General features: G+C 45.7%; 3 protein-coding genes across 6 annotated transcripts in view; 2 read left to right on the top strand and 1 right to left on the bottom strand.

Moving 5' to 3' along the window:
* LOC140355669 (voltage-gated inwardly rectifying potassium channel KCNH6-like) overlaps window positions 1–9,430 on the bottom strand; it is a 40,812-nt gene extending 31,382 nt beyond the window's left edge. Inside the window, exons 1-3 of the mRNA XM_072440326.1 lie at window positions 9,355–9,430; window positions 5,994–6,317; window positions 5,114–5,548 (exon numbers count right to left, since the gene is read on the bottom strand). Of these exons, the coding sequence (XP_072296427.1) occupies window positions 5,114–5,548; window positions 5,994–6,317; window positions 9,355–9,430 (835 nt within the window). The remainder of the gene's footprint in view (window positions 1–5,113; window positions 5,549–5,993; window positions 6,318–9,354) is intronic.
* A 10,698-nt stretch (window positions 9,431–20,128) lies between these two features.
* On the top strand, window positions 20,129–66,413 carry LOC140355896 (extended synaptotagmin-2-like). Of its 4 annotated transcripts, XM_072440540.1 has the most exons (25): window positions 20,129–20,298; window positions 27,055–27,437; window positions 36,657–36,698; window positions 39,331–39,465; window positions 39,554–39,630; window positions 39,699–39,771; window positions 41,574–41,663; window positions 43,068–43,123; window positions 43,516–43,636; window positions 43,715–43,891; window positions 44,503–44,588; window positions 44,663–44,711; window positions 45,630–45,719; window positions 45,802–45,897; window positions 46,287–46,391; window positions 54,323–54,349; window positions 56,445–56,519; window positions 56,595–56,681; window positions 58,067–58,216; window positions 58,868–59,217; window positions 60,723–60,821; window positions 61,087–61,218; window positions 61,314–61,419; window positions 61,979–62,028; window positions 64,505–66,413. In XM_072440540.1, exons 2-25 carry the CDS (start codon window positions 27,066–27,068, stop codon window positions 64,548–64,550), a joined length of 2,691 nt encoding a protein of 896 aa, XP_072296641.1. In that variant the 5' UTR covers window positions 20,129–20,298; window positions 27,055–27,065; the 3' UTR covers window positions 64,551–66,413. The 4 variants fall into 4 exon arrangements, with proteins under 4 accessions (XP_072296641.1, XP_072296642.1, XP_072296644.1 ...); XM_072440541.1 differs by lacking the exon at window positions 54,323–54,349; XM_072440542.1 differs by lacking the exon at window positions 46,287–46,391 and having other exon boundaries at window positions 20,139–20,298.
* A 3,878-nt stretch (window positions 66,414–70,291) lies between these two features.
* The window catches only part of LOC140355895 (receptor-type tyrosine-protein phosphatase N2-like), a 53,962-nt gene continuing 52,260 nt past the window's right edge, over window positions 70,292–71,993 (top strand). Inside the window, exons 1-2 of the mRNA XM_072440539.1 lie at window positions 70,292–70,381; window positions 71,377–71,427. Coding sequence (XP_072296640.1) covers window positions 70,306–70,381; window positions 71,377–71,427 — 127 coding nt within the window. The 5' untranslated portion in view covers window positions 70,292–70,305. The remainder of the gene's footprint in view (window positions 70,382–71,376; window positions 71,428–71,993) is intronic.

Genomic DNA, 71,993 nt, shown 5'->3' with positions numbered 1-71,993 from the left:
GCATACGTCATGTAGCTGAAGGTGTTAGCGTTAGCATACATCATGTAGCTGAAGGTGTTAGCGTTAGCATACGTCATGTAGCTGAAGGTGTTAGCGTTAGCATACATCATGTAGCTGAAGGTGTTAGCGTTAGCATACGTCATGTAGCTAAAGGTGTTAGCATTAGCATACGTCATGTAGCTGAAGGTGTTAGCATACATCATGTAGCTGAAGGTGTTAGCGTTAGCATACATACACCTATTCACCGTGTTCTCTCATCTGTTATTATTTTAAACTGCATTTCAAAATAAAATGTCTAAGATAAGATGAGCCTTTATTTGTCCACACAATGGGGACATTTTGGTGTTGCAACGCAAATAGACACAGAAGAACAGATCATTATATAACTATAGACAGAACCTCTCATATTCTTAATAAGGAATAGAGAAAACAAATAAAAAAAATATTTTAATTTTTTTTAAATTCAAGAAATAAAATGAAAATAAGATCAAAATAAGATAAAATTTTATCAAATCAATTTCTCCTAAAAATGCGACTTATACTCCAGTGCGACTTATATATGTTTTTTTCTTCTCTATTATGCGTTTTCTGGCGACTTATACTCCGGAAAATATGGTATAATCTGAATTAAATAAGCCTTTCTGACATTTTGATTTCATAACACTTTGTCATAAAAGCTCTTTCCGTACGTGTTTTAGAGTCTGTTTGGTCCAGAAGAACATGACCTTTATCATGACACAACTGCAGGTCTTCTAACAGACTGGCAGCTCTATTGTGACCTGAATAATAATGATCATCGATTAACTAATTAACCTTGTCATCCCTAATACAGAACTAATTAAATGCAGTAAATCACTGCGACGCAACTATAAAACGACTTCACAAACTACTTTCCTGTCTGCAGAGGAACAGTTTAAAATGTCCCTGATTGTGTTGTTATTGATCCCACGTTGTTTTCCTGCTCGGGTTTGTGATGCGGCGCCGCAGACGCATCGCTCCGCCGGGTCCTCGCCATAAACGAGCGCTAATAAAAGTCAGGACGACGGAGACATCGGGGAGAAGGAGCGGTCTGCGTCCAAGAGGAGGCGCTAACACAGGTTGGGTCTCGTTAGCGCTCACGTTACGCCGCGACGCTCTCGAATCCACATCGTTTTCAGCCGCGTTTTAGAATTTTGTCATGTGATACGGGGACATCGAAATGACACGGATGTAAAGATCCTCCACCGGGACGTCCTAGAACGGATGAATCCAGGTTTATGTGGGTAAAATTGAGTAAAAGCGTCATCTTCACCGGCCTTCCTCGGTCTAAACGACGAATCGATTCATCTCTAGACTAATCGTTTGCCGGAATAATTGTTGATTTAGTTTCAGATGATTTGCGACCACGCCTCGGGTCCATGTCTGGGGAGCGTCTGGGGAGAGGGAAGTCCGGGAAAACCCTGCTCAGACCGCTGCCCTGCGCGACCCGGCCCCGGACAAGCGTAACAAGACTATTACAGACGGACGATTTAAGACCGACGAGCTCGTCTGATTGCACAGTTCTGTTGGGGCCCGCGGGCCACATGCGGCCCGTTTGTCTTTATAATCCGGCCTGCCAAACATGCCAAGTAATATTTTTAAAAATTACCAGAAATTGCCAAGTAATAATAAAAATAAATACATAAAATATTTTAAAATATTACTTGGCAATTTGGTTTATTTAATTTAAAAAAAAAATTGCCCTTAAGCCAGACCTGGGCATTTGTGGCCCCAGGGTCAAGATGTGGCCCTCGACATATTTTAATCCGGCCCCTGGAGAGATTTTAGTTTCTATTCTTTAACTGTCTAACATCCGTCTGCACTCGAGGAGGAACGAGGTGGAACGAGGAGGAACGAGGTGGAACGAGGTGGAACGAGGAGGAACGAGGAGGAACGAGGTGGAACGAGGTGGAACGAGGAGGAACGAGGTGGAACGAGGAGGAACGAGGTGGAACGAGGAGGAACGAGGAGGAACGAGGAGGAACGAGGAGGAACGAGGTGGAACGAGGTGGAACGAGGAGGAACGAGGTGGAACGAGGAGGAACGAGGTGGAACGAGGAGGAACGAGGAGGAACGAGGAGGAACGAGGAGGAACGAGGTGGAACGAGGTGGAACGAGGAGGAACGAGGAGGAACGAGGTGGAACGAGGAGGAACGAGGAGGAACGAGGAGGAACGAGGTGGAACGAGGAGGAACGAGGAGGAACGAGGAGGAACGAGGAGGAACGAGGTGGAACGAGGAGGAACGAGGAGGAACGAGGTGGAACGAGGAGGAACGAGGAGGAACGAGGAGGAACGAGGAGGAACGAGGAGGAACGAGGTGGAACGAGGTGGAACGAGGAGGAACGAGGAGGAACGAGGAGGAACGAGGTGGAACGAGGAGGAACGAGGAGGAACGAGGTGGAACGAGGAGGAACGAGGAGGAACGAGGTGGAACGAGGAGGAACGAGGAGGAACGAGGAGGAACGAGGAGGAACGAGGTGGAACGAGGAGGAACGAGGAGGAACGAGGTGGAACGAGGTGGAACGAGGAGGAACGAGGAGGAACGAGGAGGAACGAGGAGGAACGAGGTGGAACGAGGAGGAACGAGGAGGAACGAGGAGGAACGAGGAGGAACGAGGAGGAACGAGGTGGAACGAGGAGGAACGAGGAGGAACGAGGAGGAACGAGGAGGAACGAGGTGGAACGAGGAGGAACGAGGAGGAACGAGGTGGAACGAGGAGGAACGAGGTGGAACGAGGAGGAACGAGGAGGAACGAGGAGGAACGAGGAGGAACGAGGTGGAACGAGGAGGAACGAGGAGGAACGAGGAGGAACGAGGAGGAACGAGGTGGAACGAGGAGGAACGAGGTGGAACGAGGAGGAACGAGGAGGAACGAGGAGGAACGAGGTGGAACGAGGAGGAACGAGGAGGAACGAGGAGGAACGAGGTGGAACGAGGAGGAACGAGGAGGAACGAGGTGGAACGAGGAGGAACGAGGAGGAACGAGGAGGAACGAGGTGGAACGAGGAGGAACGAGGAGGAACGAGGAGGAACGAGGTGGAACGAGGTGGAACGAGGAGGAACGAGGAGGAACGAGGTGGAACGAGGTGGAACGAGGAGGAACGAGGAGGAACGAGGTGGAACGAGGAGGAACGAGGAGGAACGAGGAGGAACGAGGTGGAAAGAGGAGGAGGAACGAGGAGGAACGAGGTGGAAAGAGGAGGAGGAACGAGGAGGAACGAGGTGGAACGAGGAGGAACGAGGTGGAACGAGGTGGAACGAGGAGGAACGAGGTGGAACGAGGTGGAACGAGGTGGAACGAGGAGGAACGAGGTGGAACGAGGTGGAACGAGGAGGAACGAGGTGGAACGAGGAGGAACGAGGTGGAACGAGGTGGAACGAGGAGGAACGAGGAGGAACGAGGAGGAACGAGGTGGAACGAGGAGGAACGAGGTGGAACGAGGAGGAACGAGGAGGAACGAGGAGGAACGAGGAGGAACGAGGAGGAACGAGGAGGAACGAGGAGGAACGAGGTGGAACGAGGAGGAACGAGGAGGAACGAGGTGGAACGAGGAGGAACGAGGAGGAACGAGGAGGAACGAGGTGGAACGAGGAGGAACGAGGTGGAACGAGGAGGAACGAGGAGGAACGAGGAGGAACGAGGTGGAACGAGGAGGAACGAGGAGGAACGAGGTGGAACGAGGAGGAACGAGGAGGAACGAGGTGGAACGAGGAGGAACGAGGAGGAACGAGGAGGAACGAGGAGGAACGAGGTGGAACGAGGTGGAACGAGGAGGAACGAGGAGGAACGAGGAGGAACGAGGTGGAACGAGGAGGAACGAGGAGGAACGAGGTGGAACGAGGAGGAACGAGGAGGAACGAGGAGGAACGAGGTGGAACGAGGAGGAACGAGGAGGAACGAGGTGGAACGAGGAGGAACGAGGTGGAACGAGGAGGAACGAGGTGGAACGAGGAGGAACGAGGAGGAACGAGGTGGAACGAGGAGGAACGAGGAGGAACGAGGAGGAACGAGGAGGAACGAGGTGGAACGAGGAGGAACGAGGTGGAACGAGGAGGAACGAGGAGGAACGAGGAGGAACGAGGAGGAACGAGGAGGAACGAGGTGGAACGAGGAGGAACGAGGAGGAACGAGGAGGAACGAGGAGGAACGAGGAGGAACGAGGAGGAACGAGGTGGAACGAGGTGGAACGAGGAGGAACGAGGAGGAACGAGGAGGAACGAGGAGGAACGAGGTGGAACGAGGTGGAACGAGGAGGAACGAGGAGGAACGAGGAGGAACGAGGTGGAACGAGGAGGAACGAGGAGGAACGAGGTGGAACGAGGAGGAACGAGGTGGAACGAGGAGGAACGAGGAGGAACGAGGAGGAACGAGGTGGAACGAGGAGGAACGAGGAGGAACGAGGTGGAACGAGGAGGAACGAGGAGGAACGAGGAGGAACGAGGAGGAACGAGGAGGAACGAGGTGGAACGAGGAGGAACGAGGAGGAACGAGGAGGAACGAGGTGGAACGAGGAGGAACGAGGAGGAACGAGGAGGAACGAGGTGGAACGAGGAGGAACGAGGTGGAACGAGGAGGAACGAGGAGGAACGAGGAGGAACGAGGTGGAACGAGGAGGAACGAGGAGGAACGAGGAGGAACGAGGAGGAACGAGGTGGAACGAGGAGGAACGAGGAGGAACGAGGAGGAACGAGGTGGAACGAGGAGGAACGAGGTGGAACGAGGAGGAACGAGGAGGAACGAGGAGGAACGAGGTGGAACGAGGAGGAACGAGGAGGAACGAGGAGGAACGAGGTGGAACGAGGTGGAACGAGGAGGAACGAGGAGGAACGAGGTGGAACGAGGTGGAACGAGGAGGAACGAGGAGGAACGAGGAGGAACGAGGTGGAACGAGGTGGAACGAGGAGGAACGAGGAGGAACGAGGAGGAACGAGGAGGAACGAGGTGGAACGAGGAGGAACGAGGTGGAACGAGGAGGAACGAGGAGGAACGAGGAGGAACGAGGTGGAACGAGGAGGAACGAGGAGGAACGAGGAGGAACGAGGTGGAACGAGGAGGAACGAGGAGGAACGAGGAGGAACGAGGAGCATCGCACCTTCTTTGGTGTAGAGCATCATCTCCACCCGTCGCTCCTCCTCCTCCTCACCTTCTTTGGTGTAGAGCATCATCTCCACCCGTCGCTCCTCCTCCTCCTCACCTTCTTTGGTGTAGAGCATCATCTCCACCTGTCGCTCCTCCTCCTCCTCACCTTCTTTGGTGTAGAGCATCATCTCCACCCGTCGCTCCTCCTCCTCCTCACCTTCTTTGGTGTAGAGCATCATCTCCACCCGTCGCTCCTCCGCCCCCAGCAGAGCCTTGGAGATCTGTGCGACGGCGGGTCGGGTGGTGTTGGGTCCGTACAGGAAGCTGCAGGTGGAGGGCTGCTGCATCACCTCAGAGCGAGAGTATCCACACATGCTGCAGAAGGCGTCGTTACAGAAGATGATGGCACAGTTCTCCACCCGCGCGTTTGCAATCAGGAACTTACGGTCTGTGCGGGAGGAGGAGAAGCAAGAGGAGAAGAAGAAGCAGGAGGAGAAGAAGAAGCAGGAGGAAAAGAAGAAGCAGGAGGAGAAGAAGAAGGAGAAGGAGGAGAAGAAGAAGGAGAAGGAGAAGAAGAAGAAGAAGAAGAAGAAGAAGGAGAAGGAGGAGGAGAAGAAGAGTTAGGTTCAGGCGGGAGGCGGAGGCAAGACGATCGTAACACACCATTTTTACACCACCTGAGAGCGGAGCACCAAACAGCCCTGACTTAGCAAGTGTTGTAGCTTAAAAGTGGAGGTTCTAGAGGTTCTGGAGGTTCTTAGAGGTTTGGAACGGTTCCTACAGTCGCAGCTGGACTGGTGTTGCAGAGCTTGAACCCGCAGACACATCCAAGAGTTTGACCTTCTCAGCTCGTGCTCAGCTCCTCCAGAATCCCACACTCACTGAGGACAAACCAGCTCTGATTCTGGAGGTTCTGGTGGTTCGGATGGTTCTGGAGGTTCTGGAGTTTCTGAGGTTCTGGAGGTTCTGGGGGATCTGGGGGTTCTGGAGGTTCTGGAGGTTCTGGATGATCTGGGGGGGGGTTCTGGAGGGGGGTTGGGGGGGGGAGGGGGTAATATGGAGTTTTGGAAGTTTTGGAGGTTTTGGAGGTTCTGGAGGTTCTGGAGGTTCTGGAGGTTCTGGAGCTTCTGGAGCTTCTGGAGGTTCTTGAGGTTCTGGAGATTCTAGAGTTTCTGGAGGTTCTGAAGGTTCTTGAGGTTCTGGAGGTTCTGGAGGTTCTGGAGGTTCTGGAGGTTCTAGTACTTGAGAAGCTCATTCTTCGTTCTGGAGAATCAGCTCGAGATCCAAAACACCAAACGAGAACTTGTCCGTCGCGTCAATCGATGGATCAACGTCATATTATCTGACCCGTGTTCAGTACAACGATGACGGACCTGAAGTTCTCCAGAACGTCAGGTCCAAGCGTCAGGTCCAAGCGTCAGGCCCAAACGTCAGGACCAAGCGTCAGGCCCAAACGTCAGGTCCAAGCGTCAGGTCCAAGCGTCAGGACCAAACGTCAGGTCCAAGCGTCAGGTCCAAGCGTCAGGTCCAAGCGTCAGGTCCAAGCGTCAGGACCAAGCGTCAGGTCCAAGCGTCAGGTCCAAGCGTCAGGCCCAAACGTCAGGTCCAAGTGTCAGGTCCAAGCGTCAGGTCCAAACGTCAGGTCCAAGCGTCAGGCCCAAACGTCAGGTCCAAGCGTCAGGTCCAAGCGTCAGGTCCAAACGTCAGGTCCAAGCGTCAGGTCCAAGCGTCAGGTCCAAGCGTCAGGTCCAAACGTCAGGTCCAAGCGTCAGGTCCAAGCGTCAGGTCCAAGCGTCAGGTCCAAGCGTCAGGTCCAAGCGTCAGGACCAAACGTCAGGTCCAAGCGTCAGGTCCAAGCGTCAGGTCCAAGCGTCAGGTCCAAGCGTCAGGTCCAAGCGTCAGGTCCAAACGTCAGGTCCAAGCGTCAGGTCCAAGCGTCAGGTCCAAACGTCAGGTCCAAGCGTCAGGTCCAAGCGTCAGGTCCAAGCGTCAGGTCCAAGCGTCAGGTCCAAGCGTCAGGTCCAAGCGTCAGGTCCAAGCGTCAGGTTCAAGCGTCAGGTCCAAGCGTCAGGTTCAAGCGTCAGGTCCAAGCGTCAGGTCCAAGCGTCAGGTCCAAGCGTCAGGTCCAAGCGTCAGGTCCAAGCGTCAGGTCCAAGCGTCAGGTTCAAGCGTCAGGTCCAAGCGTCAGGTTCAAGCGTCAGGTCCAAGCGTCAGGTCCAAGCGTCAGGTCCAAGCGTCAGGTCCAAGCGTCAGGTCCAAGCGTCAGGTCCAAGCGTCAGGTCCAAGCGTCAGGTCCAAGCGTCAGGTCCAAGCGTCAGGTCCAAGCGTCAGGCCCAAGCGTCAGGTCCAAGCGTCAGGTCCAAGCGTCAGGTCCAAGCGTCAGGTCCAAGCGTCAGGTCCAAACGTCAGGTTCAAGCGTCAGGTCCAAGCGTCAGGTCCAAGCGTCAGGTCCAAGCGTCAGGTCCAAGCGTCAGGTCCAAGCGTCAGGTCCAAGCGTCAGGTTCAAGCGTCAGGTCCAAGCGTCAGGTCCAAGCGTCAGGTCCAAGCGTCAGGTCCAAACGTCAGGTTCAAGCGTCAGGTCCAAGCGTCAGGTTCAAGCGTCAGGTCCAAACGTCAGGTCCAAGCGTCAGGTCCAAGCGTCAGGTCCAAGCGTCAGGTCCAAGCGTCAGGTCCAAGCGTCAGGTCCAAACGTCAGGTCCAAACGTCAGGTCCAAGCGTCAGGTCCAAGCGTCAGGTCCAAGCGTCAGGTCCAAACGTCAGGTCCAAGCGTCAGGTCCAAGCGTCAGGTCCAAGCGTCAGGTCCAAGCGTCAGGTCCAAGCGTCAGGTCCAAGCGTCAGGTCCAAACGTCAGGTCCAAACGTCAGGTCCAAGCGTCAGGTCCAAGCGTCAGGTCCAAGCGTCAGGTCCAAGCGTCAGGTCCAAACGTCAGGTCCAAGCGTCAGGTCCAAGCGTCAGGTCCAAGCGTCAGGTCCAAGCGTCAGGTTCAAGCGTCAGGTCCAAACGTCAGGTCCAAACGTCAGGTCCAAGCGTCAGGTCCAAGCGTCAGGTCCAAGCGTCAGGTCCAAGCGTCAGGTCCAAGCGTCAGGTCCAAACGTCGTTACGTTTCTTTTTCAGAAGTTTTAGAATAAAAACTCGTTTTATGAAATACAACATGACCTGGTGTTTCCTCCTCGTTCTTAAAGTCAAGCCCTGAAAGTGACGCTGGGCTCCTGTCGCTCCTGTCGCTCCTGTCGCTCCTGTCGCTCCTGTCGCTCCTGTCGCTCCGGAGCAGGGACTTTGACCACAGGATACACACAACAGGATGGACTTGTTCTCCTTCAAGAAACTACGGCTCCGCCCTCAAAGTCTTTATGTGTGGGATGCCCTGCCGCCGCCGCCTGACCACAGCGCCCTCTGATGAGAAGGTGATCGGGTGAAGACTTCATCTCTGCAGGACCTGGTTTAATGTGAAGCCTCTGAACGCCTTTGTTTTTATTTATTTCATTTCATCGATTTCTCTGGGACTTTGTTTTGTCTGAATGTATTTTTCTACTAAATGTATTTAAATTGAGATTTATTCCAAAAGAAATTAATGAAAGATTCTCAATAAGATTTAGTTTTTTCTCAAATACTAAATAATAAATACAAATTCCCCTCTGAATATTTCTATTTACTTAAAATGTCAATAAAATGAAGCAAGAACTTTAAACCTGGTTCTGTTTTTCACATTTATTTGTCAATTTTTTCCATTTTTTTTCAAATTTTTAGACTTGTAACAATATCCAGATATATGTGATATTCACTGTGATATGATGAAGATGCAGTAGAATTGTACTTTTCCTTTTAAAATGCCTTAATAATGAGTAACAACTGCCATAATAATATATAAAAGTATTTCCCTGTTTGTAATTCTCTACATTATTGTAAGATAATTGTAATATTCACAAAAAATAATATCTCTATACTTTCAGAAGTTTCCCAATAACAATAAGCATATATATATATATATATATATATATATATATATATATATATATATATATATATATATATAAGTTAGTCAAACAGAAAATACTTTAAACATGTTTTAAACGTGTCAAACGCATCACGTGATCTCACTTTGTGCTTCATATAATATTACATACTTATATTATAATTATGTAATATTCACAAATTCTCTAACGACACGTTTAGTTGAAATCTATTATATCTAATCTTCCTCTCACACTTTATTGTCGTGATTAATTAAAGAGTAAAAGTCTTAATTAAACTCACTTTGCTCCTCAAACTTCCGGATGATGGTGTCAACAAACGTGTTCTGCGGCGCCACGTGTCCGCGTCTGACCGGCATCGCGCCGCCTCCGCCGGGGCAGAGCCCGGCCCCGGGGCTCCGCGCTCTGGGCTCCGCGCTCCGGGTCAGAGGCTCCGCGGCTCCGGGTCAGAGGCTCCGCGGCTCCGGGTCAGAGGCTCCGGGTCAGAGGCTCCGCGGCTCCGGGTCAGAGGCTCCGGGTCAGAGGCTCCGGGTCAGTGGCTCCGGGTCAGAGGCTCCGGGTCAGTGGCTCCGGGTCAGAGGCTCCGGGTCAGAGGCTCCGGGTCAGTGGCTCCGGGTCAGAGGCTCCGGGTCAGTGGCTCCGGGTCAGAGGCTCCGGGTCAGTGGCTCCGGGTCAGAGGCTCCGGGTCAGAGGCTCCGGGTCAGAGGCTCCGGGTCAGAGGCTCCGGGTCAGAGGCTCCGCGGCTCCGGGTCCCGGTCCCTGGTCCAGACCTGGACTACACCTGACTGAGGTCTCTCCTGGACTGGCTCCGGTCCCGGGTCTGGTCCTCAGGAGCCCCCGGTGCCGCGCGCGCTCTCGCAGCCTCATGCTCGCCCCTGATTGGCTGATGGCCGCTGCACGCGCCTGACTCCAGCTCGTGACGTCAGCGCAAACATGTGGAGAATAAGAACAAGGCTTAAAAATGATATGGATAAGAATAATGAGATATAGTTTATTATTTCCTGTGGATAAGAAAAAAATCATCAAATGTTTCTCAATGTTTTGGTTCAAAAAAAAAAATACTCAGTTTAATAAATGCTCCAAAGTCTGATTCAAACTTTATTTTCCTGACAGTGGAAATGATTCAAATGTGATGAATTGTTCAGGAACATCACATAATTAAAGCGCTGCCACGCCCCCTGCTGGAGGTACAGGGGATGAACAATGACTCTCGTCACTGAAGCAGCAGAATGACGTCATCTTCAAGTGGAAAAACTAACAAAAGCAGTTTAAAAACTATATGTTTGTTGTTTTACATTCAAACGTGAGCCAGTCGGTGTAATTCCACATTTGTGCAGGAGAAAACACGTGTTCCTTATGATTTCATCTTAAACCTTCACTGGTCGTTCCTCCTAGATTCCTTCCCTTGACTCCTTTAGGACACTTCCTATGACACGTTTGATTGACGGCGGAAGAATCGAGGACTGAGATTGATTAAATAATTATCAATTCGTTCGTTAAATTATTTATTTACCTTTATTTAACCAGGATGAGATCGAGACCTAAAGCTACAACAGCTCACACATAAATCACACATAAATCACACATAAATCACACATAAATCACACATAAATCACACATAAATCACACATAAATCACACATAAATGTCACATAAATCACACATAAATCACACATAAATCACACATAAATCACACATAAATGTCACATAAATGTCACATAAATCACACTTAAATCACACATAAATCACACATAAATCACACATAAATGTCACATAAATGTCACATAAATCACACATAAATCACACATAAATCACACTTAAATCACACATAAATGTCACATAAATCACACATAAATCACACATAAATGTCACATAAATCACACTTAAATCACACATAAATCACACATAAATGTCACATAAATGTCACATAAATGTCACATAAATCACACATAAATCACACATAAATGTCACATAAATCACACATAAATGTCACATAAATCACACATAAATGTCACATAAATCACACTTAAATCACACTTAAATCACACATAAATGTCACATAAATCACACATAAATGTCACATAAATCACACATAAATCACACATAAATCACACATAAATCACAAATAAATCACACATAAATGTCACATAAATCACACATAAATGTCACATAAATGTCACATAAATCACACATAAATCACACATAAATCACACATAAATGTCACATAAATGTCACATAAATGTCACATAAATCACACATAAATGTCACATAAATCACACATAAATGTCACATAAATCACACATAAATGTCACATAAATCACACATAAATCGCACATAAATCACACATAAATCACACATAAATGTCACATAAATCACACTTAAATCAAACATAAATCACACTTAAATCACACATAAATGTCACATAAATCGCACATAAATCACACATAAATCGCACATAAATCGCAGATAAATCATACATAAATCACACATAAATCACACATAAATGTCACATAAATCACACATAAATCGCACATAAATCACACATAAATCACACATAAATGTCACATAAATCACACTTAAATCAAACATAAATCACACTTAAATCACACATAAATGTCACATAAATCACACATAAATCACACATAAATCACACATAAATCGCACATAAATCGCAGATAAATCATACATAAATCACACATAAATCACACATAAATCACACATAAATGTCACATAAATGTCACATAAATCACACTTAAATCACACATAAATCACACATAAATCACACATAAATGTCACATAAATGTCACATAAATCACACTTAAATCACACATAAATCACACATAAATCACACATAAATCACACATAAATCACACATAAATCACACATAAATGTCACATAAATGTCACATAAATGTCACATAAATCACACATAAATGTCACATAAATGTCACATAAATGTCACATAAATGTCACATAAATGTCAAATAAATCACACTTAAATCACACATAAATCACACATAAATCACACATAAATGTCACATAAATGTCACATAAATGTCACATAAATCACACTTAAATCACACATAAATCACACATAAATCACACATAAATGTCACATAAATCACACTTAAATCAAACATAAATCACACTTAAATCACACATAAATGTCACATAAATCGCACATAAATCACACTTAAATCAAACATAAATCACACATAAATCACACATAAATGTCACATAAATCACACTTAAATCAAACATAAATCACACTTAAATCACACATAAATTGCACATAAATCGCACATAAATCGCACATAAATCACACTTAAATCACACATAAATCACACATAAATCACACATAAATCGCACATAAATCACACATAAATCACACATAAATCACACATAAATCACACATAAATCACACATAAATGTCACATAAATCACACATAAATCACACATAAATCACACATAAATCACACATAAATGTCACATAAATCACACATAAATCACACATAAATCGCACATAAATCACACATAAATCACACATAAATCACACATAAATCACACATAAATCACACATAAATCACACATAAATCACACATAAATCACACATAAATCACACATAAATGTCACATAAATCACACATAAATCGCACATAAATCACACATAAATCACACATAAATGTCACATAAATCACACTTAAATCAAACATAAATCACACTTAAATCACACATAAATGTCACATAAATCGCACATAAATCACACATAAATCGCACATAAATCGCAGATAAATCATACATAAATCACACATAAATCACACATAAATGTCACATAAATGTCACATAAATCACACTTAAATCACACATAAATCACACATAAATCACACATAAATCACACATAAATCACACATAAATCACACATAAATGTCACATAAATGTCACATAAATGTCACATAAATCACACTTAAATCAAACATAAATCACACATAAATCACACATAAATGTCACATAAATCACACATAAATCACACATAAATGTCAAATAAATCACACATAAATCACACATAAATGTCACATAAATGTCACATAAATGTCACATAAATCACACATAAATCACACATAAATGTCACATAAATGTCACATAAATCACACATAAATCACACATAAATCGCACATAAATCACACATAAATCACACATAAATGTCAAATAAATCACACTTAAATCACACTTAAATCGCACATAAATGTCACATATAAATCACACTTAAGTCACACTTAAATTGCACATAAATCACACTAAAATTGCACATAAATGTCACATATAAATCACACTTAAATTGCACATAAATCACACTTAAATCCCACATAAATGTCACATAAATCACACATAAATCACACATAAATCACACATAAATCACACATAAATCGCACATAAATCGCACATAAATCACACATAAATCACACATAAATGTCACATAAATCACACATAAATCACACATAAATCACACATAAATCACACATAAATGTCACATAAATGTCACATAAATCACACATAAATCACACATAAATCACACATAAATGTCACATAAATGTCACATAAATCACACATAAATCACACATAAATCACACATAAATCACACATAAATCACACATAAATCACACATAAATCGCACATAAATCGCACATAAATCACACATAAATCACACATAAATGTCACATAAATCACACATAAATCACACATAAATCACACATAAATGTCACATAAATGTCACATAAATCACACATAAATCGCACATAAATCACACATAAATCACACATAAATGTCAGATAAATCACACATAAATCACACATAAATCACACATAAATCACACATAAATGTCACATAAATGTCACATAAATCACACATAAATCACACATAAATCACACATAAATGTCACATAAATGTCACATAAATCACACATAAATGTCAAATAAATCGCACATAAATCACACATAAATCACACATAAATCACACATAAATCACACATAAATCACACATAAATCACACATAAATCGCACATAAATGTCACATAAATCGCACATAAATCGCACATAAATCGCACATAAATCGCACATAAATCACACATAAATGTTACATAAATCACACATTTTAAAAACATTCAAGAAGGATTCATTCAATCATTCAATTTAATAAGATATACATAATTAAGAAACAAACAAACAAACAAACAACAAACAATACATACATGACATAATAACATACATAAAGAGACACAATAAGAAAGATATAATAGTAATTTAAAATAAATCCCAAAAATATAATAATAATAATAATAAATCAATAATGATAAAAAATAATAAAATATAATAATAATAAATCAATAATAATAATTTTAAATATATATATATATATATATATATATATATAATCAATGTAATTTGGATAACTTTTGATGTCCCACTCCTCAGTAGCATTTTCACCAAATTTCAGCTTTTTAGAGCCAACGCCCTGGGAGGAGTTCGTAAAAGTTTGGAAAAACTCCAAAGTCATGTTTAGCCATTTTTGAAGCAATATGGCCGACATTTGGTTGGGCGGACGGCGTTGCCGTAATAATATTTTTTACTTCTCTTGTCACCATCTACCTCTGCGCCAAATTTCATGATTCTACGATCAGATTTTTTTTGGGTCATTTCCCATCTCTCAATGCATTTTTGGTACATTTGGGGGCGCTGACGCGCCAATTTTTTTTATTTTAGAAAAGGGAAATAGCCAGAATGTAGAGAGGCACGATTTTTAGAGGTGTGAACATTTTTGTGACTTTTCGTCAATGTTCACTGGGTGAAAAATAGGGGGGTTGGTCCCGAGAAGAAGAAGAAGAAGAAGAAAGAAGATTAAAGCCGCAAGCGGCATCCAACGGCCCTCGCGGGCCGCCGGCCTTCCGACTCTGCTCTCTGCATTTTACAGAGATGGCGCTAACGCAATTGTCTAAGAACTAAGACAGCGACACATTGGACATGTACAATGCTGTGCTTAACCAGTGCAAATGAACACAAATATCGGTCAAATGTGCAGCTCCAGCGCACAGAGACCGTGACACTTGGAATAAAAATATGGATAACTTTTGATGCTCCGCTTGTGTGGATTATTTTCCCAAAATATGAGCTTGATCGAGCTATTGCCCACAGAGGAGTTCATTAAAGTGTGAAGCGTAAATGTGAACATTTCAAGGATTTGGCGTTTTTCCCATTTGTGACATATATTTGCGGCTCTACCGCCCAGAGACCGTAGTACTTAAAATCAAAATATGGATAACTTTTGATGCCCCGCTTGTGTAGATGATTCTCCCCAAATATGAACTTGATCGGATAATCGCCCTAGGAGGAGTTTGTTAAAGTGTGAAGTGTAAAAATGTGGTCATTTTAGAGATTTTGCGGTTTCCCCATAGGGATAACATGGGATGTTTCTGTCATCGCTACGGCTACGCTTTACCAAATATGACTTTGGCTCCCATACTTTTAATTTGGGGATGGCAAATGAGAATTGTGTGCAAAATGTCATGTCATTTGGAAAAACTCTTGTTTATAGGCCACTCTGAAGGCCAAATAGTCCAAATTCTGCGAAAAGTTTGCGGCTCAGCTGCACAGAGACCGTAAATGTTATCCATAAAATTTGAATAACTTTAGATGCCCCACTTGTCTAGAGGACGTACACCGATTTTGAGGTCGGTGGGCCAAACGCACTAGGAGGAGTTTGTTAAAGTGTGAAGCGTAAATGTGAACATTTCAAGGATTTGGCGTTTTTCCCATTTGTGACAGTATATTTGCAGCTCCACGGCACAGAGACCGTACCACTTAAAATCAAAATATGGATAACTTTTGATGCCCCGTTTGTGTAGATGATTTTCCCCAAATATGAACTTGATCGGGCAATCGCCCTAGGAGGAGTTTGTTAAAGTGTGAAGCGTAAAAATGTGGTGATTTGAGCGATTCTACGATTTTCCCATAAGGATAACATGGGATGTTTCTGTCAACGCTACGGTTACGCCGTACAAAATATGACTTTGGCTCTCATACTTTTATGATCAGGATGGCAAATTAGAATTTTGTTCAAAATATCATGTCATTTGGAAAAACTCTATTGTTTATAGGCCACTCTGAAGGCCAAATAGTCAGAATTCTGGGAAACGTTTGCGGCTCCGTCGCACAAAGACCGTAAAAGTTATCCTTAAAATTTGGATAACTTTAGATACACCACTTGTCTAGAGGACGTACACCGATTTTGAGGTTGGTGGGCAAAACGCACTAGGAGGACTTCGTTAAAGTGTAAAACATAAAAATGTGGTAATTTGAGAGATTTTGCGGTTTTCCCATAGGGATAACATGGGAGGTTTCTGTCATCGCTACGACTACGCCGTAAAAATTTAGGCATTTTTGTGATTGGCTTTTGTGATCGGGACGGCAAAATAGAATTTTGGGTAAAGTTTATACAATTTTGGTAAAACTAATTTTTGACCTTCAATGTTAATTTAAAGGTCACTCTGTAGGGGGCGCTATCACTGCCATTTCAATTTTGTCAGCCTAAACTGGTCCAAACTAGAAAGTTGAACAACTGATTCAAATTTGGTCCTAATCGGACTGGTTTTGATCAAATGGGAGCAATTTTTAGATCTGCAATATTCCAAAATAAGTTGTTTAACTTTGCGGCTGCGCCGCACACAGACCGTAAAAGGTATCTCAAAAAATTGGATAACTTTAGATGCCCCACTTGTCCAGAGGACGTCCGCCGATTTTGAAGTCGGTGGGCAAAACGCCCTAGGAGGAGTTCGTCAAAGTTTGACGTGAACAAAATGGCTAACACAGCGTGTTTTCATTTTCAAAGGAAGATGGCGGCCATAGGGTAAGTCTGGGGGCGTGGCCACAATAATATTTGTTTTTTGTCCTCACGAGAGGAATGCATGTTCCGAATTTCGTAGCTTTACGACAAAGTTGACCTCGGGGCGTCTCCCATTGGCGCAATGTATTTTGACTTTTGTCGGTGGCGCTGTCACGCCATTTTTTTAGAAAAAAAAAAATGGCCCAGAAAAAACTAAATTTTTCGCCGATTCTGAATTTTGGGCAAGGTTTGGTGAGTTTTTAAGCATGTTCAGGGGGTAAAATTAGAGTTCAAAGCGATGAAGAACAAGAAAAATAATAATAATAATATTTTTAGCAAAAACAATATAGCCGTTTCCACTATAACAACAAATTATACATCGTTTGAAAGCTCTAAGCCTTCCCCATGCCGCCATGGGGTGGAATCATCATTACGAGCGCTTACGCGCTCGTCACTCCCTATTCCGTCGGGATGCCCCGCCCACTCCCCATAGACTTCCATTGATTTGAGCAGATACAAGCATGGCCCATGCCTGCGGCATGGATTCTCGCGTACGGGACGATGCCAGGAGGGTTTTTGGAGGAATGCAGCGCTTCGCGCTGCTGTTGTCAACAATTAGTGAATGGGCTACGCCCATTCACTAATTGTTGACTATTTCTGTCATAGCAGGAGTAAGTATGCATGATCCATGCCTTCGGCATGGGCTAGTTCACTGTACTTGCCAGGGGCGACGGGGTACCAAACATGCGGGCTGCGTTGCGGGAGCAATAGGCCCTCCGCCCTGCTGGGGCTCGGGCCTAATAATAATAAAAATAATAATAATATTTTTAGCAAAAACAATATAGCCGTTTCCACTATAACAACAAATTATACATCGTTTGAAAGCTCTAAGCCTTCCCGATGCCGCCATGGGGTGGAATCATCATTACGAGCGCTTACGCGCTCGTCACTCCCTATTCCGTCGGGATGCCCCGCCCACTCTCCATAGACTTCCATTGATTTGAGCAGATACAAGCATGGCCCATGCCTGCAGCATGGACTCTCGTGTACGGGACGATGCCAGGAGGGTTTTTGGAGGAATGCAGCGCTTCGCGCTGCTGTTGTCAACAATGAGTGAATGGGCTACGCCCATTCACTCATTGTTGACTTTTTCTGTCATAGCAGGAGTAAGTATGCATGATCCATGCCTTTGGCATGGGCTAGTTCACTGTACTTGCCAGGGGCGACGGGGTACCAAACATGCGGGCTGCGCCCGCATGTTTGGTCAGACAGTTGCGGGAGCAATAGGCCCTCCGCCCTGCTGGGGCTCGGGCCTAATAATATTCCGATGCGAAAACAATGTTTCCCATTTTTCAAATATCATAAACATTTTCGGAAAGCGCTCGCGCTTTCCTAACTCATGGTGTGGGTCCCTGGTCACTGACGGGTACTTTCGTTAATTTTGAGTGGGCTCCGCCCACTTTGTGTTTTTGGCCCTCTATACAGTAATAATGTTACATTTTTGCATTACATGTTTATATGCACGGAACATGCAAGAGATGGGGAACGTATTCGTGAGGCAAGGCAAGTTTATTTGTAGAGCACATTTCATACACAAGGCAATTCAAAGTGCTTCACAGCAGGAAAAATGCATTCAAATCACAAAGAAATTACAGAAACAGAAATACAATAAAATTAACTAAATTAAAAATTATCAATCCAACTGATTTTCTAAACTAATAAAATCACAAACAAAAGAGAAAAGTGCAAAGAAAAAATCCTTTCAGTCATATGCGCAGCTAAACAAAACTGTTTTTAGCTTAGATTTGAACATTGTCAGAGAAGAACCTGTCTCACATCTTCAGGAAGACTGTTCCAGATTTTAGCTGCATAAAACTGAAACGCAGATTCCCCATGTTTAGTCCTGACTCTGGCACCAGCAGGAGGCCGGTCCCTGAGGTCCTCAGAGTCCGAGATGGTTCATATGGCACTAACATATCCAAGATGTACTTTGGTGCTAGGCCATGGAGAGACTTATACACAAGTAGAGCTGCTTTAAAGTCTATTCTCTGAGCCACAGGGGGCAGTGCAGAGACCTGAGAACAGGACTAATGTGATCATACTTCCTGGTTCTAGTCAGGACCCGAGCAGCAGCGTTCTGGATGTACTGCAGCTGTTTTACAGCTCGTTTGGAGAGGCCAGTGAGCGGCCGTTACAGTCTAATCTACTGGAGACAAACGCATGGATAAGTCTCTCTAAATCTGGTTTTGACACTATATTTTTGATTTTGGCAATGTTTTTTAGATGGTAAAAAGCTGCTGATGTTATTGATTTGACGTGGCTATTAAAGTTCAAGTCTGAGTCCATTATTACCCCCAGATTTCTAACTTGGTTTGTAGGTTTTAGAGCGAGACTCTGGAGGTGACCGCTAACACTTTCTCTTTGTTTCTGTGGGCCAAAAACGATTATTTCAGTCTTGTCTGAGTTCAGCTGGAGAAAGTTGTTTTGCATCCACAAACTGATCTGTTGGATGCAGTGACAGAGTGAATCTACTGGTCCATAGTCACCTGCCGATAGTGAAACATAGATCTGAGTGTCGTCTGCATAATTGTGATAGGACACATTTTCACTGCGTATCAACTGACCCAACGGCAGCATGTAGAGGTTGAACAGAAGGGGACCCAGGACTGACCCTTGGGGCACTCCACAGGTCAGGGTCATGTGAGCTACTTAGCGCAAATGAGTGCTTTGTGCTCAATGTAAAGTGCTCGTTTAGTGCTCGTTTAGTGCGCACTTTTGCACGGGCTTCGCCCGTTTACAACGGTAATGTTCCATTTTCCTACTACTAATTAGTCTGCAGGGGGCGTGCGTGAGTGAAGGAGTGCGTTAGTGAGTGTTTGGAAGTGGGCGAGCGCTTTGCGCTCGATTACTTTCGCAGCCGTGCTTCGCACGGCCTTATGAGATTAATAGGCCTCTCGCCAGCTTGTGGCGCTCGGGCCTAATAATAATAATAATAATAATAATAATAATAATAATAATAATAATAATAATAATAATAATAATAATAATAATAATATGCTGCATGTCTGTTTCTGGTCACTAGATGGAGCCGTCTCACCACTCGCCTCCGCGGTTCGAATCTCCCTCCGCGGCCGCGTCACGAGCCTCTCCCCGGACAGTGACGACTTCCTACGGGGCCGTCCCGACGCTGACTGCTCCGCCGCCGCCGCCAAACCTGGATCCTGGGCGTACGGAAGGGACCGGGGGAGAGAAGCGACGCGAGCCGAAGCAAAGTTGAGCTCGTGGCCATGCCCCGGAGACGGCTCGCGGGCCGCGTGTAGGACTACTTTCACGGGGACAGAAGACGCGGACGGAAACGGTGGGTTCGTTGCCCGGGTCCGGCACTTGTTTCGAGCCGCGGCGCACGTACAGCCCATACGTGTCACTTCGCGAGGACGTCACGCCAGACCCGCTTGGAAATACCCGCAGATTTGGCTTCGTTCACTAAATCCCGCGCAGTTACGGCACTTTAACGAAAAACAAAGGCATTTTAAGTCGACGCACAATACCCGCTTCCATTCGGGAGGCGTTTGAGTAGATTTAACACGCGTTTATTACAGTTAAATGGCAGTTATGTCAGACTGTCATAACCCAAACAACGCGTACATCTGCTTATTCTTACTTGATCACATCCACTTTCTTCATCTGTTCTTCTGTAAAGGACGTTTTGACTGGTTTGCCGTGATAAGGGTGTGACTCCATGTCAATCAGTGCTTTTTAAATGACTGTATAATCGTGCATAAGTATTGCATATGCCACAGTAAACAAACCAAGTAAGATACAAGCCAAGTTCTTCCATGACTATTAACTACAAATGTGACATAACTCCATAACTTCATGAGGTAGTTTTATATTCTGAGCGATATGAAAACGATCTGTGTCTGACCTCATCTGACCCTTGATCGTTTGTGTCATTGGAGCTGTGCTTTTTTCTCCTGGACTCGACTGTACTGGTGGAACCACTTCTGAGTAAAGCGTGGCCCGGCCCGGCCTCTAAACTATGGCCCGGCCCGGCCTCTAAACTATGGCCCGGCCCGGCCTCTAAACTATGGCCCGGCCCGGCCTCTAAACTATGGCCCGGCCCGGCCTCTAAACTATGGCCCGGCCCGGCCTCTAAACTATGGCCCGGCCTCTAAACTATGACTAAGCTGCATTCTTCAGATGTTTTTTGGCTGAGGAAGAACCGCAGAGTCTGGGCCAAAGAAAGACACTCACAAAATCATCTGCTCATTTTCAGTGGAACAAACGGGGGAAAGTTAAATGTTTGTAGTTCGATCCAGAAAATATTTGTGCCTTTTTAAAAACCTGTTTGTAGAAGTCTAAGCTGCTGTGGTTTAGCGGCTTTGGCATGCGTTATGTGGCGAGTGCCATTAATCCTTTGGCCCTGTAATAAATACACTTTATGCGTCTCGTAATCGTGACTATATATTTATATTTTTAATAATCGTTCTCATTAACTCAAGTGCAGGGACTCGAAAGCCTTTTTAGAACAGTGACAGCTGCATTATTACATCAAAATGTCAGAAACCAATGCACTTTATTCACTCTCTATATCTAGAAGTCACCAAACTTACACCTTTATGTTGTTTAAAATGTGTACTAAAAATCCCAGCATACAATAGAAATAATTGATTGCCCGCTCGACTTTTAGTGGTCGACTTGTCACACAATTATTAGGCCCGAGCGCCACAAGCTGGTGAGAGGCTCGTAAGTCCCGTAAGGCCGTGTGAAGCACGGCTGCGAAAGTGCGCACGAAATCGAGAGCGAAGCGCTCGCCCACTTCCAAACACTCACTAACGCACTCCTCCTCACGCACGCCCCCTGCAGACTAATTAGTAGTAGGAAAATGGAACATTACCGTTGTAAACGGGCGAAGCCCGTGCAAAAGTGCGCACTAAACGAGCACTATCCCCGCAGCCCGGTGTAAACGCTCTCTCTTTTTTTTCTCACACTTATTGTGCTTTATCTCCTATATTTTGTAAATATAGTTAGTATATTTTTTCTATTTTACTGCACGATAGGGACACGCGCTGGAATAGTTTTTTATTCAACTGTTTTTGACTTTTTTCGGCTGGATTTGAGCGTTTTTCGTTATGTTGTTGTGATGTGAGCTAGCTCCGAGCGAGCCCCCCCCCGCGCCCTCCGGCCGCCGCTAAAGTACGGCGTGTCGTCGGTACACGTTTATATACACGTTTATATGAAAGAGGAACTTCACGAACGATCGGGACACGCACTGGAATCGCTTTAAATTAACTTGTTTTGACTTTATTCGGCTGGATTGAGTGTTTTCGTTGTGTCGTTGCGATGTGTCTTGGCTCTGAGTCCCCCGGCTCCGGCCCCGCCCCCCGGCTCCGGCCCCGCCCCCCGGCCGGCGCCGTACCGCGTTTACACAAAGGAGGAACTCATGAAACTGCGGAGAACAGTCGTCTTACCCGGAGATCGTCACGTTATCCCGGCGGACATCCTAAGGAAAACGCAACGAGGCAGACGGGCTTGACGTAAACTCCGAGAGAAGAGAGGAGGAAACAGGAAGTCGGTTCTCGCCGTAGTCATGGGTAACGTGAGGTCCCTTCAAAATAAAATGACGGAAATAGCGAGCCTCATGCGGTCCCAGAGGATTTATAGGGACAGCAGCGTCTTGATTTTCACAGAGACCTGGTTAACAGCAGAAATGCCAGACTCTATTGTAGGTTTGGACAATTTTCATCTGCTGCGGGCGGACAGAACGAGAGAATCCGGGAAGAAAAGAGGTGGAGGTCTGGCGGTGTATGTGAACACGAGCTGGTCCAAACCCGAACACTGCACAGTGAGGGAGCAGCTATGTAACAAGGATATTGAACCATTGGCTATTGGCATGAGGCCATATTATCTGCCCCGGGAGTTCTCACATGTGATTTTGATCGCAGTCTATGTGGCCCCGTCTGCCAATGCTGAAAATGCTTGTGAAGCTCTGCTCTCCTGCACTTGTAGGCTGCAAACACAGCATCCACAGGCTCTCTTCCTCATCTCTGGTGACTTTAACCACGCTTCTCCCTCTTCTGTTCTACCAACATACACCCAGTATGTTACCTGCCCCACCAGAGAGAATAGAACATTGGACTTGTTTTTTGCCAACACCAAGGAGGCTTATTCTTCTTCCCCCCTCCCTCCCCTGGGCAGCTCGGACCACAACCTTGTACATCTGAGGCCTGTGGATGAACCCATCGTGCGCAGGCAGCCTGTGGTGTCCCGTGAGGTGAGGATGTGGTCTGCTGAGAGCGAGGAGGCTCTGAGGGACGGCTTCAGCACCACTGTCTGGACTGAGCTCTATGGCCCACATGGGGAGGACATCAACACCATCACAGAGTGCATCACGGACTACATCAACTTCTGTTTTGAGAACATTGTTCCCTCCCGGACGGTGCGGTGTTTTCCAAACAACAAGCCATGGATTAACCGTGAACTGAAGGCTCTGCTGAAGGAGAAGAAGAGAGCCTTCAGGTCAGGGAACAAGGAGGAGCTGAGGACTGTGCAGAAGGAGCTGAGGAGGGAGATCAGGCAGGCTGAGGCCGGCTACAAGAGGAGGATGGAGGAGCAGCTGCAGCAAAAGAACATTCAGGAGTGTGGAGGAGCCTGAAAACCATCTCGGGCTTCAAAATCCCCCCTGCCCAGATCTACAGTGGGTGAATGATTTAAATGCTCACTTCTTGAGGTTTGATCGGTCACCCGCCCCTCCCCCTGCACAGCTGCATGCTCCCTCTTCCACAGCTGGACAATGCCCTGCATCTGTTCCTCTTCGCTTATCTGCCCCGGACCATCAGCTCCCCACTTCGCCTGGACTCACCCATCCCCCCAGCACACGGTCCCCCTGCCAACCACTGACTGTCACAGCAGCACAGGTGAGGAGTGAGCTGAAGAGGATTAAAGTGAGGAAGGCAGCAGGACCTGATGGCATCAGCCCCAGGCTCCTTAAGTCCTGCGCAGATGAACTGTGTGGAGTTATGGAGCATGTCTTCAACATGAGCCTAAAGCTGAGGGTGGTACCACAGGTCTGGAAGACCTCCTGTCTGGTACCTGTGCCTAAGACACCGCGCCCCAAAGACCTCAACAGCTTCAGGCCAGTGGCTCTCACTTCCCACCTGATGAAGACACTGGAGCGGCTGGTCCTGGACCACCTCCGCTCCACCATGAGCTCAGCCATGGACCCGCTGCAATTTGCATATCGGTCTGGCATCGGAGTGGAGGACGCCGTCATCTCCCTGCTGCACCGCTCTCTCTCTCACCTGGAAAAGCCTGGCAGCTCTGTGAGGATTCTGTTCTTCGATCTTTCCAGCGCCTTCAACACCATCCAGCCGCTGCTCCTGAGGGACAAGCTGGAGACGGCTGGTGTGGAGTATGACCTGGCAGAGTGGATCCTGGACTACCTCACAGACCGACCCCAGTTTGTGAGAGCCCGGAACTGTGTGTCTGACACTCGGGCCTGCAGTGTGGGGGCGCCCCAGGGCACTGTCCTCGCGCCCTTTCTCTTCACCCTTTACACTGCAGACTTCAGACATGACACGGACAGCTGTGTCCTGCAGAAGTTCTCTGATGACTCTGCCATCATCGGACTCATCACGGACGATGATGTGGAGGACAGAGGACTGGCGCAGGACTTTGTGGACTGGTGTCAGCGGAACCACCTCCTCATCAACGCGGGGAAGACCAAGGAGATGGTGGTGGATTTCCGCAGACGCCACCCCACTGCCCCCTCACCAGTGAACATCCAGGGACGGGACATTGAGAGAGTGACTCATACAAGTACCTGGGTGTTCATCTGAACCACAAACTGGACTGGACTCATAACACAGACGCACTGTACAGGAAGAGCCAGAGTCGGCTCTACCTCCTGAGGACTCAGGTCTTTTGGAGTGACAGGGCCACTCCTGAAGACCTTCTACGACTCTGTGGTGGCATCGGCCCTCCTGTACGGTGTGGCCTGCTGGAGCAGCAGCATCACAGAGAGGGAGAGGAAGAGGCTGGACAGAGTCATCAAGAAGTCCAGCTCCGTCCTGGGCTGTGCTCTGGACTCGGTGCAGGAGGTGGGGGACAGGAGGGTCCTGGCTAGATTCACATCTATGCTGGACCATGAGTGTCACCCCCTGCAGGACACTCTCTCTGCTCTGGAGAGCAGCTTCAGTGAGAGACTGATCCACCCTCGATGTGCGAAGGAAAGGTTCCGTAGGTCTTTCCTTCCTGCTGCTGTCAGACTTTATAACAAAAACTGTTAGTACTGAACACTCGTGATACTGACCTAACCTAATACTGATGTGCAATTCTGTCATATGTGCAATTGCTGTTGGAACTCATGTGCAATTACTGTGCAATTACTGTGAAATTCATGTGCAATCTATGTGCTGTCGTGACACATATTCATGTGCAATTACTGTCGTGATCACATGCAATGGTATTTATTTATTTATTTATTTGTCTATGGGAGTTTTTATTTATTTATAGGAGATCTTCTACTGAAAGTGTTTTTCAGACTTCCTATAAGTGATCTGTTCTTCTGTATCTACCTCTGTATCTACCTGCGTTGCACCAATGAAATTTCCCCATGTGGGACAATAAAGGAATATCTTATCTTATCTTATCTTAAAGCCCACTCAAAATTAACAAAAGTACCCGTCAGTGACAGGGACCCACACCATCAGGTGGTGTATAGTTTATGGTATTTGAAAAATGAGAAAAATTGTTTTCGCATCGGAATATTATTCTTTCTTCTTCTTCTCGGGACCAACCCCCCTATTTTTCACCCAGTGAACATTGACGAAAAGTCACAACAATTTGCACACCTCTAAAAATCGTGCTTCTCTACATTTTCCTTTAATATAATTTTAAAATTGGCGCATCAGCGCCCCCGAATGTACAAAAAATGCATTGAGAGATAGGAAATGGCCAAAAACAAATCTGATCATAGAATCATGAAATTTGGCGCAGAGGTAGATGGTGACAAGAGAAGTAAAAAATATTACTACAGCAACGCCGTCCGCCCAACCAAATGTCGGCCATATTGGATCAAAATTTGTCAAGCATGACTCTGGAGTTTTTCCAAATGTCCTACTTTTAAGAACTCCTGTTGGCCCTAAAAAGCTGAAATTTGGTGAAAATGGTGCTGAGGAGTGGGACATTATTCAAATGACATTGACCCTGTCACGGTCTCTGAGCGGCGAAGCCGCAAACTGAAACTACAATTTCAGAAATTTCCCAAATTTTAAATTGGCTGCCGTTTGCGCAGATAAAGTCCGAATTGCGTCAAATTAGAATCAGTTGTTAAACTCTTTGCTCTAAACCTACTTAAAGTGAAATAAATTAATTTGGCGTTAGAGCGCCCCCTACAGAGTTAAATAACATTTTATATGGAGGGTAAAATGTTTAGTTTTGCGAAATTATACGAAATTTGGCACAAAATTCAATTTTGGCATCCCCATCAAAAAAGTCAATGAGACCCATGTCATATTTGTTACGGCGTAGCCGTAGCGATGACAGAAACCTCTCATGTTATTCCAATGGGGAAATCACCAGATCTCTGAAATGTGAACATGCTGAAACTTTATACTTTCACAAACTCCTCCCAGGGCGTTAGCCCTATTAACGTGAAATTTGGTGAGACTCATCTTCAGGGGTGGACCGTCAAAAGTTATCCACATTTTTATGCCAAGAATTCAAAATAAAATTGCTTTTTGATGGTAAAACAAAGGAGAGAGGATGTGACAGCGTCACAGATTCAGCAGTAGATGTAATAAAAGGACAATTGGGGCCCCAATTGCGAGGGCCGATCATTGCCGCTTGCGGCTATATTTATTATTATAACGTTATCAACCAAATAAAGGTGTAAATATGTGACAGAAGCTTCTAAATACAACAGTTTTACAAATAAAGTGTATTATTGTTGAAAACCAGGAACTGTTCATTCTTTTTTGACATGTCGATTGAATAATGTTGCTGTTATAAAAGCTCTTTTCGTGTGTGTTTTAGCGTCCGTTAGGTCCCTAGAACAATTGCGATTGTTGTGGGCGTCGCCGCCGCTTCTGACTCGCCGCCTTTTGTGTCGCAGGAGCCGACGACATGAGCGCGACCGCGGGACCCAAAATGGACGCCGCCAACCCCAGACCCAACGGCCCCCTCGCCCCGCCCCCCGCCCCAGGTGCCCCGCCCCTCGCCGAGGAGGCGGCGCAGGGCGACCCGCTGGCCTCGCTCACCGACGTGTCTCAAATGTGGCTCAAGTTCGGCAAGACGTTCCTGGTCATCCTGCCCATCTACGTCCTGGGCTACCTGGAATTCAGTTTCAGCTGGGTCCTGGTGGGACTGGCCGCCATGTTCTATTGGAAGAGGAACCACGGCGAGCAGGACAACCGCATCAACCGGGCGCTCAGGTTTCTGGACCACGAGGAGGGCGTGACCAAGAGGAACGCGGCGACGACCCAGCTGCCCCCGTGGGTGAGTCTGCTGGCGTTAGGGTTAGTGTTAGCATCAGTGTTAGCATTAGCATTAACATTAGCGTTCGCGTTAGCGTTAGTGTTAGCGTTAGCGTTAGAGCGTGGTGATCGTTTAAAGTTTACGATACGGTCTTTGAACCATTTATTATCTCTTGAGTATCGGCTCCAGTATCGGTATCGGCTGATTTTCACCGATATCGACCGACATTTGCCGCAGATGTTTGTCATTCCCAGTATGTCCTCATTTGTCTTTTAGTTAAATGAAAATGGAAACAGAAAATATGTCTCTCAAACAAACACAAAACATTTTACAAACCAAATAAATACTTTTTTATCGGTCTCAGCAGCTAAATTTCGACTCAAAATCATCCCTAATCACATATACTATATATACTACACTAATAATAATAATCAGGATCCTTTCAGAAGGTAATTTGAGTTCAAACATGTAAAACCGAAATGGAATGTAAAACGTGTAAAGTGCTGAAGGACGGAACTTTGAGCTGGTTTAATCTGAATAACAAATGTCAGTGTCAGTGATGTCATCAGACGTTTTGACTCTGCGTAGAAAGCATCTGAACGTGAAAGTCTTTGAACGCGTTGTGTCCCGTCTTTTTCACCTTTTCTTCAGTTTGAGTCAGTATTTACGCACACTAAACGTGAGCGCGCTGCACATTCCGGCGTGTTGTGTAGACACGTGTGTGTGACGGGTCAAACTTCAGCTCTGATTGGAGTCGCTCTCCTCTGTGTCTCTGCACCCGACCCCCCAAAGGTCAGAGGTCACGGCGCGAGAGGAGATTAGTCGAGATCCTGGAGAAGAGACTCTGCGGGCAAAGCAAAGATCGGGCCTCAAAGCAGCTCCTGCTCTCGCCGAACTGAACCAGCACCAGGTTCTGAGCTTCGTTTATCACGGATCCAAAGCAGAAAAATGAGGCAAAATCATGAACGAATCAGAAACTAATCAATACATCCAAAATCCGCTCTGTAAATGTCTAATATGTGGACAAAATTAAGACTTTTAAACCTGTTCTGTCCATTTTTCACATTTAAACGGCCCAAATATGTGACTTTTGGGCCGTTTTTACACAGACCATGTCTTATTTCTGTAGAAAACTTCTCCTGCTCTTCCATTTGTTTGAGGAAACGACTGAGATTCACACTGAATCTTAAATTGAAGCTGTTTCCTGTTCACCTGCAGCGTCTGGACTTAAACCGTAGAATGCGCTTGGGGCCGGACGATATTGACCACAGGGAACATCTCGTTTTGCAGTTTCCCGATCGCTTGGGCCGTTTGTTTTCATGGCGTCTCAGTCGAACTTGTCCAATTGCTTCAGGTTGAGATGTTTCTACTGGACAGAGAGTCACACGAGGATTTGTGACTTTAATCTGTCGTTTTCGCCCAGAAATTCACCGTTTCCTGGTTCTTTTCTGCACGAATCGTTGTCCTCGCCGCCGTGAGTTACACAGGGACACTTCATGCTTTTGAGAGCTTTGTTGGTGGACGAATTGATGGGCGTGGCAGGTCTTTAATCGACTGCAGCCTTGCCGATACCGATATCCAGTTTATCGTGTCATAACCACTGAGATGTGCCTTTAAACGGATTAGTCGTGGTTTGGTTCTCAAATGTGAAATGTTTGTCCAAAATGCATCAGAGTCTCCTTTTTAAAGTGAATCCACATGACGACAACAACAACAACAACAATGCCACGCCTTTATCCCGTGCTCATCGTCTAGAGCCATAAAACCTCATAATAACCTCGTCCTGAGCGCTCCGAGTAAAACGAGTAGGTCCGGTTGTGTTTGTGCCTCGTAAAACTACAACAACAAAGCCTTTTATTTGAAGACGGCGCTCATCGTTGGACGTTTGAACGCTGCGTGTCACTGTCACCGTCACCGCGGCGATTATAGTGACAGGAAACATAACGATTTCATAATATTGACCGAGGAGTCCTTCGTTCACTTTTAGTCCCGTTTTGTTGTCATGAATCACATTATGACGTATGAAGTTTCGGTTAAAGGGCCCATGACGAGTTTTTACCATGTTCTAATTTTACCTTTATCTGGTGTATTTATACCTGTTGTACATATTGATGATAGTAGAAAAAGCTTCAGTTGTTTCATCTGGACTCAGTTAGAAAAAATAGACGTTTCGACTCTCATCCAAGAGTCATTGTCAATAAAAGAATTTAGGTCGAGAACTCCGATATTTATACTATTCTGTGGTAAGTCCAGCCCATTGGGAGGAGCCTTCCTGAAGAGGAAAGAGTTGTTTGTTTCAACAGAAACTCTTTGTATCTACCGAGCCTATTCAACCCTTTAATGGGCTATTGCCTGGACAAATGAGGGATTACACCGACATATTGATGATAGTTTTACACAATCGAGCAGATATTTGTGGAGAAAACGTTGAAAAATCTGTAGAAAATGACAGGAAGTGACATCACACCAGGGACACTCGTACAGGAAGTGACATCACACCAGGGACGCTTGTACAGGAAGTGACATCACACCAGGGACACTCGTACAGGAAGTGACATCACACCAGGGACACTCATACAGGAAGTGTGTGACACTCGTACAGGAAGTGACATCACACCAGGGACACTCGTACAGGAAGTGACATCACACCAGGGACACTCGTACAGGAAGTGACATCACACCAGGGACATTCGTACAGGAAGTGACATCACACCAGGGACACTCATACAGGAAGTGTGTGACACTCGTACAGGAAGTGACATCACACCAGGGACACTCGTACAGGAAGTTACATCACACCAGGGACACTCATACAGGAAGTGACGTCACACTGACACTCATACAGGAAGTGACATCACACCAGGGACACTCGTACAGGAAGTGACATCACACCAGGGACGCTCGTACAGGAAGTGACATCACACCAGGGACGCTCGTACAGGAAGTGACATCACACCAGGGACGCTCGTACAGGAAGTGACATCACACCAGGGACGCTCGTACAGGAAGTGACATCACACCAGGGACACTCATACAGGAAGTGACATCACACCAGGGACACTCATACAGGAAGTGACATCACACCAGGGACACTCGTACAGGAAGTTACATCACACCAGGGACACTCGTACAGGAAGTGACATCATACCAGGGACACTCATACAGGAAGTGACATCACACCAGGGACACTCGCTCTAGTTAAAGTTCATGCAAGAATTTAGACAAATAAACTACTTTTTCGACGCTCTAAACAACAATTCAACTAAATAAAGTCGCTCTCATATATTTTCATTCATCCATTTTCTACCACTTTTTCCCTTTAGGGGTAACGGGTGACTGGAGCCTATCCCAGTGACTTCGGGCCTTAGGCGGGGTACACCCTGGACACTGGCCAACTCCTCGCAGGGTCAACACAGAGACATAGACATGACAGACAGTCACTCTCACATTCACTAGGGCCAATTTAGAGTCATCAATCTTGCCTGACACATGCATGTGTTTGGACGGTGGGAGGAGCCGGAGAACCCGGGGAGAACATACAGACTCCACCCAGAGAGATCATGTGATGTGATCTGCTATGATGTCATCAATTACAAACAGGAAGTGAAATTAACCTAAAAAATGTGCTTTTCCGGGATTACATTTTTACCATTTTTAGCAACATTCGTAGTATATCAAATTTAACTGCCTTTTTATTCAATGAGTCGTCACGTGACGGCGGCCATCTTGGTTCTGGTCGCTAATGTAAACAAACGTAAACGCCAAAGGAAATGGGCATAAACGGCTCAAAGCTCAGAGCAGTTTGAATCTTTGCCATCGGCTGTGGTTCTGACGTTCAAACAAAAGAAATGCTGCATTTTAAAACACAAACGTGTCTGGAACTGTCCCTGTGGGTGCTAAAAGTTTTAGATGATTTTGAGCTTGTAGTGCTGACTCCGTCAAGTCAGTGTCAAGTCGCTGTAAAGTCGCTGTAAAGTCGGTGTAAAGTCAGTGTAAAGTCAGTGTAAAGTCAGTGTAAAGTCAGTGTAAAGTCAGTGTAAAGTCAGTGTAAAGTCGCTGTAAAGTCGCTGTAAAGTCGCTGTAAAGTCGCTGTAAAGTCGCTGTAAAGTCGCTGTAAAGTCGCTGTAAAGTCGCTGTAAAGTCGCTGTAAAGTCGCTGTAAAGTCAGTGTAAAGTCAGTGTAAAGTCAGTGTAAAGTCAGTGTAAAGTCAGTGTAAAGTCGCTGTAAAGTCGCTGTAAAGTCGCTGTAAAGTCGCTGTAAAGTCGCTGTAAAGTCGCTGTAAAGTCAGTGTAAAGTCGCTGTAAAGTCGCTGTAAAGTCGCTGTAAAGTCAGTGTAAAGTCGCTGTAAAGTCGCTGTAAAGTCGCTGTCTAGTCAGTGTAAAACCTCAGCGTAAAGTCGGTGTGAAGTCGTTCAGAAGCCTGACATCTGCGCTGAAACCAACACCTTTCACAAACATGTGCGAAGTGTTTTTGTGTTTGTAAAAAGTCAGTGAACACAGTAAACGAGCAGAAGGTCTTTGAGCAGCCGCAGTTCAACTCTTGATTTGTGACGTTCGCCGGCATGAAACAAGAATACAGCCGCAACTAACGATTCTTAACGAGTCGACGGTCAAACATGAGACTTTACATACCTTCTTAACCAAATAAAGGTTTGGAATATGGTTTTTAGATGGAGAATATTCATGAACAAAGCACGAAAATCAGAACATTTTCATTCTTTTTTGACTTATTAACGCCTCTGTTTTGTTCTAAACGTGTTTCCGAGTCCGTTTAGTCCAGACAAACGTAACGATGAGTGAAATATGAAAAGATTCGATGCCGCGGCGCCTCACGATTTACAACGTTTAAAGCGCTTTCGGCTCAAATCTGGCGTTTGGTGTTGGAACGATTTGTTTAGCGCGAGTTATTTGCCGTGTCCTGGACAAACATTCAAATCTATTCAAAGTCGGATCTTCCCCCGAGGCAAACTGTTGCCATGACGACAGAACAGACGGACCAGGAGAGGCTTTAACACGTCTCGCACTGTTGCCATGACGACAGAACAGACGGACCAGGAGAGGCTTTAACACGTCTCGCACTGTTGCCATGACGACAGAACAGACGGACCAGGAGAGGCTTTAACACGTCTCGCACTGTTGCCATGACGACAGAACAGACAGACCAGGAGAGGCTTTAACACGTCTCGCACTGTTGCCATGACGACAGAACAGACAGACCAGGAGAGGCTTTAACACATCTCGCACTGTTGCCATGACGACAGAACAGACAGACCAGGAGAGGCTTTAACACGTCTCGCACTGTTGCCATGACGACAGAACAGACAGACCAGGAGAGGCTTTAACACATCTCACACTGTTGCCATGACGACAGAACAGACAGACCAGGAGAGGCTTTAACACATCTCACACTGTTGCCATGACGACAGAACAGACAGACCAGGAGAGGCTTTAACACATCTCACACTGTTGCCATGACGACAGAACAGACAGACCAGGAGAGGCTTTAACACGTCTCGCACTGTTGCCATGACGACAGAACAGACGTGCACCAGGAGAGGCTTTAACACGTCTCACACTGTTGCCATGACGACAGAACAGACAGACTCTAAACATATTTTACATTTTCGTACAAAAAAATCATACTAAATGTATTCAAGAATAGCATTTTTGTGTGTGTATAATTTCACTTCCTGGTTTCTAAATGATGACATCACATTAGGAAATTACCCAGCAAACACCGGGCCAAAACTCATCTAATGTCAGAAAAAATACAGATGTATGAGCGCGCCCTTATTTTGTTGAATTAACTCAATTTAGAGGGTCAAAAAAGTTGTTTATTTTGCGAATTTATGCATAAATGTTGGATGGTGTGATGTGTGATGTCACTTCCTGTCATTTTTGACAGATTTTTCCACTTTTCTCCACAAATACCTGCTCGATTGATGCATAACTATTATTTATACGTGCGACAGGTTTGAATACACCAAATAAAGTCCGAAGCAGATCGTCATAAAAACCTGGCCGAGGCCCTTTAATCTGAGGCCCTTTAATCCGAGGCCCTTTAATCCGAGGCCCTTTAATCCGGGGCCCTTTAATCCGAGGCCCTTTAATCCGAGGCCCTTTAATCCGAGGCCCTTTAATCCGGGGCCCTTTAATCCGGGGCCCTTTAATCCGGGGCCCTTTAATCCGGGGCCCTTTAATCCGGGGCCCTTTAATCCGGGGCCCTTTAATCCGGGGCCCTTTAATCCGGGGCCCTTTAATCCGAGGCCCTTTAATCCGGGGCCCTTTAATCCGGGGCCCTTTAATCCGGGGCCCTTTAATCCGGGGCCCTTTAATCCGGGGCCCTTTAATCCGGGGCCCTTTAATCCGGGGCCCTTTAATCCGGGGCCCTTTAATCCGAGGCCCTTTAATCCGAGGCCCTTTAATCCGAGGCCCTTTAATCCGGGGCCCTTTAATCCGGGGCCCTTTAATCCGGGGCCCTTTAATCCGGGGCCCTTTAATCCGGGGCCCTTTAATCCGGGGCCCTTTAATCCGGGGCCCTTTAATCCGAGGCCCTTTAATCCGGGGCCCTTTAATCCGGGGCCCTTTAATCCGGGGCCCTTTAATCCGGGGCCCTTTAATCCGGGGCCCTTTAATCCGGGGCCCTTTAATCCGAGGCCCTTTAATCCGGGGCCCTTTAATCCGGGGCCCTTTAATCCGGGGCCCTTTAATCCGGGGCCCTTTAATCCGAGGCCCTTTAATCCGGGGCCCTTTAATCTGAGGCCCTTTAATCTGAGGCCCTTTAATCCGGGGCCCTTTAATCCGAGGCCCTTTAATCCGGGGCCCTTTAATCCGGGGCCCTTTAATCCGGGGCCCTTTAATCCGGGGCCCTTTAATCCGAGGCCCTTTAATCCGAGGCCCTTTAATCCGGGGCCCTTTAATCCGGGGCCCTTTAATCCGGGGCCCTTTAATCCGGGGCCCTTTAATCCGGGGCCCTTTAATCCGAGGCCCTTTAATCTGAGGCCCTTTAATCCGGGGCCCTTTAATCCGGGGCCCTTTAATCCGGGGCCCTTTAATCCGAGGCCCTTTAATCTGAGGCCCTTTAATCCGGGGCCCTTTAATCCGAGGCCCTTTAATCTGAGGCCCTTTAATCCGGGGCCCTTTAATCCGAGGCCCTTTAATCTGAGGCCCTTTAATCTGAGGCCCTTTAATCCGGGGCCCTTTAATCCGGGGCCCTTTAATCTGACTCCAAACATGATCCGAGAGGTTTTCTGACTCTGACAAAGCGAGAAGACGTTAGAAAAGTCTTAAGAAAGCTCTACGTTTAGTGTGTCTGTAAAAACACTTCATGTTGACGCTCTGACTTCCTGGTTGTAAATGATGACATCACACTAGGAATTTACCCAGCAACCACCGGGCCAAATCTCATCTAATGTCACAGATGTTTTTAATTTGACAAATATAAATGTGGCACGAAAAACCTTTTATTTCTTTTGTGTAAATGATGCGTGAACTTCAGGAGGAAGTTTGATTTTAACTTCCTCCTGTTTCCTTTTTTTAATTTAACTTCCTCCCATCGAAAATGATGATTATCTGTTTCCAGCGAGTGTTAAAGCTCCAAATGAGAGATGTCAATATTATTCAGTTTGTGGATAATTGTGATTATTCCGGACACAATAAAAACTTCTTTTTAATCGTAATCGTGACCGTTTTAGAAGCAAAATCAAGTCAATTCTTATCTTTTTTTTATCTTTTGTTTTTTATTTTCCTCAAAAAACAAGGAACACGACCAGAGGGCAAAACACAGATGAAGATGATGATGATGATGATGAAGATAAAAAATAACTAATATTACTGTATTTTCATAGTTTTGGCCGGGGTGCGACTTATACATATATTTATACTTATATACTTATACTTATACTCTGGAGAGACTTATATGTGATATTATTTGTTATTTTCACACTTACAACCGCATTTCATACTCCAGTGCCACTTATATATGTTTTTTTCGTCTCTATTATGTATTTTTTTGGCTGGTGCGTCTTATACTCCAGAAAATATGGTAATAATTATATAAAATAATGATAATAATAATAATGATTACAAAATAAAAGTTATATTAATAAATGCACATTGACATAAACAAAATCACAACTTAGAAAGTCCAACATTTCAGTTCCGTCTCGTCCAAAAGTTCCTCTCTTAAATTTAAATGTAAAAAGTCTTTAAATCAGTTTGTGTCTCTTTAACTTTCATTTCTCCCTCAGAAAGTTTGATTTCATAAACATAGTGACAAACGACAGATGAAACTATTTGACGATTTGAATCAGAATCTTTGTGACGTGTGTTGCCGTGACGACCCGGCACCATAAAGCTGTCCCACATGGAGCTGCCGCGGCCTCGTTCACGACCTGCGCCTTTAGAACCTCATTTATCACAGACGACGCTTCTATTTATGTCATCAATATATTAATGCATCACGACACCACATCAAACCTTTATTTCCATCGTGCAGTGAGAAGGTTTAAACCAGAGACGGGTCAGACGTGCAGGATGAACGCTTTTAGAACGAAAAGATAGATTGTTTGTGTCATTCTGCAACAATTAGTCGACTATAATAACTGTATAATGTTTGTCTGGACCAAACGGACTCTAAAACGTAAATGCTAAATGCCACGCTCTTACACCTTAGCAACACAACCGTAAAGTTAGCTCGATACGACATCGTCATAAACACACATGAATGAACTGTGTTTAGCACCAAACTAAAATAACCTGGGCTTTGGTTACGCAAAATACAACAATTGTGCTTTAGTGCAGCTAATGCAGCTAATAGAGGGGCAGCTAATACAAAAACCTCTGTCGATTGTGCTCCGTGATAACCTTTTTCTGTTTCTGCCGTTTTAGCGTCTTTTTCTGTCAAGCTAATTCCACCAAAACGCTAAACAGGAAGTAGCTAAACTAGTATTCTCTCTAGAAGCTTCAGTCGCAGATTTACAGCTTTATTTGGTCATAAATGTGTTTGAATGTAGTCTAAAAATCACATCTTTTATTGTGTTTTACCATTTTTATTTAATAATGTCGCCGTCTTTGCAGTGAAACCTCTTTTGGCGTCTTGTCCAGATAACAATGATTTTAAAAGTGAATCTGTTCTTATTATTCTCTCTAAGTTTGGTTGTCGCTTTCGCCTCCAACGACAAAAGATTATGTCAAACGAGTGTATTTTATTCAAACTAATGCCAGAGTTTGTGTTTTGCAGGTGCAGTATCCGGACGTGGAGCGAGTGGAGTGGCTAAACAAGGTCCTCACGTCTGTTTTATACACTTTTGTCGGATTAGATTTGAATGTGGAGCGTCGGTAAAACGGAAGCGTCTCCGGGGAGAGGAAATAATTAGGGGCAGAAGTTAATTAGGTTGTTATTCTAAATTGGTCGATCGCACACTTAGATTGTGTGGGAATCTGAGAAGCTGGTTTATGACGGATTTAACGGATTCTCCGCCCACGTTTTCACGCGGGACTGACCTGACGTGAGGGGTTTTCGTGGCCTTGTGTAAAACGCAGCTTTTCTCATCATTTGTGGAGATTTTAAAGCGTTTACAGCAGCAGAAATGAGACAACTGGGGGTGAATTGTGAGTTTAATCGCCCGTTTCAGAGATAAATGCACCGCTTTGACGCCGCTTATCGTATTTTCAGGAGTATAAGTCGCACCAGCCAAAAAATGCACAATAGAGAAGGAAAAAACATATATTGTTTGCAAGTTGCATTTTTGGGGGAAATTGATTTAATAAAATCCAAGACCAAGAAAAAGATCTTGAAATGCAGTTTAAAATAACAGTTTAGAGAACATGGTGAATAGGTGTACGTATGCTAGCGCTAACACCTTCAGCTACATGACGTATGCTAGCGCTAACACCTTCAGCTACATGACGTATGCTAGCGCTAACACCTTCAGCTACATGACGTATGCTAACGCTAACACCTTCAGCTACATGACGTATGCTAACACTAACACCTTCAGCTACATGACGTATGCTAGCGCTAACACCTTCAGCTACATGACGTATGCTAGCGCTAACACCTTCAGCTACATGACGTATGCTAGCGCTAACACCTTCAGCTACATGACGTATGCTAACGCTAACACCTTCAGCTACATGACGTATGCTAGCGCTAACACCTTCAGCTACATGACGTATGCTAGCGCTAACACCTTCAGCTACATGACGTATGCTAACGCTAACACCTTCAGCTACATGATGTATGCTAACGCTAACACCTTCAGCTACATGACGTATGCTAGCGCTAACACCTTCAGCTACATGACGTATGCTAACGCTAACACCTTCAGCTACATGACGTATGCTAACGCTAACACCTTCAGCTACATGGCGTATGCTAACGCTAACACCTTCAGCTACATGACGTATGCTAACGCTAACACCTTCAGCTACATGACGTATGCTAACGCTAACACCTTCAGCTACATGGCGTATGCTAACGCTAACACCTTCAGCTACATGACGTATGCTAACGCTAACACCTTCAGCTACATGACGTATACTAACGCTAACACCTTCAGCTACATGACGTATACTAACGCTAACACCTTCAGCTATATGGCGTATGCTAATGCTAACACCTTCAGCTACATGACGTATGCTAACGCTAACACCTTCAGCTACATGACGTATACTAACGCTAACACCTTCAGCTACATGACGTATGCTAACGCTAACACCTTCAGCTACATGACGTATGCTAACACCTTCAGCTACATGACGTATACTAACGCTAACACCTTCAGCTACATGACGTATGCTAACGCTAACACCTTCAGCTACATGACGTATACTAACGCTAACACCTTCAGCTACATGACGTATGCTAACGCTAACACCTTCAGCTACATGACGTATGCTAACACCTTCAGCTACATGACGTATGCTAACGCTAACACCTTCAGCTACATGACGTATGCTAATACTAACACCTTCAGCTACATGACGTATGCTAACGCTAACACCTTCAGCTACATGAGGCACAGACAGAACTGTGGTAAGTGTCTGGTATGTTAGCGTAACATATGAACAGTTATTCAGATAACTATAGCATAAAGAACATGCTAACAGATAACTATAGCATAAAGAACATGCTAACAAGTTTAGCAAAGCATCAGTTTTACCCCAAATCACTAAATCCACTGAATTCTTCTTCCTCTGTGTCACTTCTAAACAACTCCACAAACTCCAGAGGAAGTGCAGATTCTTCTTCTGCGTCGCTCAGAGCCTAGAGTGCCCTCTTGTGGTTGTCAGTGTGAAAATAACGAAAAAGATCACTTATAAGTCGCTCTGGAGTATAAGTATATAAGTATAAGTTGCACCTCGACCAAAACTATGAAAAAAAGTGCGACTTATAGTCCGGAAAATACGGTTCATGGATTCATTCTGGTTGTGTTTACTGACCTCGAAGTGGTTTTGTGTGGTACACGTTATGTTTAGCTAGATGCGCTTTATATATGAAAAATGATTTAAAAAAATAGACCATCCATTGACAGTGCTGCTTAACGTGTCGCGTGAACTCGTGGTCGGATCATTGAGATTTACTTTAATAGTTCCACCATCTTTTGCCCGCACGAGAACCTTTAACGTCGGCGAAATCGATGCGCGAGGCCTGTAGTCGACTAAAGGAAGCGCTCTCCGTTGACTGAAGACGCGCCTCGTTGATCGATCTGTCGACTAAACGTGGCGTGAAACCGGCCAAAAAGTCCTCAAAACTGTTCAGCGTCTATGATCTGACCCAGAAGACCACGACCACAAGACGAGAACCACTATTTATACCAAAAAACATGTACTTAAATGTTAAAAAAGAAGCTTAAACTGCTAAATCCGTCCCTTCACGCTCGACTGTTGAAATGTTCCGTGTTGTTCTCCAGACGGTGAAGCAGATGTGGCCCTTCATCTGTCAGTTTGTGGATAAACTCTTCAGGGAAACCATCGAGCCGTCCGTCCAGAGCGCCTCGCCCTACCTGAGCTCCTTCTGCTTCTCCAAGATCGACCTCGGGGACAAGGTGAGAACGCGACGGTCGAGCTCGCCGGTCCGCGCGATGGCGGCGCTCGTTTCTGCTCGTCTCACCCGCGAACGCCGCTCTCTTTCAGCCGCTGCGGGTGAACGGAGTCAAGGTCTACACCGAGAACGTGGACAAGCGGCAGGTGATCATGGACCTGGAGGTCAGGTGAGTCCGGGTGCGACCGCCGAACCGACGGCGAAACGCAGTCTGTAACACGCGCCTTTCCGTTTCAGTTTTGTGGGAAACACGGAGATCGACATCGACGTTAAGAAGTTCTACTGCAGAGCGGGAATCAAGAACATCCAGGTGAGTTCTGCCCCGAGGCGACTGTGGCTGCACCAGCTCATCCAAACGATCGCTTTCTTCTAAAACTCTTCAGGAAAAGGCCAGATTTTGTCGTATTTTGGTGATTTACTTCAGCGTTTTGATGCTAGGTCAGTGTCGTGTCGGCAGTGGGTGATGTTCAGCGCACGTTTTGACGGAACGTTGTGCGTAAAAGTCCAGTTGCGGCTCAAGTGTCGAGCGCCAAAACGCAAACGGAGCTTAAACTGAATCACAAACGCTTAAATTATCCTGTATTAACCTGTTTTTAGGGACTAGACTGCATTTGGTCTCCTTTACAGCCACTGACCGTCTTTTCAGTGCAGAAACATCACGTCTTGTTTTAGCGGTTCACGCTCCACGTTTCTGTTCATTTTCCGCTCGTTTCAACCGCTCGATCGCACCTAACGCTTTACAGTTTTTTTTCGACGGCGCGTTACCATGCCGACAGCCCGTGTGTTTGCGCCTAACTTGTGTTGAAACTCGCACACATGTCGCCCGGGTCGTTCCTCTGCAAACACCGCGCTTTACGCAACGGAGCGAGCGGCCAGTCAGAGGGAGGCTCCATCGCGCCATGTTTGCTCTGCTCGGGTCACGCGCTCGCAACACGACACGCTTAACACGCTTAACACGCTTAACACGGGGTCCAGAGACGTTCATCTGAGCGCGGAGGAGCCCGACTGACCTCTGAACTCTCCAGAAAACCATTTAGACAGACGAACTGGGCTTTTATAAGACATACCGGGTATCACAGTATCACAATAAACTACTACTTTATTCCACTGAGACAAAACTCTTAAGTCAAATGTTGTTCCAGTCCAGATGACAATAAGCGGATGTAGAAATGTGATGATTCATCAAATTCAAAAATAATACGTCATATTTTGATGGCATTATTAAATCAAAATGTCTGATTTTCTTCAATCAAACACTGACTTGAAGCTTCAGTCACAGATTTAAACTTTTACATCTAAAACATTTAAAACATCTAAATTTGCAATAGAAAGAGTCATTAGTTGCCGTTCTAGATAAAACGTGTGTTTGTGGTTTAATATGATTCAGTCTTTTTGAAAAACATGACAAATTAGTCTCAGATGTCTTTGGTGCCGGAGAGAATCTGCTCCTCGTGATCCAGGCTCCGGCCTCGTCTACATCCAAACCAGTCCTCGCTCGAGAGACCAGAGCGAGGCCAGAGCGAGGCCAGAGCGAGACCAGAGCGAGACCAGAGCGAGACTAAAGCGAGACCAGAGCGAGACCAGAGCGAGACCAGAGCGAGACCAGAGCGAGGCCAGAGCGAGGCCAGAGCGAGGCCAGAGCGAGACCAGAGCGAGGCCAGAGCGAGACTAAAGCGAGACCAGAGCGAGACCAGAGCGAGGCCAGAGCGAGACCAGAGCGAGGCCAGAGCGAGACTAAAGCGAGACCAGAGCGAGACCAGAGCGAGGCCAGAGCGAGGCCAGAGCGAGGCCAGAGCGAGGCCAGAGCGAGACTAAAGCGAGACCAGAGCGAGGCCAGAGCGAGACCAGAGCGAGACTAAAGCGAGACCAGAGCGAGACCAGAGCGAGGCCAGAGCGAGGCCAGAGCGAGGCCAGAGCGAGACTAAAGCGAGACCAGAGCGAGGCCAGAGCGAGGCCAGAGCGAGACCAGAGCGAGGCCAGAGCGAGACCAGAGCGAGGCCAGAGCGAGACCAGAGCGAGACCAGAGCGAGACTAAAGCGAGGCCAGAGCGTTGGCGTGTTTGTCTGTTGAAAGGTTATTAACGGCGTGTTCTCCTCGTGTGTCCCGGGACAGCTTCATGGCGTCATGCGTGTGGTGATGGAGCCTCTTCTCGGGGACATGCCTCTGATCGGAGCAGTGTCCGTCTTCTTCCTCAAGAAACCTGTGAGTATTGGACCGGTTTCCCTCTGGTCATGGGGTCGTGCGGGGTTAGACTCGATCGGCTGCGAATGATCGTTAGCTTTGTTTTGTGGCGGAGCTTTGGCCACGCCCACAGCCCTGTCATCCCCCAGAGGTTGAAGATGTAGTTTGGGACACTCGTACAGGAAGTGACATCGCACCAGGGGCACTCGTACAGGAAGTGACGTCACACCAGGGACGCTCATACAGGAAGTGACATCACACTAGGGACACTCATACAGGAAGTGACATCACAGCAGGGACACTCATACAGGAAGTGACATCACAGCAGGGACACTCCAATCAAAGTTTATGCAGAATTTAAAAATGAAGTCGTTCTCATATATTTTTGTTTGCCAATTTGAAAGAATTGGAGATTAGATGAGTTTTGGCCCAGTGTTTGCTGGGTAATTTCCTAGTGTGATGTCATTACAAACAGGAAGTGAAATTATAAACCTAGAAAAATGTTCTCTGGGATTAAATTTATATAACTTTTTGCAAAATGTTAAATATATAAGTCTTAACTGTGTTTTAGTTCAATGTGTGGTCCGGCCTGTAGGGGGCGCTGTAAACGTGGTCGCCCGAGGTCACGCGCTCGCCTCCTTTAGAGCCTTTCAACTGGACGAGCGTCTTATCAGAGAGTTCCTTCCTCCGGGTTCTAAACTCTGTTTGATCAAACCAGAGGAAAAGAGTCATTATCCTGGAGCAAAATGTCCTGATGGAACACGGAAGAAGAAGAAGAAGAAGAAGAAGAAGAAGAAGAAGAAGAAGAAGAAGAAGAAGAAGAAGAAGAAGAAGAAGAAGAAGAAGAAGAAGAAGAAGGAGGAGGAGGAGGAGGAGGAGGAGGAGGAGGAGGAGGAGGAGGAGGAGGAGGAGGAGGAGGAGGAGGAGGAGGAGGAGGAGGAGGAGGAGAAGAAGAAGAAGAAGAAGAAGAAGAAGAAGAAGAAGAAGAAGAAGAAGAAGAAGAAGAAGAAGAAGAAGAAGAAGAAGAAGAAGAAGAAGAAGAAGAAGAAGAAGAAGAAGAAGAAGAAGAAGAAGAAGAAGAAGAAGAAGAAGAAGAAGAAGAAGAAGAAGAAGAAGAAGAAGAAGAAGAAGAAGAAGAAGAAGAAGAAGAAGAAGAAGAAGAAGAAGAAGAAGAAGAAGAAGAAGAAGAAGAAGAAGAAGAAGAAGAAGAAGAAGAAGAAGAAGAAGAAGAAGAAGAAGAAGAAGAAGAAGAAGAAGAAGAAGAAGAAGAAGAAGAAGGAGGAGGAGGAGGAGGAGGAGGAGGAGGAGGAGGAGGAGGAGGAGGAGGAGGAGGAGGAGGAGGAGGAGGAGGAGGAGGAGGAGGAGGAGGACTGCATAAACTGCAGGAGCCTCGTTTGGACCTGATGAAGTCCCTTTGTGTTTCAGTGGCTGGACATAAACTGGACCGGCCTCACAAACATGCTGGACATTCCTGGAGTCAAGTGAGTAACTGCTGTGTGAGAGTGTGTCCTCTAAAGCGTGTCCTCTCGCACACAGACTTTAGAGGACAAAACTGTCCAGACATGAATTTGTCCTCCAAAAGTTCAGAAATGAGTTCAACTTGAATTTGAAGAGATTCATATGAAACGCTGCTGTGCTGCGCCCTCATGTGGCCGCTCAGTGTACTACACACTTTAAGTGTTTCCAGTCTGTGGTCCACTTTAGAGCCAGGTCCAGTCTGTGGTCCACTTTAGAGCCAGGTCCAGTCTGTGGTCCACTTTAGAGCCAGGTCCAGTCTGTGGTCCACTTTAGAGCCAGGTCCAGTCTGTGGTCCACTTTAGAGCCAGGTCCAGTCTGTGGTCCACTTTAACAGTAAAGTGTGTTGTGTCCACAGTGGTCTCACTGATGGTCTGATCCAGGACATCCTGTGTCAGTTTCTGGTTCTGCCAAACAAGATCCGTATTCCTCTGGTGGGCGACGCCCAGCTCGCCCAGCTACGCTTCCCTGTCCCCAAGGTAAGACCGGGTCTTTGTCTTGTCCTTCCGTGTCTTGGACTCGTGTCTTGGACTCGTGTCTTGTGTCTCGTCCTTCAGGGCGTGCTGAGGATCCACTTCCTGGAGGCCCAGGAGCTTCTGGGGAAGGATAAGTTTCTTGGAGGTTTGATCAAAGGAAAGTCTGATCCGTACGGAGTGATCCAGGTCGGGACGGAACTGTTCCAGAGCAAAGTCATCCACGAGACGGTCAACCCAAAGTGGAACGAGGTCTACGAGGTACGACAGTCCTGGTTTAGACCTGCTTTAGCCCTGGTTTAGCCCTGGTTTAGTCCTGCTTTAGCCCTGGTTTAGCCCTGGTTTAGTCCTGCTTTAGCCCTGGTTTAGCCCTGGTTTAGTCCTGCTTTAGCCCTGGTTAAGCCCTGGTTTAGCCCTGCTTTAGCCCTGGTTTAGCCCTGGTTTAGTCCTGGTTTAGCCCTGGTTTAGCCCTGCTTTAGCCCTGGTTTAGCCCTGGTTTAGCCCTGCTTTAGCCCTGGTTTAGCCCTGCTTTAGCCCTGGTTTAGCCCTGGTTTAGTCCTGCTTTAGCCCTGGTTTAGCCCTGGTTTAGCCCTGGTTTAGACCTGGTTTAGCCCTGGTTTAGTCCTGCTTTAGCCCTGGTTTAGACCTGGTTTAGCCCTGGTTTAGCCCTGCTTTAGTCCTGCTTTAGCCCTGGTTTAGCCCTGGTTTAGTCCTGGTTTAGTCCTGGTTTAGCCCTGGTTTAGCCCTGCTTTAGCCCTGGTTTAGTCCTGGTTTAGCCCTGGTTTAGCCCTGCTTTAGCCCTGGTTTAGTCCTGGTTTAGTCCTGGTTTAGCCCTGGTTTAGTCCTGCTTTAGCCCTGGTTTGTCCCCTCAGGCGCTGGTCTATGACAGTGGGACGGTGAAGACTGTGGGGCTGGAGCTGTTCGATGAAGATCCAGATAAAGACGACTTCTTGGGAAGGTATCGAACCATGAACCATCTCGTGTCTCACTCTTTGTCTGTTTTATTCACTTTTTGGTCTCGTTTCTGTTCAGTTTGACGATCGACTTGGCCGAGGTGCAGAAGGAACAGAAAGTGGACGAGGTGAGGTTTGGTCCCCTCAGACGGTTTGTCTCTGGACGTGTGTGAAACGTCTCTTGTGTCTCAGTGGTTCTCTCTGGAGGACGTGTGTGTGAAACGTCTCTTGTGTCTCAGTGGTTCTCTCTGGAGGACGTGTGTGTGAAACGTCTCTTGTGTCTCAGTGGTTCTCTCTGGAGGACGTGTGTGAAACGTCTCTTGTGTCTCAGTGGTTCTCGCTGGAGGACGTGTGTGAAACGTCTCCTGTGTCTCAGTGGTTCTCTCTGGAGGACGTGTGTGTGAAACGTCTCTTGTGTCTCAGTGGTTCTCTCTGGGGGACGTGTGTGAAACGTCTCCTGTGTCTCAGTGGTTCTCTCTGGAGGACGTGTGCGTGAAACATCTCTTGTGTCTCAGTGGTTCTCTCTGGAGGACGTGTGTGTGTGAAACGTCTCTTGTGTCTCAGTGGTTCTCTCTGGAGGACGTGTGCGTGAAACATCTCTTGTGTCTCAGTGGTTCTCTCTGGAGGACGTGTGTGTGTGAAACGTCTCTTGTGTCTCAGTGGTTCTCTCTGGAGGACGTGTGTGTGTGAAACGTCTCTTGTGTCTCAGTGGTTCTCTCTGGAGGACGTGTGTGTGAAACGTCTCTTGTGTCTCAGTGGTTCTCTCTGGAGGACGTGTGTGTGAAACGTCTCTTGTGTCTCAGTGGTTCTCTCTGGAGGACGTGTGTGTGAAACGTCTCCTGTGTCTCAGTGGTTCTCTCTGGAGGACGTGTGTGTGTGAAACGTCTCTTGTGTCTCAGTGGTTCTCTCTGGAGGACGTGTGTGTGTGAAACGTCTCTTGTGTCTCAGTGGTTCTCTCTGGAGGACGTGTGTGTGTGAAACGTCTCTTGTGTCTCAGTGGTTCTCTCTGGAGGACGTGTGTGTGTGAAACGTCTCTTGTGTCTCAGTGGTTCTCTCTGGAGGACGTGTCTCAGGGGAAGATCCACCTGAAGCTGGAGTGGCTGTCGCTGCGCTCCGACCCGGACAAGCTCCACACGGTATGTCCCCCTCATCACCGTGACGACGCCCGGGACGGTCCAGAGCGTCTCACACCGTCTCACACTGTCCTCCTGTCCTCAGGTTCTGTCCAGCGTCCAAGCCGAGCGAGGCCGCGCCAACGACGGCCTCTCCGCCGCGCTGCTCGTCGTGTTCCTCGACTCGGCGCACAATCTGCCCGTGAGTCTTTTCTCCCATCAGCCCCCTCTGCACACGGCCTCATTTCTCCCTCGTTTCGCCCTCGTTTCGCCCTCGTTTCGCCCTCGTTTCGCCCTCGTTTCGCCCTCGTTTCGCCCTCGTTTCGCCCTCGTTTCGCCCTCATTTCGCCCTTGTTTCGTTAGATTGTAGATTGTAATGAAGTTGTCATAGATTTAGATCTCGGATGGTATTTGTTTTTCCCTTGTTTATTTTTCTGTTTCCTCCTCTGTCTCTCACTCTCTTTTGGCGTCTGTGTCACATGACCTCTTTACCCCCTTTAATCGCTCTCCTCTTCCTCTCCTCTCCTCTTCCTCCTCCCTCTGTCCTCTCTCTCTCTCCTCTTCACCTCCGTCCTCCCCTCTTCTCTGTAGTCTGTCTTTGAGGCCTCTCTTGGTCCTGGAGCTCAGGTCGATCGCAGCAGAGTTTCTGGATTTGTGTTTTGTGAGAACACGTCTTCTCTCTTCAGAAGTCTCTTTGTGAGTCTTTAAACCCGACGCAGAGTTTCACACCTTTAATACACCTTTAATCCTCCTTTAATACACCTTTAATACACCTTTAATACTCCTTTAATACACCTTTAATACACCTTTAATACTCCTTTAATACACCTTTAATACACCTTTAATACTCCTTTAATGCTCCTTTAATACACCTTTAATACACCTTTAATACTCCTTTAATACACCTTTAATGCACCTTTAATACACCTTTAATGCACCTTTAATAAACCCTTTAATGCACCTTTAATACACCTTTAATACACCTTTAATGCTCCTTTAATGCTCCTTTAATACACCTTTAATACACCTTTAATACACCTTTAATACACCTTTAATACTCCTTTAATGCACCTTTAATGCACCTTTAATACACCTTTAATGCACCTTTAATACTCCTTTAATACACCTTTAATACACCTTTAATGCACCTTTAATACTCCTTTAATACACCTTTAATACTCCTTTAATGCTCCTTTAATACACCTTTAATACACCTTTAATACACCTTTAATACTCCTTTAATACACCTTTAATGCACCTTTAATACACCTTTAATGCACCTTTAATACTCCTTTAATACACCTTTAATGCACCTTTAATACACCTTTAATGCACCTTTAATGCTCCTTTAATACACCTTTAATACACCTTTAATACACCTTTAATACTCCTTTAATGCTCCTTTAATACACCTTTAATACACCTTTAATACACCTTTAATACACCTTTAATACTCCTTTAATACACCTTTAATGCACCTTTAATACACCTTTAATGCACCTTTAATACTCCTTTAATACACCTTTAATGCACCTTTAATACACATTTAATGCACCTTTAATACACCTTTAATACACCTTTAATTCTCCTTTAATACTTTAATACACCTTTAATACTCCTTTAATGCTCCTTTAATACACCTTTAATACACCTTTAATACACCTTTAATGCACCTTTAATACACCTTTAATGCACCTTTAATATACCTTTTAATGCACCTTTAATGCACCTTTAATGCACCTTTAATGCTCCTTTAATACACCTTTAATACATCTTTAATACACCTTTAATCCTCCTTTAATACACCTTTAATACACCTTTAATGCACCTTTAATGCACCTTTAATATACCTTTTAATGCACCTTTAATGCACCTTTAATACACCTTTAATACACCTTTAATACACCTTTAATGCTCCTTTAATACACCTTTAATACACCTTTAATACACCTTTAATACTCCTTTAATACACCTTTAATACACCTTTAATGCACCTTTAATACACCTTTAATACTCCTTTAATACACCTTTAATACACCTTTAATACTCCTTTAATGCACCTTTAATGCACCTTTAATGCACCTTTAATATACCTTTAATGCACCTTTAATACACCTTTAATGCACCTTTAATATACCTTTAATATACCTTTAATACTCCTTTAATGCACCTTTAATACACCTTTAATACACCTTTAATACTCCTTTAATACTCCTTTAATACACCTTTAATATACCTTTAATACTCCTTTAATGCACCTTTAATACACCTTTAATGCACCTTTAATACTACTTTAATACACCTTTAATACACCTTTAATACACCTTTAATACAGCTTTAATACAGCTTTAATACTCCTTTAATACACCTTTAATACACCTTTAATACAGCTTTAATACTCCTTTAATACTCCTTTAATACACCTTTAATACACCTTTAATACACCTTTAATACACCTTTAATACAGCTTTAATACTCCTTTAATACTCCTTTAATACACCTTTAATATACCTTTAATATACCTTTAATACTCCTTTAATACTCCTTTAATGCACTTTTAATACTCCTTTAATACTCCTTTAATACTCCTTTAATACACCTTTAATATACCTTTAATGCACCTTTAATACACCTTTAATGCACCTTTAATACACCTTTAATACACCTTTAATACACCTTTAATGCACCTTTAATACTCCTTTAATACACCTTTAAGATAAGATAAGATAAGATAAGATATTCCTTTATTGTCCCACATGGGGAAATTTCATTGTTGCAACGCAGGTAGATACAGAGGTAGATACAGAAGAACAGATCACTTATAGGAAGTCTGAAAAACACTTTCAGTAGAAGATCTCCTATAAATAAATAAAAACTCCCATAGACAAATAAATAAATAAATACCATTGCATGTGATCCCGACAGTAATTGCACATGAATATGTGTCACGACAGCACATAGATTGCACATGAATTTCACAGTAATTGCACATATGACAGAATTGCACATCAGTATTAGGTTAGGTCAGTATTGCGACGGGATAACGTGACGATCTCCGGGTAAGACGACTGTTCTCCGCAGTTTCATGAGTTCCTCCTTTGTGTAAACGCGGTACGGCGCCGGCCGGGGGGCGGGGCCGGAGCCGGGGGGCGGGGCCGGAGCCGGGGGGCGGGGCCGGAGCCGGGGGGCGGGGCCGGAGCCGGGGGACTCAGAGCCAAAACACATCGCCACGACACGACGAAAACACTCAATCCAGCCGAATAAAGTCAAAACAAGTTAATTTAAAGCGATTCCAGTGCGTGTCCCGATCGTTCGTGGAGTTCCTCTTTCATATAAACGTGTATATAAACGTGTACCGACGACACGCCGTACTTTAGCGCGGCCGGAGGGCGCGGGGGGGGGCTGGTGGGCTCGCTCGGAGCTAGCTCACGTCACAACAACACAACGAACGCAACGAAAAACGCTCAAATCCAGCCGAAAAAAGTCAAAAACAGTTGAATTAAAAAACTGTTCCAGCGCGTGTCCCTATCGTACAGTAAAATAGAAAAAATATACTAACTATATTTACAAAATATAGGAGATAAAGCACAATAAGTGTGAGAAAGAAGAGAGAGCGTTTACACCGGGCTGCCAGCTGTACCAGCGCCTTATGACGTGTGAATATACCTTTAATGCACCTTTAATACACCTTTAATACACCTTTAATGCACCTTTAATATACCTTTAATATACCTTTAATACTCCTTTAATGCACCTTTAATGCACCTTTAATACACCTTTAATGCACCTTTAATATACCTTTAATATACCTTTAATACTCCTTTAATGCACCTTTAATGCACCTTTAATACTCCTTTAATACACCTTTAATGCACCTTTAATACTACTTTAATACACCTTTAATACACTTTTGATACTCCTTTAATACACTTTTAGTACACTTTTTACACACCTTTAATACACTTTTAGTACACTTTTAGTACACCTTTAATACACCTTTAATACACCTTTATTACACCTTTAATACTCCTTTAATACACCTTTAATACACCTTTAATGCACCTTTAATACTACTTTAATACACCTTTAATACACCTTTAATACTCCTTTAATACACTTTTAGTACACTTTTAGTACACTTTTAGTACACCTTTAATACACCTTTAATACATCTTTAATACTCCTTTAATACACCTTTAATACTCCTTTAATACACCTTTAATACACCTTTAATATACCTTTAATATACCTTTAATACTCCTTTAATGCACCTTTAATACACCTTTAATACAGCTTTAATACTCCTTTAATACACCTTTAATGCACCTTTAATCCACCTTTAATACACCTTTAATACACCTTTAATACTCCTTTAATACACCTTTAATACACCTTTAATACACCTTTAATGCACCTTTAATACTCCTTTAATACTCCTTTAATACTCCTTTAATACACCTTTAATATACCTTTAATGCACCTTTAATACACCTTTAATGCACCTTTAATACACCTTTAATACACCTTTAATACTCCTTTAATGCACCTTTAATACTCCTTTAATACTCCTTTAATACTCCTTTAATACACCTTTAATATACCTTTAATGCACCTTTAATACACCTTTAATGCACCTTTAATATACCTTTAATACTCCTTTAATGCACCTTTAATGCACCTTTAATACTCCTTTAATACACCTTTAATGCACCTTTTATACTCCTTTAATACACCTTTAATACACTTTTGATACTCCTTTAATACACTTTTAGTACACTTTTTACACTCCTTTAATACACTTTTAATACACTTTTAGTACACTTTTAGTACACCTTTAATACACCTTTAATACATCTTTAATACTCCTTTAATACACCTTTAATACACCTTTAATACACCTTTAATACTCCTTTAATACACCTTTAATATACCTTTAATACACCTTTAATACACCTTTAATGCACCTTTAATACACCTTTAATGCAGCTTTAATACTCCTTTAATACACCTTTAATGCACCTTTAATACACATTTAATACACCTTTAATGCACCTTTAATACACCTTTAATACACCTTTAATACAGCTTTAATACTCCTTTAATACACCTTTAATACACCTTTAATACACCTTTAATATACCTTTAATATACCTTTAATACACCTTTAATACAGCTTTAATACAGCTTTAATACTCCTTTAATACTCCTTTAATACACCTTTAATATACCTTTAATGCACCTTTAATACTCCTTTAATGCACTTTTGATACTCCTTTAATACACTTTTAGTACACTTTTTACACACCTTTAATACACTTTTAATACACTTTTAGTACACTTTTAGTACACCTTTAATACACCTTTAATACACCTTTAATACTCCTTTAATACACCTTTAATACTCCTTTAATACACCTTTAATACACCTTTAATATACCTTTAATATACCTTTAATACACCTTTAATACTCCTTTAATACACCTTTAATACACCTTTAATACACCTTTAATACAGCTTTAATACTCCTTTAATACACCTTTAATACTCCTTTAATACTCCTTTAATACACCTTTAATACACCTTTAATACAGCTTTAATACACCTTTAATACACCTTTAATACTCCTTTAATACTCCTTTAATACACCTGTAATACACCTTTAATACTCCTTTAATACACCTTTAATACAGCTTTAATACTCCTTTAATACACCTTTAATACTCCTTTAATACACCTTTAATACTCCTTTAATACTCCTTTAATACACCTTTAATACTCCTTTAATACACCTTTAATGCACCTTTAATATACCTTTAATACTCCTTTAATACACTTTTAATACTCCTTTAATACACCTTTAATACTCCTTTAATACTTTAATACACCTTTAATACTCCTTTAATACACCTTTAATACTCCTTTAATACACCTTTAATGCACCTTTAATACTCCTTTAATATACCTTTAATACTCCTTTAATACACTTTTAATACTCCTTTAATACACCTTTAATACTCCTTTAATACACCTTTAATGCACCTTTAATACTCCTTTAATACACCTTTAATGCACCTTTAATATACCTTTAATACTCCTTTAATACACTTTTAATACTCCTTTAATACACCTTTAATACTCCTTTAATACACCTTTAATGCACCTTTAATATACCTTTAATACTCCTTTTAATACACTTTTAATACTCCTTTAATACACCTTTAATACTCCTTTAATACACCTTTAATGCACCTTTAATATACCTTTAATACTCCTTTTAATACACTTTTAATACTCCTTTTAATACACTTTTAATACACCTTTAATACACCTTTAATATACCTTTAATATACCTTTAATACACCTTTAATACAGCTTTAATACAGCTTTAATACTCCTTTAATACTCCTTTAATACACCTTTAATATACCTTTAATGCACCTTTAATACTCCTTTAATGCACTTTTGATACTCCTTTAATACACTTTTAGTACACTTTTTACACACCTTTAATACACTTTTAATACACTTTTAGTACACTTTTAGTACACCTTTAATACACCTTTAATACACCTTTAATACTCCTTTAATACACCTTTAATACTCCTTTAATACACCTTTAATACACCTTTAATATACCTTTAATATACCTTTAATACACCTTTAATACTCCTTTAATACACCTTTAATACACCTTTAATACAGCTTTAATACTCCTTTAATACACCTTTAATACTCCTTTAATACTCCTTTAATACACCTTTAATACACCTTTAATACAGCTTTAATACACCTTTAATACACCTTTAATACTCCTTTAATACTCCTTTAATACACCTGTAATACACCTTTAATACTCCTTTAATACACCTTTAATACAGCTTTAATACTCCTTTAATACACCTTTAATACTCCTTTAATACACCTTTAATACTCCTTTAATACTCCTTTAATACACCTTTAATACTCCTTTAATACACCTTTAATGCACCTTTAATATACCTTTAATACTCCTTTAATACACTTTTAATACTCCTTTAATACACCTTTAATACTCCTTTAATACTTTAATACACCTTTAATACTCCTTTAATACACCTTTAATACTCCTTTAATGCACCTTTAATACTCCTTTAATATACCTTTAATACTCCTTTAATACACTTTTAATACTCCTTTAATACACCTTTAATACTCCTTTAATACACCTTTAATGCACCTTTAATACTCCTTTAATACACCTTTAATGCACCTTTAATATACCTTTAATACTCCTTTAATACACTTTTAATACTCCTTTAATACACCTTTAATACTCCTTTAATACACCTTTAATGCACCTTTAATATACCTTTAATACTCCTTTTAATACACTTTTAATACTCCTTTAATACACCTTTAATACTCCTTTAATACACCTTTAATGCACCTTTAATATACCTTTAATACTCCTTTTAATACACTTTTAATACTCCTTTTAATACACTTTTAATACTCCTTTAATACACCTTGTTTCGGGTGAAATCGATCTCGAGACGATGGATTCTAAACACGTCGATACCGAAAATAAAAGCATCAAAATGTGGACAATTTTAGAAACACTAAACTATTGTTAGAACGTTCTAGAATAAAAAGCACATTTCGGAGCATTTTCAAACCTCTCGATGTCGTTCACGGTTTGTAAATCGTCTGAACCGTTTGTTTGTTTGTTTGTTGTGACATCACTGCATGAATTAAACGGACTAACGCAGCTTTTTTCATGTCACAAAACGATCATTCTGAATAATTATGACGTCGGTTTATCGATAATGGTGAATATTCAGTGCAAAGAGTCGTTTCAGTTCAATTTTTCATTTTTCAGAAAGCAAAACGTAAAAAAAAAGAATTAAAAAAGTCCGTATTTATCAATAATTCATCAATAACACGCTGTCGTCACCACATTTCAATATTTATTTGGTGAAACGTGTTAGAAATGCGCTGGTTTGACTGTGGAACACTAAAACACGCGTTTGTCTGTCTTAAAGGGCCGGCGCAGCGGTGCATGGCCCTTTAAGACATTTCTCACCTGTCTTAAAGGGCCGGTGCAGCGGTGCTGGCCCTTTAAGACATTTCTCACCTGTCTTAAAGGGCCGGTGCAGCAGTGCCTGGCCCTTTAAGACATTTCTCACCTGTCTTAAAGGGCCGGTGCAGCGGTGCTGGCCCTTTAAGACATTTCTCACCTGTCTTAAAGGGCCGGTGCAGCGGTGCTGGCCCTTTAAGACTCATGTTTCTAATGTAAACGTGGTGTTTTGGCTTGACCTCCTGGTTGGAGGTTAAGGTTTATTCAGAGTTTACACATGTGTGAGACGGTCTTTATTCACATGCTCTCAAACACACGGCTGCGACTCAATAGTTTATCTAAAAGTTCAGTTGAGCGTTTATTCTTTATTTCTTTATTCTTTAGTGTAAGTTGATCTTTAAGATATCAAAGTGAAACGTAGAGTTAAACCGTCTTGCGCCGGTGTAAACGTGTCGTAAACTGACCCCCGGTGTGATTAACATGCGTGTGTCTGTGTCTCGCCTGTCTCACCTGTCTCACCCGTCTCACCTGTCTCACCTGTCTCACCTGTCTCACCCGGACTCACCTGAAGACGGCCACAGTCAGTAAGGTCCTCAAGGTAACCGCATGCTAACGCTAACACGTGCTAACGCTAACGGCCACTCCGGACCAAAAGCCACGACAGAACAAAGTCCAAACAGTTAATTTATCTGAAACATCTGGACGTTACATTAAAGGGTCGTCAAAAAGACCTGACGCTACAGTTTAATTCAGACGTTAACGAGCTGAAGTCAAAAGGATGTTTTCCAAAACTCTGACAAAAAAACACACGTAAAATAGCAGACTTGGACTTCTCATTGAGAATCCCGAGTTCTGGAGGAGCGCCTGAACGTAGCATTAGCCTGAGCGCTGTGGAAATGAATAGTGGTGTTGAGTTGAAGTGTCCTTTACCTCCCCACGCTGCACATTTTACCAAGAAGTTCCAAAAAATTGCCTTTTATTTGGAGACCACAACATTTAGTTCTTCCAAAATGTATGAAATTTGGCAAAAAATTCCATTTTGGCATCCGGATGAAAAAAGTCAAAGACACCCATGTCATATTTGTTAGGCCGTAGCCGTAGCGATGACATAAACCTCCCATGTTATTCCAATGGGGAAATCGCTTACACTTTATACTTTTACAAACTCCTCTTTGGGCGTTTGCCCGATTAACCTGAAAAGACTCATCAAAACCTCAAAGTATTTAGTCCAAGGTTCACGGAAGTAATTTAAAGTGATAACACAGATATAAATATATAGACAATGGAATGAATGAAAGTCAGATCAAATGTAAATATTCTTTTCTTTAGTTCTTTTGTGTGAAAGTGAAAGAGGCGGAGCAAACGTAAGATTGGACCGTGAAGAATGTGATTAAATCTCATGTTCTTGAACTGGTTAAAACGAGCAAATTCAGAAGATGAAACATTTTCGATTTTTCAAATTGAATGTTTCATCTTTTTTCACATTTCTGAACTGTAAATCTGTCAAATCCTCTTTCTTCAAAAATCATGTCAATAAATCTAAACCTACATCATCTTATTCCTTTCCATCAAATTAATTATTTAATGAATTATTGTTTAATCACATTTTCTTGACATTTAAACTTTTCTTTTAATACAATGTTATTCTATTTTGTTTAATCTAAAAAAAAAAAATAAAAAAACTTTTACTCTGGAAAAGAAGTTAAATTGTGTTGATTTGAGTATATTTGGACTATTCTAAAATATGAAATATGATTTTTTTTATTTTTTTTTATTTAGAAAATGCTTTTTCTTTAAGTTAAGGCCGTGGCTGTTTCCTCTCAGACGTGTCCAGTCTTTCCCTAAAGATGTTTTATGATTTCATTGAACTTCATGTTCCTCCCTCAGAGTCATAAAGATGTGAAAGTGGCTCCTGCTCTAAACTCTACAAGAGTCTGACAGAGGCTCACGGATGAAAGCCCAACGTTTAGACCAACTGTCAGTCCAAATTTCAATATTCCAAATTTAAAGTCAGAAATCCAAAGTTTGCTCTGTTTTTGTGTCTAATATGTGGTAAAATGAAGACATTTAAATGAAGACATTTAAACTGCTCTGTCCATTTTTCACATTTAAACGTCCCAAATATGAGACGTTTTTACACATTAAATGTCTTATTTCCGTCTGAAAACACGACATGAGAAGTTTCACCTGCAGCGTTTACTCTTCAATCTCACTTTGTGTTATTAGCGTGTTATTAGCGTGTTATTAGCGTGTTATTAGTGTGTTATTAGCGTGTTATTAGTGTGTTATTAGCATGTTTTGGGCATGTTATTGCCGTGTTATTAGCGTGTTTTGGGCGTGTTATTAGCGTGTTTTGGGCGTGTTATTGCCGTGTTATTGCCGTGTTATTAGCGTGTTTTGGGCATGTTATTGTCGTGTTATTAGCGTGTTTTGGGCGTGTTATTAGCGTGTTTTGGGCGTGTTATTGCTGTGTTATTAGCGTGTTTTGGGCGTGTTATTGCCGTGTTATTAGCGTGTTTTGGGCGTGTTATTGCCGCGTTATTAGCGTGTTTTGGGCGTGTTATTGCCGTGTTATTAGCGTGTTTTGGGCGTGTTATTGCCGTGTTATTAGCGTGTTTTGGGCGTGTTATTAGCTTGTTATCTCAGATGGTCGTTCGTCCAGTGCTGTTTACGTTTTATTCTTCTCTCTTCAGACGGGTAAGAAGGTGAACTCTGACCCCAGTCCGTTTGTGAAGTTCACTGTGGGACACAAAAGTTTCGAGAGCCAGGTGAGAGTGGCATCACGCTAACCGCACATGTGCAAGAGGCGGAGCATAACCGTGTTCTGTGTATGATCATTTCAGAGGCGGTATAAAACCAATCAGCCGGTCTGGGAGGAGGCCTTCACCTTCCTCATCCACAACCCCACCACACAGGAGCTGGAGGTGGAGGTGTGTACGTGTGTGGAGAGGGTCACGCGTGTGGAGAGGGTCACGTGTGTGGAGAGGGTCACGTGTGTGGAGAGGGTCACGTGTGTGGAGAGGGACACGCGTGTGTGGAGAGAGGGTCACGTGTGTGTGGAGAGAGGGTCACGGGTGTGGAGAGGGTCACGCGTGTGTGGAGAGGGTCACGCATGTGGAGAGAGGGTCACGCGTGTGTGGAGAGGGTCACGCGTGTGTGGAGAGGGGGTCACGCGTGTGGAGAGAGGGTCACACGTGTGGAGAGGGTCACGCGTGTGTGGAGAGGGGGTCACGCGTGTGGAGAGAGGGTCACGCGTGTGTGGAGAGAAGGTCACGCGTGTGGAGAGAGGGTCACGCGTGTGTGGAGAGAAGGTCACGCGTGTGTGGAGAGAAGGTCACGCGTGTGGAGAGGGTCACGCGTGTGGAGAGGGTCACGTGTGTGTGGAGAAGGTCACGCGTGTGGAGAGGGTCACGCGTGTGTGGAGAGGGTCACGCGTGTGGAGAGGGTCACGCCTGTGTGGAGAGGGTCACGCGTGTGGAGAGGGTCACGCCTGTGTGGAGAGGGTCATGCGTGTGTGGAGAGGGTCACGCGTGTGGAGAGGGTCACGCGTGTGTGGAGAGGGTCACGCGTGTGGAGAGGGTCACGCCTGTGTGGAGAGAGGGTCACGCCTGTGTGGAGAGGGTCACGCGTGTGTGGAGAGAGGGTCACACGTGTGGAGAGAGGGTCACACGTGTGTGGAGAGAGGGTCACGTGTGTGGAGAGAGGGTCACGTGTGTGGAGAGAGGGTCACGCGTGTGGAGAGAGGGTCACACGTGTGTGGAGAGAGGGTCACGTGTGTGGAGAGAGGGTCACGTGTGTGGAGAGAGGGTCACGCGTGTGGAGAGAGGGTCACGCGTGTGTGGAGAGAGGGTCACGCGTGTGTGGAGAGGGTCACGCGTGTGTGTGGAGAGGGTCACGCGTGTGTGTGGAGAGGGTCACGCGTGTGGAGAGAGGGTCACGCGTGTGGAGAGGGTCACGCGTGTGGAGAGAGGGTCACGCGTGTGTGGAGAGAAGGTCACGCGTGTGGAGAGAGGGTCACGCGTGTGGAGAGGGTCACGTGTGTGGAGAGAGGGTCACGTGTGTGGAGAGAGGGTCACACGTGTGTTTACACATGTTCAAATGGTTTAGTCCTGGTTTAGTCCTGGTTTAGTCCTGGTTTAGTCCTGGTTTAGACCTGGTTTAGTCCTGCTTTAGTCCTGGTTTAGTCCTGGTTTAGTCCTGGTTTAGTCCTGGTTTAGACCTGGTTTAGTCCTGCTTTAGTCCTGGTTTAGTCCTGGTTTAGACCTGGTTTAGTCCTTGCTCAGTCCTTGCTCACAGTGCTGTGTGTGGTGTCCAGGTGGAGGATGAGAAGCATGAGTGCACACTGGGCACGCTGACCGTTCCTCTGACCTCTCTGCTGGAGGCCAAAGACATGACCCTGAACAAGAGCTTCATCCTGAGGAGCTCCGGTCCCACCTGCAGCCTCAAGATGAAGATGGCACTCTGGGTAAATGCTGCGCTACACGGACACGCCCTCTGCACCGGACACGCCCTCTGCACTGGACACGCCCTCTGCACCGGACACGCCCTCAAATCTTTCAAGAACACAGACTTTTTGTCTGATCCTAAAATATAACACCCGGACAGTTGGAAAAGAGGCTCCTTAAAACTGTCTCTAGTAGGCTAACGTTTATTAGCATAGCCACTAGCATTAACCACTAGCATTAGCCATTAGCAAGCTGCTCATGACCTGAAACAAACAGCCTCAGTCTGGAGTGACCTCTGTAAGTCCACTGGCCCCTCCTGACCACAGGGGTCTTTGGGGGCGTGACAGAAGAGGAAACAGCCCACAGTGAAACATGCAGCTTCTGTCCTGCAGGTGGCAGTAGAGAGTCACGTCACTTCACACTCATGTACAGTCACTCGCTCCATAATGTTTCAAATACGACTGTAGCTGTTTGGTCGATCGTTCTATCAATAGAGTCTCAGTCAGCCAAGTCTTGCATTAGTTAACTAGTTATTTACTGGGATTTCAAGTATTTATGTATTTTATATATTTATGAAGCAAAAGAACAAAGTTGAAAGCACAAGGACCACACAGAGGATGCAGAGTGCGTGAGCTTGTGCAGTGTGGAAACGTCCCCTCTTGTCTTGTCAGGTGCTGTGTTTGGAGAGCGACGCCCCCTTGTCCTCGGACCCCTCCTCCGTGCAGGTCCGTAAGTCCAGCTCCAGCTCCACGCCGCGGCCCTCCATCTCCTCCGACAGCGGCCTCAAAACCCCGTCCCAGCCCAGGACCCATCGCTCGGCCTCGGTCTCCGCTCAGGAGCAGACCCTGCACAACCAGAACGGGGGTCTGGAGCAGCGGTCCTTCACCCAGTCCAGCCTCACCATCTCCGGGTCGCAGCAGCAGCTCGCCGGGGGCAAAGAGCCCACGCCCTCCATCGCATCGGACATCTCCAACCCCTACGCCACCCAGGAGCTGCAGTACAGGCTCTCACAGATCCACAAGTCAGTTCTCTCTTTTAGACCTGGTTTAGTCCTGGTTTAGTCCTGGTTTAGTCCTGGTTTAGTCCTGGTTTAGTCCTGGTTTAGTCCTGGTTTAGACCTGGTTTAGTCCTGGTTTAGAGCTGGTTTAGTCCTGGTTTAGATCTGGTTTAGACCTGGTTTAGACCTGGTTTAGAGCTGGTTTAGAGCTGGTTTAGAGCTGGTTTAGACCTGGTTTAGAGCTGGTTTAGAGCTGGTTTAGAGCTGGTTTAGAGCTGGTTTAGAGTTGGTTTAGAGTTGGTTTAGAGCTGGTTTAGAGCTGATTTAGTCCTGGTTTAGACCTGGTTTAGAGCTGGTTTAGAGCTGGTTTAGACCTGGTTTAGAGCTGGTTTAGAGCTGGTTTAGACCTGGTTTAGAGCTGGTTTAGACCTGGTTTAGAGCTGGTTTAGAGCTGGTTTAGACCTGGTTTTGAGCTGGTTTAGACCTGGTTTTGAGCTGGTTTAGAGCTGGTTTAGAGCTGGTTTAGATCTGGTTTAGACCTGGTTTAGACCTGGTTTAGACCTGGTTTTGAGCTGGTTTAGAGCTGGTTTAGACCTGGTTTAGAGCTGGTTTAGACCTGGTTTAGACCTGGTTTAGAGCTGGTTTAGAGCTGGTTTAGACCTGGTTTTGAGCTGGTTTAGACCTGGTTTTGAGCTGGTTTAGAGCTGGTTTAGAGCTGGTTTAGATCTGGTTTAGACCTGGTTTAGACCTGGTTTAGAGCTGGTTTAGACCTGGTTTAGACCTGGTTTAGAGCTGGTTTAGAGCTGGTTTAGACCTGGTTTTGAGCTGGTTTAGAGCTGGTTTAGACCTGGTTTAGAGCTGGTTTAGACCTGGTTTAGAGCTGGTTTAGACCTGGTTTAGAGCTGGTTTAGAGCTGGTTTAGACCTGGTTTAGAGCTGGTTTAGACCTGGTTTAGAGTTGGTTTAGACCTGGTTTAGAGCTGGTTTAGACCTGGTTTAGACCTGGTTTAGACCTGGTTTAGAGCTGGTTTAGACCTGGTTTAGAGCTGGTTTAGACCTGGTTTAGAGCTGGTTTAGACCTGGTTTAGAGCTGGTTTAGACCTGGTTTAGACCTGGTTTAGAGCTGGTGTTGAGCTGGTTTAGAGCTGGTTTAGAGCTGGTTTAGACCTGGTTTAGACCTGGTTTAGACCTGGTTTAGAGCTGGTGTTGAGCTGGTTTAGAGCTGGTTTAGAGCTGGTTTAGACCTGGTTTAGAGCTCCCCCTGCAGCTTCCTTGTGAAAATACACTGTCAAAACACTTTTTTTTTTCTTTTTTATTGAAATAAGGCAGAAGCTTCACACACAAAAAACTTTCCACAAAATTTGCCAAAAGAAACAGGAGCCAGGGTTTCTCAGGAGAGTTTTCTTCAGGTCGCTTGTGCGTTAAAGGCCCAGAGACAGCAGGGGGCGCCGACGGGACACCACAAAAACACACGTTTAACATCACGTGGACTTAAAAAGACTAAAAGCGTTTGGTTTTTGGTGTTTGCAGCGGCTCCGGGACCAGTCACTTTCCTCTGGGAGAGATCCAGCTCACCATCAGACACAGCTCCCAGAGGAACCGGCTCATCGTGGTGGTCCACTGCTGCAGGTAACGACCTGTGAACGACCTGCTGCAGGTCACGACCTGTGAACGACCTGCTGCAGGTCACGACCTGTGAACGACCTGCTGCAGGTCACGACCTGTGAACGACCTGCTGCAGGTCACGACCTGTGACCTGCAGTTCACGACCTGTGACCGACTTGCTGCAGGTCACGACCTGTGAACCTGCAGGTCACGACCTGTGCTGTGCCGCCCCCGGGAGGAGCACCCGCCTCAATCCACGACCTGAAACCACGACCGTCTTCTCTTTCAGAAACCTGATCGCGTTCACGGAGCACGGCTCTGACCCGTACGTCCGTCTGTATCTGCTCCCGGACAAACGGCGGTCGGGACGCAGGAAAACCAGCACCTTCAAGAAGACCCTCAACCCCATGTTCGACCAAATGTGAGACTCCACGCCTCACGATTTTGATGATCTTCTGGATGATCTTCTGGATGATCTTCTGGATGATCTTCTGGATGATCTTCTGTGTGCTGCAGATTTGAGTTCAACGTGTCGGTGGTGGAGCTGCACAGACGGACCCTGGACGTGGCGGTGAAGAACGGTGGAGGCCTGCTCTCCAAACACAAGGGGCTCCTGGGAAAGGTGAGCACACTGAACGTTCTCCTGCTCTCACTGAACGTTCTACTGCTCACACTGAACGTTCTACTGCTCTCACTGAACGTTCTACTGCTCACACTGAACGTTCTACTGCTCTCACTGAACGTTCTCCTGCTCACACTGAACGTTCTCCTGCTCACACTGAACGTTCTCCTGCTCACACTGAACGTTCTCCTGCTCTCACTGAACGTTCTCCTGCTCACACTGAACGTTCTCCTGCTCACACTGAACGTTCTCCTGCTCACACTGAACGTTCTCCTGCTCACACTGAACGTTCTCCTGCTCACACTGAACGTTCTCCTGCTCACACTGAACGTTCTCCTGCTCACACTGAACGTTCTCCTGCTCACACTGAACGTTCTCCTGCTCACACTGAACGTTCTCCTGCTCTCACTGAACGTTCTCCTGCTCACACTGAACGTTCTCCTGCTCTCACTGAACGTTCTCCTGCTCTCACTGAACGTTCTCCTGCTCACACTGAACGTTCTCCTGCTCACACTGAACGTTCAGCGACTCTTTGACCACGTTTGATTTTCTCCTTCAGGTTCTGGTGGATCTGACGCACGACGACATCGCTAAAGGCTGGACACAATGGTGAGGCCGTCGCCGCGGGAACCAAAAGCTGCACCACACAAATGTAGAACATCCAGCTCTAGATGAGATCCAGCTCTAGATGAGATCCACCTGTAGATGAGATCCACCTCTACATGAGATCCAGCTCTAGATGAGATAAGATAAGATATTCCTTTATTGTCCCACATGGGGAAATTTCATTGTTGCAACGCAGGTAGATACAGAGGTAGATACAGAAGAACAGATCACTTATAGGAAGTCTGAAAAACACTTTCAGTAGAAGATCTCCTATAAATAAATAAAAACTCCCATAGACAAATAAATAAATAAATAAATACCATTGCATGTGATCACGACAGTAATTGCACATAATATGTGTCACGACAGCACATAGATTGCACATGAATTTCACAGTAATTGCACATACGACAGAGTTGCACATCAGTATTAGGTTAGGTCAGTATTGCGCCGGGATAACGTGACGATCTCCGGGTAAGACGACTGTTCTCCGCAGTTTCATGAGTTCCTCCTTTGTGGAAACGCGGTACGAGCCGGGGGGCGGGGCCGGAGCCGGGGGGTGGGGCCGGAGCCGGGGGGCGGGGCCGGAGCCGGGGGGCGGGGCCGGAGCCGGGGGGCGGGGCCGGAGCCGGGGGGCGGGGCCGGAGCCGGGGGACTCAGAGCCAAAACACATCGCAACGACACGACGAAAACACTCAATCCAGCCGAATAAAGTCAAAACAAGTTAATTTAAAGCGATTCCAGTGCGTGTCCCGATCGTTCGTGAAGTTCCTCTTTCATATAAACGTGTATATAAACGTGTACCGACGACACGCCGTACTTTAGCGCGGCCGGAGGGCGCGGGGGGGGGGCTGGTGGGCTCGCTCGGAGCTAGCTCACGTCACAACAACACAACGAACGCAACGAAAAACGCTCAAATCCAGCCGAAAAAAGTCAAAAACAGTTGAATTAAAAAACTATTCCAGCGCGTGTCCCTATCGTACAGTAAAATAGAAAAAATATACTAACTATATTTACAAAATATAGGAGATAAAGCACAATAAGTGTGAGAAAGAAGAGAGAGCGTTTACACCGGGCTGCCAGCTGTACCAGCGCCTTATGACGTAATGATCCAGCTCTAGATGAGATCCAGCTCTCCTCCTGGTCCTCCTCCTGGTTCTCCTCCTGGTCCTCCTCATTGTCCACCTCCTTGTCCACCTCCTTGTCCTCCTCCTGGTCCTCCTCCTGGTCCTCCTCCTTGTCCACCTCCTTGTCCTCCTCCTTGTCCTCCTCCTTGTTCACCTCCTTGTTCTCCTCCTGGTCCTCCTCCTTGTCCACCTCCTTGTCCTCCTCCTTGTCCTCCTCCTTGTCCACCTCCTTGTTCTCCTCCTGGTCCACCTCCTTGTCCTCCTCCTTGTCCTCCTCCTTGTTCTCCTCCTGGTCCTCCTCCTTGTTCTCCTCCTGGTCCACCTCCTTGTCCTCCTCCTTGTCCTCCTCCTGGTCCTCCTCCTGGTTCTCCTCCTGGTCCTCCTCCTTGTCCTCCTCCTGGTCCTCCTCCTTGTCCACCTCCTTGTCCTCCTCCTGGTCCTCCTCCTTGTCCACCTCCTTGTCCACCTCCTTGTCCTCCGCCTTGTTCTCCTCCTGGTCCTCCTCCTGGTCCTCCTCCTTGTCCTCCTCCTTGTCCTCCTCCTTGTCCACCTCCTTGTTCTCCTCCTGGTCCTCCTCCTTGTCTTGCTCCTTGTTCTCCTCCTGGTCCTCCTCCTTTCCACCTCCTTGTCCTCCTTGTCCTCCTCCTTGTTCTCCTCCTGGTCCTCCTCCTTGTTCTCCTCCTGGTCCACCTCCTTGTCCTCCTCCTTGTCCTCCTCCTTGTTCTCCTCCTGGTCCACCTCCTTGTCCTCCTCCTTGTTCTCCTCCTGGTCCTCCTCCTTGTTCTCCTCCTGGTCCACCTCCTTGTCCTCCTCCTTGTTCTCCTCCTGGTCCACCTCCTTGTCCTCCTCCTTGTCCTCCTCCTTGTTCTCCTCCTTGTCCTCCTCCTTGTTCTCCTCCTGGTCCACCTCCTTGTCCTCCTCCTTGTCCTCCTCCTTGTTCTCCTCCTGGTCCTTCTCCTTGTTCTCCTCCTGGTCCACCTCCTTGTCCTCCTCCTTGTCCTCCTCCTTGTTCTCCTCCTTGTCCTCCTCCTTGTTCTCCTCCTTGTCCTCCTCCTTGTTCTCCTCCTGGTCCTCCTCCTTGTTCTCCTCCTTGTCCTCCTCCTTGTTCTCCTCCTGGTCCTTCTCCTTGTTCTCCTCCTGGTCCACCTCCTTGTCCTCCTCCTTGTCCTCCTCCTTGTTCTCCTCCTTGTCCTCCTCCTTGTTCTCCTCCTTGTCCTCCTCCTTGTTCTCCTCCTGGTCCACCTCCTTGTCCTCCTCCTTGTTCTCCTCCTGGTCCACCTCCTTGTCCTCCTCCTTGTCCTCCTCCTGGTCCTCCTCCTGGTCCTCCTCCACGTCTCCGCTTTCTGTTTCAGGTTCGAGCTGAGTTCGGATGGAGCGAGGAAACCGCCGCTGTCGTAGCCACCCCTTTATTTGACCCCGCCCACAGTCGCCTCCCCTTTAAGACGGCGCTCTTGTGTTGCCACCGCTGTAAACACGCTGCAGACGAGACGAGGGGGGCGGGGCATACGAGGGGGGCGGGGCATTCTTTCACTCATGAATTCCAAAGGCGGAGCCAACAGAGAGCGCGCCAAAGAAATCAAGTATTGAACATGTATTTTTTGGCTTTAACTTTTGACACGATCCGCACGAGTTAAAGTCACGTGGATTTGAGTCGTTTTGTCCGTTTAACACTTTCTGTCGTCGAGGTAAAGAACGTCTCACCCGCAACAAACACCGATCTTTTTACAACTATTTCCTGATAAATATGTCACATTTTCCCTGACTTATTGTGCTTTTTTCTGCCTTTTACGGTTGATGGATCATTCTTTTTATATTTTGGACATTTTTAAATTGTAACGTTGATCCAAAACGACGACATTAAAGACACAAATGGATTAATGCGCTGGATTCCGGTTGAAAAGTGGCTTAATGTCTCCGGGACGCTGCCCAAACGTATTCACTTATGAGAAACGAGCAAAGACAAGTGGAAACAAGTGTATAAATAAATGCGTTTTCGCGAGGCCATTTCCCTGATCATCGCGGAAACTTCCACAGAAAATGACAAAAAGGTCGGTTTTGCTTCATACGCCGCCTTTAACGTCGTGTTTTTTGCTTGTTTCGAGTCATTCCAATCATTTTTTTCAGCCAGCGCGGTTCAACTGTCTCTAAAACATTATGACATTTGGAGAGAGTCTAACGCCCTAAACCTTCATCACACCCAGACGTTTCCATGGACAGGAAGTGTTCGACCTCAAACGGACTCACACGTGTCGTTTTAGCTCGTGTGGACGTCGATTTTAAGCGGACGGCGGGCTGTTTTTGCACTTTTGTGTCTTGCAGGTCATGTACAAGCAAACAGTCTCTTATTTTTACCTTTTTAGACCTTTTTTAGCGGGAAGTCAGTCCGAGCGGTGTTACGACTCCGAGTGCGTGTTTATCTTGGTTTAGACCTGGTTTAATCCTGGTTTAGACCTGGTTTAGTCCTGGTTTAGTCCTGGTTTAGTCCTGGTTTAGACCTGGTTTAGACCTGGTTTAGTCCTGGTTTAGTCCTGGTTTAGACCTGGTTTAGAGCTGGTTTAGTCCTGGTTTAGTCCTGGTTTAGTCCTGGTTTAGTCCTGGTTTAGTCCTGGTTTAATCCTGGTTTAGACCTGGTTTAGTCCTGGTTTAGTCCTGGTTTAGACCTGGTTTAGTCCTGGTTTAGTCCTGGTTTAGTCCTGGTTTAGTCCTGGTTTAGTCCTGGTTTAGACCTGGTTTAGTCCTGGTTTAGTCCTGGTTTAGTCCTGGTTTAGTCCTGGTTTAGTCCTGGTTTAGTCCAGTGTTGTAATGTTTTGGCTGAGCTTTGCTTTAAACTGTATTTTACACTTAAAGGTGCATTTACTTTGTTGCCATAGAAACATTATTTTTTACAGCTTTATTGGTTTCTTTTCACTTGTTAAACACACGATTGTATTTTATTTTAAACTGCACATAACATTTATCCACAAAAGGGACTGTTTCTGTTCAATCCTAAAATGCTGTAAGTGTTTTAAACGAATCGTGTGTCATAGATTTTAAATAATGATAATAATGTTAATATATGTATTTTCGGTCATATTTGCAGATGTTTATGTCTAATAAGAGTATGAAATGGAAATGCTTTGCCTCTGGGACCACGCCTTCTTCTGTTCAACTTGTGCCTTAATAAAACTGACAAACCCAGAGTTATTCCACTCAAACGTCGCCAAATCATGTCTTGTCATTGTATTTTAATTATATTTTAATTAATTAAAGAGCTTTATTCGCAGCCTCAGTCTTTTCCTTTCATCGTTAAACAAATCGCTTTATTAAAGTTGCATTTGTCTTTTATTTAATCTAAGAAAGAAAAACTCCATTCGAGTTTAAAGCCTCAGTGCGGGACATTCCGGGCCTGTTCTGACCCATCTTCATCCAAAGTGAGACGCTTTTATCCTGTTAATCCTGATGACGTCATAGTCTCAGCTGGAGGCGGGGCTTGTGTAACCGTGGGAGACACATGCTCCTCCTCTTTGGCGTCGCAGTCGATTAAAGGCACCACATTCTGAGGCTTCAGAGACGTTGGACTTTGTGCCAGTTTTTGTCTCATGTGGACAGAGCCGGTGGTTACCATGGTGATTACGGACGCGTGAACCATACACAGGTCAAACGGCTGACCTCTGACCTCTGACACAGGGAGTTCACGTTCTAGAAGGTTCCGTTGTCACGCGTGAACTCACCACCAGAGTAAATAAATGACACGAGCTGAAACCTGCAATAAAAGAATATAAATATAATTTGAACATGCTAAAATAATAATATAAAACATGATATAACCTGAAAAGGCCACACAATTTTACAAAAACATGTTTGTATTTGTATTAAACCTTATTTTAAGCAGATGTACTTTTCCCTGAACTTTCCCTCCGTCTCAATGATTAAATATTCACGTGGGACAAACTTCATGTTTTTATTTGAATTCTTTTTTTTTTTTTTTAAATAGTCTTTTATCAACGTGTTTTCAGGGAAATAGACTTGATTTAGTCCAATTACTACTCACAGTCTTTGAAACATAAATGTAATCAATTAAAGAAGGATAAATTTCAGCATCTCTTCGTGAGCCAAATTCGACCTCCTGGAGGGCCGGGTTGGCCCGCGGGCCCCTGTTTTATAATGTCATAGTGTCATAAACATCAGAGTTTACCTGTCTGACACGCCCTGAACCTGTCTGACACGCCCTGAACCTGTCTGACACGCCCTGAACCTGTCTGACACGCCCTGAACCTGTCTGACACGCCCTGAACCTGTCTGACACGCCCTGAGCCTGTCTGACACGCCCTGAACCTGTCTGACACGCCCTGAACCTGTCTGACACGCCCTGAACCTGTCTGACACGCCCTGAACCTGTCTGACACGCCCTGAACCTGTCTGACACGCCCTGAACCTGTCTGACACACCCTGAACCTGTCTGACACGCCCTGAACCTGTCTGACACGCCCTGAACCTGTCTGACACGCCCTGAACCTGTCTGACACGCCCTGAACCTGTCTGACACGCCCTGAACCTGTCTGACACGCCCTGAACCTGTCTGACACGCCCTGAACCTGTCTGACACGCCCTGAACCTGTCTGACACACCCTGAACCTGTCTGACACGCCCTGAACCTGTCTGACACGCCCTGAACCTGTCTGACACGCCCTGAACCTGTCTGACACGCCCTGAACCTGTCTGACACGCCCTGAACCTGTCTGACACGCCCTGAGCCTGTCTGACACGCCCTGAACCTGTCTGACACGCCCTGAACCCGTCTGACACGCCCTGAGCCTGTCTGACACGCCCTGAACCTGTCTGACACGCCCTGAACCTGTCTGACACGCCCTGAACCTGTCTGACACGCCCTGAGCCTGTCTGACACGCCCTGAGCCTGTCTGACACGCCCTGAACCTGTCTGATACGCCCTGAACCTGTCTGAAACGCCCTGAACCTGTCTGACACGCCCTGAACCTGTCTGACACGCCCTGAACCTGTCTGACACGCCCTGAGCCTGTCTGACACGCCCTGAGCCTGTCTGACACGCCCTGAACCCGTCTGACACGCCCTGAGCCTGTCTGACACGCCCTGAATCCGTCTGACACGCCCTGAACCCGTCTGACACGCCCTGAGCCTGTCTGACACGCCCTGAGCCTGTCTGACACGCCCTGAGCCTGTCTGACACGCCCTGAGCCTGTCTGACACGCCCTGAGCCTGTCTGACACGCCCTGAGCCTGTCTGACACGCCGTGAACCCGTCTGACACGCCCTGAGCCTGTCTGACACGCCCTGAATCCGTCTGACACGCCCTGAACCCGTCTGACACACCCTGAGCCTGTCTGACACGCCGTGAACCCGTCTGACACGCCCTGAGCCTGTCTGACACGCCCTGAATCCGTCTGACACGCCCTGAACCTGTCTGACACGCCCTGAGCCTGTCTGACACGCCCTGAACCCGTCTGACACGCCCTGAATCCGTCTGACACGCCCTGAGCCTGTCTGACACGCCCTGAGCCTGTCTGACACGCCCTGAACCCGTCTGACACGCCCTGAATCCGTCTGACACGCCCTGAACCCGTCTGACACGCCCTGAGCCTGTCTGACACGCCCTGAGCCTGTCTGACACGCCGTGAACCCGTCTGACACGCCCTGAACCCGTCTGACACGCCCTGAGCCTGTCTGACACGCCGTGAACCCGTCTGACACGCCCTGAGCCTGTCTGACACGCCCTGAACCCGTCTGACACACCCTGAGCCCGTCTGACACGCCCTGAATCCGTCTGACACGCCCTGAACCCGTCTGACACGCCCTGAGCCTGTCTGACACGCCGTGAACCCGTCTGACACGCCCTGAACCCGTCTGACACGCCCTGAGCCTGTCTGACACGCCGTGAACCCGTCTGACACGCCCTGAGCCTGTCTGACACGCCCTGAGCCCGTCTGACACGCCCTGAACCCGTCTGACACGCCCTGAGCCTGTCTGACACGCCGTGAACCCGTCTGACACGCCCTGAACCCGTCTGACACGCCCTGAGCCTGTCTGACACGCCGTGAACCCGTCTGACACGCCCTGAGCCTGTCTGACACGCCCTGAGCCTGTCTGACACGCCCTGAATCCGTCTGACACGCCCTGAATCCGTCTGACACGCCCTGAACCCGTCTGACACGCCCTGAGCCTGTCTGACACGCCCTGAATCCGTCTGACACGCCCTGAATCCGTCTGACACGCCCTGAACCCGTCTGACACGCCCTGAGCCTGTCTGACACGCCCTGAACCCGTCTGACACGCCCTGAGCCTGTCTGACACGCCGTGAACCCGTCTGACACGCCCTGAACCCGTCTGACACGCCCTGAGCCTGTCTGACACGCCGTGAACCCGTCTGACACGCCGTGAACCCGTCTGACACGCCCTGAGCCTGTCTGACACGCCCTGAGCCTGTCTGACACGCCCTGAATCCGTCTGACACGCCCTGAATCCGTCTGACACGCCCTGAACCCGTCTGACACGCCCTGAGCCTGTCTGACACGCCCTGAATCCGTCTGACACGCCCTGAATCCGTCTGACACGCCCTGAACCCGTCTGACACGCCCTGAGCCTGTCTGACACGCCCTGAACCTGTCTGACACGCCCTGAATCCGTCTGACACGCCCTGAATCCGTCTGACACGCCCTGAACCCGTCTGACACGCCCTGAGCCTGTCTGACACGCCCTGAACCTGTCTGACACGCCCTGAACCTGTCTGACACGCCCTGAGCTGCTCGTGTCACATCACATTCTGTTTAAGTTCAAACTAAGAAACACGTGTGTTTTAAATGAGCTTGAGGCCGCAGAATGCGCCGGAAGTGATGGTTTACACTTTTATTTTGAAGGGCTGGAGGACGTGCTTTGCGTCGTCCCGCGCGGCAGCTGTGCGTCAGGTCACGCCCATCCTCCGCCACATCCTCCTCTCTCCTCCGCCACAGCCTCCTCTCTCCTCCGCTCCGTGCCCGGGAAACAGCGCCTCATCTGCGGCCTCACGCGCCTCACGCGCCTCACGCACCGCACGCGCCTCACGCGCCTCACGCACCGCACGCACCGCGGCGCCATGGCCTTATAGCGCGGTGTCACGGGACGTTCACGCGCCGCGGAGAGGCTTTCACCCCCCGGGACGCGCCATGGCTCTTCCCCCCGCGCTCCACCTGCTCCTGCCGCTCCTGCTGCTCCTCCCGGTGTCCGCGGACCGTCAGTACGGTGAGTGTTCTGTGCGGGCCGCGCGTGGCTCCGCATCCCGGGAAAACCGTCTCATCACCCGTGGCAACGTAGTCCGATTTCAGCCCACGTAGTCCGATCTGAGGTCACGTGCCGGTGTTTACGTCACGTCACTGTAGAACGTGATAAAGATGTTTTTTGTTTGCGGAGCGTGACGTAGAGCGGTGCGCGCGTGCGTATGGCCCGCGCTAGCTTCATTATCAGCTTTTATCACGTGATCTCAGTTTGACGGCCGCATTTACCGAGATAAAGCTGAACATTTGTCTGTTTGAGTCGATAAAAGAGGCTCATTTCACTCACGCGCTAATATCTGTGTCATATCTGTGTAATATCTGTGTCATATCTGTGTAATATTAGTGTAATATTAGTGTAATATCTGTGTAATATTAGTGTAATATTAGTGTAATATCTGTGTCATATCTTTGTCATATCTGTGTAATATTAGTGTAATATTAGTGTAATATCTGTGTCATATCTTTGTCATATCTGTGTAATATTAGTGTAATATTAGTGTAATATCTGTGTCATATCTTTGTCATATCTGTGTAATATTAGTGTCATATCTGTGTAATATTAGTGTAATAATAGTGTAATATCTGTGTCATATCTGTGTAATATTAGTGTAATATTAGTGTAATATCTGTTTAATTGTACTAAAGTCTCAGGCGCTTCAGGGTTTCAATGGGAAAAATTGATAAAATCACCAGCATCAATATTAATAATAATAACAAATTAAGATGTAAACATACATAATATGTATGTTTACATATTTATACACATACACAATTTTATACATGGTTTAAGGCTGGTTTAGAGCTGGTTTATGGCTGGTTTAGAGCTGGTTTAGAGCTGGTTAATGGCTGGTTTGGGGCTGGTTAATGGCTGGTTTAGAGCTGGTTTAGAGCTGGTTTGGGGCTGGTTTATGGTTTGGGGCTTAAAGTAGGTCTTAACTCTCTCCCTTGGGTGTTGTTTTTCAGGCTGCCTCTTTGACACTGAGCTGTGTTCACCTTACGAGATCTGCGTCAACGGTAAGAACCTGAAACCTCAGGTCAGAGGAGAAGATCAGAGGAGCAGAGGAGAAGGTCAGAGGAGCAGAGGAGAAGGTCAGAGGAGCAGAGGAGAAGGTCAGAGGAGCAGAGGAGAAGGTCAGAGGAGCAGAGGAGAAGGTCAGAGGAGCAGAGGAGAAGGTCAGAGGAGCAGAGGAGAAGGTCAGAGGAGCAGAGGAGAAGGTCAGAGGAGCAGAGGAGAAGGTCAGGGAAGCAGAGGAGAAGGTCAGAGGAGCAGAGGAGAAGGTCAGAGGAGCAGAGGAGAAGGTCAGAGGAGCAGAGGAGAAGGTCAGAGGAGCAGAGGAGAAGGTCAGAGGAGCAGAGGAGAAGGTCAGAGGAGCAGAGGAGAAGGTCAGAGGAGCAGAGGAGAAGGTCAGAGGAGAAGGTCAGAGGAGAAGCAGGTGGTCAGACACCGATCTTCTCCTCCAGCTTCACACGTCCCACGACTGCAACAGTTCAGAATGTCAAGCTCTAACTTTAGACATCTTCATCATCTTCATCACGTCACAAACACCTTTGAACCCTTTCCTCCTCAAAACCAAACCTGC

The sequence above is a fragment of the Eucyclogobius newberryi genome, unplaced genomic scaffold (assembly GCF_026437365.1).
Source record: "Eucyclogobius newberryi isolate DKJ021-1_F unplaced genomic scaffold, fEucNew1.0.hap1 SCAF_12, whole genome shotgun sequence".
In the NCBI taxonomy this organism is placed as follows: Eukaryota; Metazoa; Chordata; class Actinopteri; order Gobiiformes; family Gobiidae; genus Eucyclogobius; species Eucyclogobius newberryi.
This window is presented reverse-complemented; position numbering and strand designations above follow the sequence as displayed.

What these genes read in the sequence shown, in the direction of transcription:
- LOC140355896 (XM_072440540.1), top strand. Translation starts at nt 27,066, where the DNA reads ATGAGCGCGACCGCGGGACCCAAAATGGACGCCGCCAACCCCAGACCC. An exon ending in CAGTCAGTAAGGTCCTCAAG is followed by an intron (nt 54,350 to 56,444) that starts GTAACCGCATGC and finishes TTCTCTCTTCAG; the next exon opens with ACGGGTAAGAAGGTGAACTC. An exon ending in ACAAGGGGCTCCTGGGAAAG is followed by an intron (nt 61,420 to 61,978) that starts GTGAGCACACTG and finishes TTTCTCCTTCAG; the next exon opens with GTTCTGGTGGATCTGACGCA.